Below are 70460 nucleotides of genomic sequence, written 5' to 3' on the forward strand. Positions count from 1 at the left end.
ACCAGGCACACCTGTCTTCCACTGCCTCCCGCAGTTTGGTCAAACTCATGCTGGTAGCTTCGAGAACACTGTCCAACCATCTCGTCCTCTGTCGTCCCCTTCTCCTTGTGCCCTCCATCTTTCCCAACATCAGGTTCTTTTCCAGGGAGTCTTCTCTTCTCATGAGGTGGCCAAAGTATTGGAGTCTCAGCTTCACGATCTGTCCTTCCAGTGAGCACTCAGGGCTGATTTCCTTAAGAATGGATGCGTTTGATCTTGCAGTCCATGGGACTCTCAAGAGTCTCATCGAGCACCATAATTCAAAAGCATCAATTCTTCGGCGATCAGCCTTCTTTATGGTCCAGCTCTCACTTCCATACATCACTACTGGGAAAACCATGGCTTTAACTAAACAGACCTTTGTTGGCAAGGTGATATCTCTACTTTTTAAGATGCTGTCTAGGTTTGCCATCGCTTTTCTCCCAAGAAGCAGGCGTCTTTTAAATTCATGACTGCTGTCACCATCTGCAGTGATCATGGAGCCCAAGAAAGTAAAATCTCTCACTGCCTTCATTTCTTCCCCTTCTATTTGCCAGGAGGTGATGGGCCCAGTGGCCATGATCTTCGGTTTTTTGATGTTGAGCTTCAGACCATATTTTGTGCTCTCCTCTTTCACCCTCATTAAAAGGTTCTTTAATTCCTCCTCACTTTCTGCCATCAAGGTTGTGTCATCTGCATATCTGAGGTTGTTGATATTTCTTCCGGCAATCTTAATTCCAGTTTGGGATTCATCCAGCCCAGCCTTTTGCATGATGAATTCTGCATATAAGTTAAATAAGCAGGGAGACAATATACAGCCTTGTCGTACTCCTTTCCCAATTTCGAACCAATCAGTTGTTCCATATCCAGTTCTAACTGTAGCTTCTTGTCCCACATAGAGATTTCTCAGGAGACAGATGAGGTGATCAGGCACTCCCATTTCTTTAAGAACTTGCCATAGTTTGCTGTGGTCAACACAGTCAAAGGCTTTTGCTTAGTCAATGAAGCAGAAGTAGATGTCTTTCTGGAACTTAGTTTTAATGAAATATGTTATCTGGGAAGCATCTGCTGTTGGTTGGGCAGCTTGGTCGCCAGATGTGGGCCAGGAGGAGTCACCAGAGCTGAGACATGGCATCTTCCTTTTCAGTGTCAGGACTGAACCTTTGCAGGAAGGGAACATGTAAGACACATTTCCCTTGCCAGAACCACAGACACTTCTCACACATCACAGTTTAGAGGAGACAGAGCTAATAAATTCAAGAATTTCCAGATTTCAGCTGCTGCAGAATTCACCTTCAAAATAAAAATGGTAGTATCAAGGATGCTTCTTAAATGTGTGCTTAATATAGTATTAATATTGAGCACTTTTTTTAAAAAAAGTATGCTTAACACCACCACTTTTATTTTGAAGGAAAAGCAGCCATGGGTCCTCTGATCTGGCCTGAACTCTGGATTTGTATCTGGGTTTCCAAATGACTTACTCCCCTTGTTTGTACATGCCCCCCTCCAAAAAAGTGCTGTTTCAGCACTTTAATGCTAAAAAGGAGGCTTCACCTCCCAAATAAGTTGTGATGATGCTATGGGCTCACCCAGTTGCCAACATTGCATCTTGAACTATGCAGGCAACCCAATGCAAACTAGACACATAACGCAAGCGATTTCCATGGGCCATGCAAAAGGGGAAGTGACTGAGGTGGGCTCAGTGTGGGCTACAAGGACTTGAGACACTGAATGTAGGAATGCCATTCCTTCTCAGGCCAAGCTCCTTTGCCTTATACAGGTACAGGTTGGGCAAAATTTCAACAGGTCAGGCTCTTTCTTTTAATATTGTGTCAGCTCCATGTCAGGAAAAAAACTGCTTCTCTGGAGCGTGTGTGGGGTGTGTTGGGGGTGTGGGTGGAGGGGTGAGAAACACACACTAAACAGCAAAGGTTTCCATGCAAAATATTCTGCAAGCAGGGCCTCTCTGACTCATCTTGTAGCTCTCTCAGAAACATCTCAAAAATGCAACCCACCCTTTGTCCAGGTGTGCCTTAAAGAAGCAAGCACACTTGCTGCAAAGTGCTTCCTGTGGCTGATGATGGGTGCCATTGTGACATTTCAACTATTAGGATAGTTTGGAGCCCATCACAGCAGGTGATTAAGCTGGACTGGTGGGCAATTTGTCCAGTTTCCAAAATTTTCGCAGAATGTGTGGGATGCAGAACAGGACACTTGCGTTGCAAACAATTGTTATCAAACGCAGGCATTTAGTTCGGCATCACCATACTAATTAAAATATGAAGACAGAAGCCATTGTCAATGTGGCTGTACATATTTAGCACCAAGGTTGTGGTATTCTCTGCAAGCCCCTTGTTCTAGTTTGCCTTGCATAGGCACCTGGTGCCTGGGGCCTTAGGCGTTCCAGCCCCCACAACATTCCCCATGAAGGGGCCGGGCACCCAGAAAATTTTGTGCCAGTGCATACGTGAGCACATGATGTGTGCATGCTGACATCAGGCATGCTGGCAGGCAGGCTGACATCAAATTCCTGCGTGTGTGCAGTGGGAGCACCCCTGGGAACACAGGGCCCAAGGGCCAAGCCAGTGGACCTGTTGCCCTGTACATTTTTTCCATCCAGAAGACTGTGCTGCCTGAGTTTTCTGGCATAAAGAAATAGGATTCTATGTGAGGGGCCCCACTGCCCACCATTCAGTGGACATAAAGGCTGTATACACACTCCTGTTTACTCTGCACTCAGTGAACTCCCTTGTGTGTACATACCTGTATGTGTTTTGTCGCCTGAGGCGACAAGGGCATGTGCGTCTGTGGCTGAGGATGACGTATGGCTACTTGCCTCTCTAACAGAAACATCTGACTTATCCTTAGGGCAAATTGGAATGACTTACACAACCAAGAGACAGTATCTGTAGAAGGAACACCAGAGAAGTCCCATGACTAAGGTCACGGTTGGGGACAGGTGGAGGTGTCTCCGCTGTGGTTGTCCTTGCACAAAAGCATCTGGTGGGAAACAGGGATAGGGGCAGACAGACACACCAGTAAAGGAGGAAATGGAAACACAAAAAGGGGAGCGCTTTTGACATGAGGTAATTGATCAGGTCAACTACAAGGGTGGGAATGAAACCAATTTTTTTATTTTTATTTTTAAATGATATTTATTGAAAGATTTTTTTTTTAAAGTTACAAAAGAAAACAAAGTAGAAAAAGAGAAAAACAAGCCACTTCCAACCATACAAATACACAAAATAAGAGAGAAAAAAACAAAAATACACCACAAAAATTTAAAAACATTTAAAAACAAATCCATTATTCTCAACTCCTCAACTGTCATTACCCTCTTTCCTTGACCTCCTCCTCCTCCCCTTCCTTGTGTCCTGGTTGTTAATTGTCACAGCAAATCCTTTCCATATTTCATAATATTCTGTCATTACATTACCTTAAACTATTTTAATCTTATCTTACTATAAAAAACCTTGGAACTTAAAACTTAAATCTTATTTTTACCAACTTCTCATAACCATAATATTCTTACATAATTTTTTTAAACATTTTTACTAAAGCCAAATAATTTCATTCCAACATTTTTCTAACATTCATCAATTTTATAAAACAGTCCTAGTAATGAAAAAAAGAAATAAAAACAAATCCAATCTTCATCCAGCATCCCTTCCTCCTGGTCCCGGGTTTGTCAGTCCTTATTATCCCATCGATCTGGCGCATTAACCTGGTGACCTTATATCCAAGGCCCTTAAGTCTCTTCCATGTCCCTTCCGCAGCTCTTCCTCATATTTATAACTGTATTTTCCCTTGTCTCCTGCTCGTTTCACTCGTGGGAACTCCAGCTTAGCAATATTTTTGACCCTTCTCGACAGATCAGCCCCTTTTCCATAATCGACACTAAATTCCATGTGGTATTTAAAAACATGTTTCAAAAACCCTCCAAAATTGAGAGCCCCCACAATCCCAAACATCTCACAGTCCATTGCCAGACTTGAAAAGTCCAAACATCCCTGCATAGGAGGGTCTATCCAACCCCCCATTTCCAAACCAAACCAAACTTTTTCTTTCCAAATCTGGCTTTTTCCAAGTTCATTTGTCAAATCCGAAAGCTCATATTCCTGTTGGGCCTGTTCTGTCAGGGCACACTCCTGATTTAATTCCTGGGTGGGCTCCACATATTTTCCCACTGCCTGTTCAAAATTTCCCACTGCCTGTTCAAAATTTCTAATCGAATCAGCCATCAAATTCGTCTTCTCATGTAGCTGTTCCAGTAGGGCATTTGTTTTATAGAAAGCACACAACAGAGCTTCTGAATACATTGTCCTGCAAGGTCAGATGTCTATTCCCACGATTGTAATCTGTAACAGCTGCCAGCTCCCAGGAGTTGGTTACAGTTTCACAGTCTCCCTCTAGGGGGAAAACTTCTGTTTGATCTTTCTTTTAAAGACAAGTCTAGCAACAGAGTTTCCTTTTTTCAGATATTTTGTCAATATTTGTTCATTTAAGGTGCGAAAGGAAACAATGGAATCACTATGTTCCTCTTCTTTTAGCTATCTGTCAAAAGCGCTTATTTCTGGTCGATGAGCTTCGAACGTCAGTCCTGACACCCCGCTCCAGGATCAGGACGGTGGAAAGTTACTTTACTTTAAACTCACTTCTGCAGGTTTAAACAGTCCAAAAAAGATCCCCCTTCTTCTCCTGCTGCTGAAGGGGGGTTCAACAATTTTAAATGATGAAAGCCAATCCTTTAGAGGCGATTTTCTGAGCTCTAGTTTACGTTGTCTTTGCTTTATTCTGTCTACAAAGAAACGGAAGGCTGACTTCCTGTTTAGACCTTCCCATTTCAGTACTAAATTGAAGTAAAATTTTTAAGTCCAATTCCTTTCTGCTCGCAAGTCCTTATTTAAAGTCCAATTGTTCAAAGTTTAAGTACTCACGGATGCTTATTTTAGAAGCCAAATTGTCCCAGGAAAAAGGCAGCGCTCTCCGGCAACGGCTGTGCGGCTTCGCTCCACGGAAATAGCAGTTGACTCACAGCACCGCGCCGCTTCCCCCTCTTTGCTTCGGAGCCCGTTAGTGGGTTCCTTTGCGGGTTGGGGGGGCGCTAAGGGTGCCCGCCGAGTCCCATGGTCACAGGCTTCATCCACCTGTGATTTTTAAAAGGGTCCCCGCTTCGCCGTAGCGGAAAAGACCCGTTTCGCGCGGAGCTAGTCCCTCCAGTTCAGAGGGAGTCCGCTATTGCCGATGGCGCCACCCTGGAAGTCCTGAAACCAATTTTTTTAAGTCCCCGTTTTAGAACAAAATGTCAATGAGCAGAAAGAACATGCCCTTGACTTATAAGAAACTGGGATATCAGCAGGCAGTCCCTCTATTCCCAATTAAATAATCTACAGTATAAGCTTACTTGCCCTGTCCTTACTTAACTTTGCTCTTTGATCCATGGACCAAAATTGCCATTTGTTCTGATTCAGTGTTTAATAGTGGGTTTTCCTGGGGAAAGTGGTGGGGCAAAAAAGAAAGTGCTCAGACATGAACCAGGAAAATGAGGGCCTGCGTCTAGAAAGTGCAGGGCAAAACGTAAGTTTAGATGAGTCCTAGGCAGGAGTGGCAGTGACAGTAACAAGGTGGGAAACATATTGTCAGTGGTCTATGCTGCAGGGTGGGATAGTGGCCCCCACTGCCATACTTGTCTCCACTGCTCATGTCACTGCAGCATTTGTCAGTGAAGAAGGAATTTCTGTTCAGGACCGATTGGCTCTAAACAGTGATGTCTCAAGAAATATCTTTGTGACATGAAATATGCCCAGGCCTAGTGATGTTTTCCTTTTATTCTTGAGTGCTTGATAAAGTTGCACTAAAATGCAGAAGAAATTAATTTGCTATTTGTAGGACTGAGGGGAAAATTGGATTCAGTTTACATTTAAAGGGGAAGCTCCCTAATCTGCACTTTCCAAAGCAATTCCACAGCTATCCTTCAAAGTTCACACTTTTCTGAATTTTGCAATGTAGCTCTCCAGCCAAGTAACATGTGCAAAAATGCATATCCCAGGGCAAAGTGTGCATAAAAATGTGTGTAGTCATGAAAACAACACACAAAAATGCATAACGTAAGGGAACATTACTTTAGAATAAAGTGCGTATGTTAGGCAACATTGCATACAAATGTTTATGTATGCTGGGGAAAATTAACACTAAAATGCTGAGTAACTTTCATTAGAACTTTTACACATGAATGTGAAGAACTGAAATTAAGATTGGAAAATGAGAAACTCAAATTGACAGATTCTCCCAACCTCCTTATTTGTCCCTATTTACTTTGGGGGAAATGTTGCCTAGCCGTTTCTCTCCATTCTTTTTGTTGTGGATAATCAAAAGCACATTGAAAATTTCAGACCAAAGTTATGCAGTGCATCCCTATGCATGCATACTCAGAAGCAAGTCCCTAGTAAGTGTGTTTAGCATTGCAACTGAAGGATCACTGGACTGCAGTACACAGCTGCCTACTGCTCCTAGTGGTTTGAGATTCTTAATCTCAGGGTCGTGGGTTTGAGTCCTATGTTGGGTGAAAGGTTCCTACATTGCAGAGGGTTGGACTAGATGATTTTCGGGGTGCATTTCTTTTTTGCCAATTAATCTTTCTTGTCCGTCCCCCCCGTTATTTAACAAATCAGAGCCAAATGACATCAAATTTAATACAGTATTTCCAAAAAGTTGACTTCATCAGGCAAGGCCTTCCTCCACCTGCCTTGCTCCACCCTCTAGTCTCTCCTTCTCCATTTGTATTGTATTTTTTTTTATTTGAGGTACTGTGGCTTGCCATTGTTTTATTTATTGTAGTTTAGAAATTATTTATTGTAACTGTTAAGAGTGAATCTCTGTTTGACTTTTATATGCTGATATTATTATTTTATACTATTCTAATGATTGTTGAATGTTTCTTTTTTTGATGTAGGTTGCTTATTTTAAAATTATGTTTTATTTTCACATTTTTGTATTGCATTAGATTGTTATAAGGTGTACATTTTTTGTTTCTTCAGCTTGTAAACCGCCTTGAGTATTGCAAGATAGGACGGTATACAAATTAAAAATTATGATGATGATGATCCTAGATGTGTCCCTGTTTCCTCCCATTGCTGTGTGATGTTACATATTTATCTCTGACTCATAATTCTTTCCTTATATTCAATTCCCTTTATCCAATAGCTGTTGGTTCACCAATTCCTGCTCATACATTTACAAAACAATATTATATACCTTTAAAGAACAAAAGAGGCTACCCCCCCACCTATCTATTTTATACCCTTGAGGTCCCTTACAACTCTATGATTCTATGATACACAGAACCTGGGTGAGAAAAGCAACTTCTGGCAAGTATTTCAAGAGATACAAGCAGGTGCTGTTTGACTGGGATTGTGCAGCCTGTGAAAATTACCAGGTCATCCAGCTCTGATGTCTCTAGTCCTGGGAACACTTGAACTGTCTGAAACCTGCCTAACTGGGTCCTTTGCCAGCCGCTGCCAGCCAAGTTATGGAAAAGTTCAAAATGGCTGTTGCCTAATAGTCACAGAGTTGCTTTCACATATAGAAGCCTATTTGAGACATATGGAAAAGTTCAAAATGGCTGTTGCCTAATCATGACAGAGTTTTATAGAAGCCTATTTGAAACATATGGAAAAGTCCAAAATGGCTGTTGCCTAATCATGACAGAGTTTGAAAATAAATATTTATTTTCAAACTCTGTCATGATTAGGCAACAGCCATTTTGAACTTTTCCATATGTCTCAAATAGGCTTCTATATGTGAAAGCAACACGGCTGAGTCCCCCCACCCCACCCCACTTCTGTGAGGTGTGGCATCCCTTTCTTGGAAACAGACACTGCCCATTCATTTCAGCTAAGACCAATTTGGTGGCTGCAGAATGTGGTAGACAGTGACTCAGGAGGCAGAGGCTTCAACCACCAAAATGTTCTGAAAGCAGAGAGGATGGTCCACAATGTTCTGAAGGGTGCCTGCCTGAGTTATGTTTAGCACCCCTGCCCTACAGTTTCCCACCCTTCTTCGCCTATTCCCCTCTTTCCTAGTTAACTAGTTATTTTTGGTAGTTTGCTGTGTGAACTGAGGTACTTCAGTCATATTTCAGTCTCCTCTAGGTTGACTCTGCATCCTATGAAGCAGATGGCAGCGAGGGGCAGATATCCAGCTGCTTTTAAGGATGACTGCTTCAACTGCGCCAGGCCCTGTCTTTTTATTGGGTACACACTATACATCCAAAGCACATTCAAAGCACATTATTCACCTCAAAGGATTCTGGGTACTGTAGTTCATCCCTCACAGAGTTACAATTCGCAACAACTCTTAATAACACCCATAAGTCTTTGCGGGAACAAGAGTGCTTTAAATATATAGCATGTAAAGGTAAAGGGACCCCTGACCATTAGGTCCAGTCGTGGCCGACTCTGGGGTTGCGGCGCTCATCTCGCTTTATTGGCCGAGGGAGCCGGCGTACAGCTTCCGGGTCATGTGGCCAGCATGACTAAGCTGCTTCTGGCGAACCAGAGCAGCGCACGGAAACGCCATTTACCTTCCCACTGGAGCGGTACCTATTGATTTACTTGCACTTTGACGTGCTTTTGAACTGCTAGGTTGGCAGGAACAGGGACCGAGCAGTGGGAGCTCACCCCGTTGCGGGGATTCGAACCGCCGACCTCAAATGTAACTGCTTTTACACTCATGCTGCCATGCTGACTTTATTACATATGTTGAAGAGGGGGGAATGTTGTTTGAAGCATGTGTTGTTTGAAGCATCCTCACATTCAGGTAAGCTAAGTTTTGAATCCGCGTGTGACTTCTTCACAGCCATGTCTTTGAGTTTTTCTCTGCAGCCATAAGGAGTAGAAACACACACTTTGTATATAAGGAAAGGGGGATGTTCTACGGGTTGGGGTTTTATTTTATTTCTTTAAGCCGCAAGCCGTTTGATTGGGGATAAAACTCTGAGAGATGGCACCCTTGTATTATAGACAGCCACACAACGTCACCATCCATGCACAAGAGGGAAGTACTAGCAGGCTTGGAGGAGCCCCAAGATTTGCAGAAGTACGAACTATTTTTAAGAGAAACGAAGGAAAAAACCCAAAGAGGAAAAAACCCTAAAACACCCCAATGAGGACTAAGGACAGTGGCACAGAATGCTGAGTGTCTGGGAGGAGGGGATCTGAGAACGGAGGGGCACCTTGAAAGCTCCAGTTTCCCTCTTTGCCCCTGGAAAGTAGCAACCCCCAAGTCTGATGGTAATCTGAAATATAAAAAAAGAAAACAACCTTTTATGCAACAGGTTGTTGTTGCGTTTTTTTGCATCCAGTGTGTGCATGTCGTACATGATGCAAATAATGTCTATGGTTCACTTTAGGAAGTGATTCCGATTAGCTGACGGGAGTTTATTTTGGAATCGGTGCTGCTCATGCATGCGGCGGGGAAATCTAGATCCTAACCCGGAGAGAGCTTTTGCCCGCTCTTCCGAAAGGAAAACCCTCTCCTCGCATCTCGCGGCTCTCTCTCCGAGGCGGAGCAATAGCGCAACTTGCAGCCAACCACCCGGCGCACCGAGAAGTAGCAGCAGCAGCAGCAGGAGCCTCGGAAGGCGCTTCAAGCGAAGATGGCGGCGGCGCCCCGCCGAGTGGCGAAGGTAGGCGTGGCAGATCCCCGACCTTCTCGGTCCCGCGCAGCTGCTCTTTCGCGGCCTCTGGAGACCCGCTGCTTAGGAAGGGCTGAGAGGCGGGCCAGGCGGGCTTGTGAAGGTGGGATCTTCGAGGGGAGGGAGGGACACTTGCCCTAGTCTTGCCGCCGCTTTATTGTAAGGGGGCGCTTCGATCCAGCCACGGTTCCCGTCTTAGGATCGGGTCGCCTCTTTTCTGCCGGGGAAGGTTTCATGGACCCTCCACAGCTGGCCAGATGACGGGCGAAGCGTTTCTCGTCGCGGCACCGCTAGGCTGAGCCAAGGCCTGCCTCTCGAACGCCTGCCTGCCGCGCAGTTGCCCAGAGCGCGGAAGCCCTCACCGGGGTGGGCAAGGTGGGGATATGCATACTTGAACATATAGAAATGCATGGGTGCTTTTGGGAGGGGGGTGCAACTTGCCCATCTCTCACTTTTACAACAATCAAAATCCAAGTTTAGAGAGACTTCTAAAAAATAAATAAATGGTGAGGTGGGCAACAGACAGCAAACCCTTAAGTACAACTTTCTTGGATAACATTCCCTATTAAGGGGCAGTTCTGAATTCATTGTGGAACAGATAAGCATATGTCAAAAACTACTTACAATTTGGTACCTTTAGTGAAGGTGCTGGGAATTGTGTATCTGAAGACTAAACTGTTGTTCCCAGGATGATGGTGATTAGTATTACTATTACTATTATTCAGTGGCGTAGCGTGGGGGGTGCAGGGGGGGGGGCCGGCCGCACCGGCCGCAACATCTGGGGGTTAGGGTTAGGGGGCGCAAATCCACGGGTTAGGGTGAGCAAATTACTTGCCTTGCCCCGGGTGCTGACAACCCATGCTACGCCACTGCTATTATTATTATTATTTTAGCAGGGGGAATGTTGACTACAATTTTCAAACAGACTGAAGCTGAAATACTGGTTTGAAGGGGAAATGTCTGAAGGAGGGAGGCTGTGTAGCTGCCAATTCAGTTGCAATGAAAAATAGCTTTCAGTTTCTGTTACTGTTAAGCTTGGAAAGAGCAAGGAAATTGCGCAAAAATATAATGCTGTTGGCAGCATGTCAGTTGTCCTGTGGATGAGAAAAGCCATAAAGTTTGAGAAAGGAGATATGCCTGCTGTTATGATCTCAACTTCTTGAGGAAGTTTCTGTCAATGAATTGAAACTTAGAGGCAAGGAAGAGAGGGCAGGCCAGCTGGGACCAAATCAGGAAAGATCTTTCTCACTTTTAGAAATGTACTGATACCCAAGATTAATATTTTGCTATCTTTTTTGAAGGCAGCTTGTGACTTGTTTGAGTGAGGGGAAGAGAGACAAAAATAAAGGTGGTGGATATAACTGATTTACAGGAGGTAAATGACACAAACACAGATCCTGTGTCAAGCATTTGGGAAACTTGACATGTGGAAATGGAGAGTGAGGGTCTCACTTGTTCTTGCTGCCAAGTCCTCCATGGTATGGCAAGGCTATATTAGTAGAAGGTGTTCAGTATGCAGACATTGGCAGCATTGAGATGTCACAAACCATGGTTTGCCCAGGAAGGAGAGATGAAAGAAATTGGTGGCAGAGGATCGGAGAGGGGAAAAATACTTTGAGACACATGAGGATGGGATATGAAAAATATAAAAGAAAAAGTTGTCTCCACTTAGTGCCTCTGGATCAGCAAATTCTTCCTAGAAGTGGGAGGCTGTCAGAATACCTTATGAGTAAATGTCTGTACTTAGCTTGAGGAAAGCCGAGCTCTGGTGCTCCTTGCTATAAGTAAAAAGACGAGGAAGGAATGGAGTAATTTACAAAGATGGATTTGTAGAAAATGATGTCAGTAAATGCCAGTGGATTATGCTAAACTCTGCCTCCCTTTTGTGGCTGGTGGGCCTCAGTAATTTTCAGGCAAGTGGTCCTTGCTGGAGGTGAAAGGTTTGAGATCCCCTGGTCCAACAGGATGGCCATGCTTTGCTGGGCAATTGTCACCGCTAGGCCTGGAACCATCTTTTTTGCTTTTTCAGGAGCTGGATGGAATTAAGAAGTCCGGGTTCCGCTGCCTTCGGGATGTTGAAGTAGATGTGAACAATGTCCTGCTGTGGAAGGGACTTCTAGTGCCGGTGAGTTTAGGGAAGGCAAGGAAATGGCTGGGCCTGAATAGCCTCAAAGGCAACACCAATGGCTCATAGAGAGATGAACTTGGCCTTTGGGGTAGGGTGAAGTGACTGCCTCAGGCAAGGTATTTGGGCATCGTTAAAAGGCAGCACCGTATCATTTTATTTTACAGAGGAGGGTCCAGATTTTCCATTCGCCTTGAGGTGGCAGAAAGGGTCTGCTGGAATCTGGGCTTTTATTTTTTTAGATCCCCACAGCCCACATACAGGGAAGCACCATTTGCACTGTGAGGTGACTACTGCCTTTTCCTGTCCTTGTGCTCAGGATGACCCCCCGTACAACAAAGGCGCCTTCCGGATTGAGATCAGCTTTCCAAGTGAGTACCCCCTCAAGCCTCCCAAGGTCACTTTCAAGACTCCGATCTACCACCCCAACGTGGATGAGAAGGGCCAGGTGTGCTTGCCGATTGTCAGCAACGATAACTGGAGACCTTTCACCAAGGCAGACCAAGGTAGGGCCAAGAAAGCTGTGTGTGTCAGTGCACAGGGAGAGCCAACTGGCTGTTGGATGGCCATGGCTCATCTGTCCATTCTGCTGCGCTCTCTCTCCTTGAAGTTATTACATACGTTATGCTCTTTTCTGACCCTCCTACCTTTTTCTGACCCACAGTGATTGAGGAACTGATAGTGCTGGTGAATAAACCTGACCCAGACCACCCATTGCGCGCTGACTTGGCCGAGGAGTTTATCCAGGACCACAAGCGCTTTTTGTCCAAAGCTGAAGAGCAGACCAGCAAATTCAGTGAGAAGCGGCCATGCGAGTGACCTGCTGCCCTCCTGAACCACTGCCTGCCTCACTGGCTGGCTGGGGAACCTTCCACATAGGCACAGTCCCAGTGGGATGAAATGCAAGTGGGACCACAGAAGCTGTCCCCACCATTGCATTCTCAATAAAGGAATGTACACGGTGGGATCCTGCATTGCTCTGGCTCATGACACTAATTCTGCATCTGAGGGGGAGGAGACTTCAGCCCGGGGGAGGAGAGACTTTGCTTTGGACTCTGCTCTTGGAAGTGAAATGTTGCTCTTAGAAGTGAAATGTTGTGCTTTCGCCTTGCATTTGCTGGGGTTTGGATGACCTTTCTTGCTTTCTTACAGTTTTGCTTTTCACTTTAACACCGCCCCCTGCTCTAAACATTCCTGGGAAGAGGCACAAATGACTTTCTTTAGTTTGTCCAAGGCAGCTTTCTCATTGGGCATTTACCATAGTACACTTTGTCATCCATTTTTTTACAGGACATGTACATGCCATTTGTAATCAAAACGTCCTCCTCCCATGTTTTCCCTGTTCATCTTCCTTCCCTGCCTCCTTCTCCAAGCTAAAAAAAATAAATAAATCAACCTTTTTTGTAAAACAAGAAAATCCTTAATAAAATATTTTTTAAAAAATAAAATAAATCAACCTTTTTTAAAAACAACAACGATGGAGCAGCTCTACAATTTCCTCAGACGACCTGTTATGCAGGTGTTCTGCTCTATTGCAGGCTGGTGAAGGGCTGTACAGTCTGTGCTGTAACCACTTCCTTCTTGATGGTTTGGATCTCAGAAATCAACTTGGCATTTTAATTCTTCCCTTTCCAAATAGAACTGCCTTGCACGTATTTCTTGTCTCTCTCTGACCCCAAATTGGAGGGAGGGGAGAAAACATCGTAATCATGAGTTCAGTGATGAAAGGGAATGAAAATCTCCCCCTACCTGCAACATTTGGGGTTGAGGAAAGGGGGTGGGGACTGCCTCTGTTTCCAGATTTCTAACACTCTCTGAACAGCTGCTCCACTTCCACCTTAAAACACAGCAGTGAGGACTGAGTGCTGCTAATTGTCCTTATCTGGAACTGGAAGCAGAGATGGCCAGTGGCCACTGGGACTCTTGGGACAGAAGGCAGAGGGAGCAGTAAGTGGAGCCAGAGCCTTTGATAGGCGAAGGCAGCTCATTTTAGTTTTGACTACATCCTTCTTCCTGCTGAGTCCTACAAGGGCAACATTGAGTCTGAGAAGGGGGAAGCTGGCTGCTAGGAGCACTCCCTGGACTGGTTGTAAGAAGGTAGGCAGGTGGGAGGCTGGTTGAGGGCAGACTGAAGTTGGTGGGGCAATGCCCCATTCTCCCTAATGGGCAACGCTCCACTGCCTAGAAGCACCCTAACATAGCTTGGAGGTTTTGAAATACAGTAGGTAAGTAATGATGTGATAAGTGAGCTGGAAGGCTCTTCCGAGTAGAGCAGGGCATACATGTGGAGCTGGCAAACAATTGGCCTATGTTGCCAAAAATCTGAAGTTAGATTTTATTTTATTTTTAAATCAATTATACTGTTCTGTTCTAAGCAGAACATATTTAGAGGCAAGTTCTTGCTTCAGTGGAATCCTACACCCTAGGAAATGGGAATGCCTTGCACAGATATATGTGAGTAAATGCATTTTCTAATAAAAAATGTTCTTCCTCCTTCTGTTGTGGCAGCTGGTCTTTCTCATTCTCACTCTGCTGGACCTCTTGCTGTTGGGGTTATCTGGCCATATTCCTCCCTGGTCACAGTCTCTCATGGCAGCTTGTTTGCTAAACTTCTTCCTAGTGTGTTATCCTAACAGCCTGATCTTAGCCATGCCTACTCCAAGTTGCACAGGGACTTTTGTGCTTGGGACTGAAGCATCTGTCTGGGAGTAACTGAATACTGTGGGGCTTCCTTCCTAGTAAGCAGGCATCGGATGAGGTTGTGTTTTCCCTGTACGCTGCGCAGCTCTAGTGTGCCTTGTGCTTAATATCTTCAAGGAGAGCTGTTCATACTATCTCCTTGGTAACCTCACCATTGATGGATGGGACTTGAAGTGTAGTTTGCTTTGGGGTGGGCGGGAATCACAGACACTGCCTAGTTGCCTTGGACTTCAAACAGTTGTGCTTTAATGATGCTCAGTAAGGAGAAGTGAGTGAGGTTAAAGAGAAGCACAGCACGGGTTGGAAGAGGACTTGCCAGCATTTGCAGCCAAGAGAATAGTACGTGAAATGGGCAGTGGTAATTTTCTGGAGAGACTTCCTTGTTCCACACCATGCCCGTTTATGACAGAGGCTTTTGGTTCCTTGGAGGCCAGATTGCTGGAGGTGACTAGAAGCACCTACAGGACAGAGTTAACGATCCCTTTCCCCACACATCTCAAAAGCACACAGGCAGAAAGTCTGTGTATAGCAGACTTAAATGCTAGAGCAAAAGCCACTTTGGTTTGATCCAGTGCAGTGCACAAGAAATGGCAGAATAGAGACCAGGGGACATCCCATGTCGCCTTCTCTCTGAAAAGCAAAAGAAGAAAATCCTGAATCTGAGCCCACTTTAGCCTAAGGGAAGCTGTAATTTCCAGTGCAGAGGAGGAGAATCCAAAAGGGTTGGGGGGGGCATCTTACCTGCAAATAAGATACAGATGGACCACACCCATAATCTGCACCAAAAACCCCACTGGTTTGTTTGCCCTGGTTGGGTTGGAGGAGGAGACCAGTAGTAGGATTATGGTTAGCAATGTCCCTTGCTTCCACATGTTGCCTGCCACTATCCTGTCACCAGTGCTGCCTACAATTGTCACTTCACACTCCTATGCTGGGCACCCACTTTCAGCTCATAACCTCCCACTTTAGCCCCTCTTCCCACTAGCCACTGCCAAACCTCCAAAAGCTTCTTGCATGCCAAAACACCTGCCACCAGCCCTCTCAGCCAAAACAGCTATCCATCATCACCCAGTCCTGCCACCTTTAATGCCCCTGTCATCCAAATATCCCTTTCTACTGACTAAATACCACCAACCAACATGACACCCTTGGCTGCAGATGTCATATGCTTTGATACCTTTCCTGCTAATGGGGTGTGGGGCTAATTTGAGACATGCAATTGGTGGGTGATCCCTTTGGCTCTACGATACACATCATTTCCAAACTCTAGAGGTGGTTCAGCAAATTGTGTAGCATGAGGTAGGGAGGCCAAAGACCTCACTGGGGAAGTCACAGGACTCGATAAGATAATTCTGTTTGGCAGCCCTGATTTAAACCATGGCTCTGTCTTTGACATCCTTCTTGAGCTTTTTATAACTTACCGCTCTGTAAGGCATGGTATTAATGTTAAAATAAGGTTGCTTCCTTCCAGAAATGTGATAATGACTGAGCCAGTGTCCTGTCCCCCATTTCTACTAGCCATTATATATATAAAAAAGGTAAAGGACCCCGGATGGTTAAGTCCAGTCAAAGGCGACTATGGGGTGCAGCACTCATCTCGCTTTCAGGCAGAGGGAGCCGGCATTTGTCCACAGACAGCTTTCCTTCTCATGTGGGCAGCACGACTAAAATGCTTCTGGTGCAACAGAACACCATGACAGAAGCCAGAGCACACGGAAATGCCATTTACCTTCCTGCTGCAGTGGTACCTGTTTATCTACTTGCACTGGCATGCTTTCGAACTGCTTGGTTGGCAGGAGCTGGGACAGAGCAATGGGAGCTCACCCCGTCAAGGGGATTTGAACCGCCGACCTTCTGATCGGCAAGCCCAAGAGGCTCGGTGGTTTAGACCCCAGCACCACCCGCGTCCCCTACTGGCCATTATATTACGCTCTCACTTAGTGAAGAGGTCCTCCATGGAGCCCTTCTCACCTGTTCTGCCAAACCTTCCCTCCAGCTTCCAGTAAGCCTCAAACGCAAGCCTGCCTTCCGTTCTCATTTCTTCTTGGTCTTCACAAGCCCTTTCTGCACCAGGCTGCGATAAAGCTCCTGGACGTAGGTGTAGATGCATTTGTTGTCAGGGACACTCATGCGTACCATGTCGGCCACATCCAGAAGCTGGGGACAGTCAGCAAGCTCCCTGGGAAGAGGATGGCAAAGAGCATCCAGATTTAGCTTGGCACCTTTTTCACCTTCACAGATGCTACAGGGAATCTCTTGAACATAACGCTCTTAAACCAAAAAACAGTGAAGCCGCCCCATCCCTTTGACTTTGGAAAGTTGGCACAGGATCAAAGAGAACTGTGATCTAAAGCGCGGGTGGGTGGGTGGGTGTGTGTAACGTGCAGTGCTTTGGGTGCTGAATTCCAACTCCCAACATCCTTGGCTGTGCTGGCTGGGGCTGCTGGTACTGGGAACCCAGCAACACCTGGATGGCAGCAGGTTCCCCACTCACGAAGAAACCATTGCCCATATAATACATTACATGCTAGGGTACAGATGGCGAGACATCCCTATTAGTGCTTTTTGACTCTGGCTTTGTTTACGCCATGTTCCTCAGGCACATGTGGAAGGTGTAAAGAGACCAGAGGTTTTGGACTACAGCTCCCTATGGCTGGCATGGCATGGGAAAAGCTGTCCTACTCCCAAACAAGCCTATTTGCATGCAGAGATCGCCTTCCGAGGCCCTTCTCCAGCTCACCCTGCTTACAGAGGTCAAGAGACAGGAGAAATGGCTTCCTTGGGTATAGCACCCTGTCGTCGTCCCCCGTGTTGGTATTTCTTTGGTGCAAAGTTTATTTGCCCAAGTGTTGTTGTTGCACTCTGATATTAACCTGTGCTGAAATGTACAACTATTGCTTTGTTGTTTTTTGTTGCTCGGTTGTTTGAAATGGTTTAGCTGTGCTTTGGATTGCTGTTATGCACACATAACTTTTCCTCTGCAGTTTCCAGAGACAAGTCCACTCTTTAAAGCTCCGTGTCTGAGTCTGAGTGCCCCCCCCCCCCGTTTTTTGCTTTGGCATTTTCCCAGTGAAAACTAGTTCTTTAAATCTGAATCCAAGCAAACAACAATCTGTGGAAAACACAAATTGCTGTTTGTTGCGCTTCAGCTTTAAAGAGCGGGCTTTTGCAAGGACACAGAGCTTTAAAGTGTGCGCCTGTGCCTGGAAAGAGCAGGGGGGGGGGAGAGGTAAGTGTAGATAAGGCCTAAATGTTGTTACATGTACCAGGCAGAGGTCCTTCTTGGTAGTGGCACCCGCCCTGTGGAACACCCTCCCATCAGATGTCAAGGAAATAAACAACTATCTGACTTTTAGAAGACATCTGAATTCAGCCATATTTAGGGAAATTTTTAATATTTGATTTTTTATTCTGTTGGGAGCTGCTCAGAGTGGCTGGGGGAATTATTATTATTATTATTAATTTGAAACAGGTACAGTATAAATTTGTTTACATGTTCACTGCAGCAAACAGCAATGCACCCACAATCACCAGGATGTGGGTATGTGGAAGTGTGGCCTGGCTCTTCCACCCAGCCCAACCTGCCCTATGGTTGTGGGGTCCTGGGGTCTGGGAAGGTGCTTACTCTGCAGTGGAGAAGGCCAGAGTGAAGTTCTCTTTGCGGTTTGCTGGCTCAAGTGCAGCGTAGTCAAAAGCATCCGGGAAGAATTTGTGGATGAGAGCGCAGAAGGCCATGCCACTGCTCCAGCTGGAGGAGAAATTCTGGATGTCCACGTGCTGGGGATGAGAAAGAGAAACATAAACAGGGCCCACCTGTCTTCTCTCCTTGGGTTTACATTCAATCTCTACGCCCTGCACCCCAGCAGCTGCAAGAGGTGTTAATTATGATTAGCAGCATATCTGCAGTAGTTTGCTTATTCGTCCATCCCATTTATGTCCCTCCTTACTTCCAATCGTTTCAGGGTCATGTGAATGGAGTTCTTATTTAAAAAAAATCTTTATAACAACCCCGTGATGTAGGTTAGGCACCAAATGAGCATCAAGACTGAGTGGGAATGGAAACATCCAAACCAACATTCTAGCACTGAACCACACTGCCTCTTTCTGCTTTGAGACTCATGAATACGTATCTGTTTGCGCTGAAGATGTCTGGTATAGCTGTGGTCATGGCATTACCATGTATAATACTGAAATGGTTGGGAAAGGCAGGTTTTCACCACAGTTAAAATACAAATGTGTAGAAGGAACGACTGCTGAATCTGTAATAAACAAAATTACTTGCCTGCTTAGCAAGTGTCTAAAGTCAGGAAAAAGACTTGCACAATTGTTAGCGTCTACCAAAGCCCTTTTAAATCCAAACAGCAGCTCAGACTGCTTTTGCTCCTTGATAATCAGTTGTGGGAATATTGCAATTACTGCTTTGAAACAGAAGTTCAGAAGTGACCAAATGGAACTTGAAAGATGCATTACTATTTGCTTTGATTCTTTTTTTTAAAAAAACCAACAACCTGTGGGTGGAAATCCCACAAATTTGTCATTGTGGCTGGCACCTCTGTGTAGGGAGAATCTCAGGTTTGGTTTATAGGTACATTTTCTCCAACAGTTTGTTCTTGGCAAGATTGCACTGTTCTGGGGTGTGTATTTGTGTGAGAGAGAGTGAGACAAATAGTGCTACTATTTTGAGGAATTACAAAATGTATCTGAGGGTGATAAGCACAGAGTATTAACATAAACCTGAGGTTACGTTGTGCCTATTTATAACCCACCACAATCTGAAGTGTAGGGAAATGGAAGCAGTTATATAGCCCTTCTAGAACGTTCCAAGTGCTTCATTTTTCATGGACATTTTCTCAATTTCCAGTGAGGTTGCCATGTGAGTCTGTTGCAGCAAACACAAAATAGAGTCTTTGGGCATCTTTAAGGAATTTATCGGGGCAGCAATGTAGCAGTTCATAAAAGCTTATGCCATAAGACATTTGTTAGTCTTTAAAAATGCCACATGACTTGGCTGGATCTGCAGTTTCTCAGCAACACTTCAGACAAGCCTCTATGGTCAGTAATTTTATGTCAAGGCATTCCAACATGCATTGCAGGGATCACCAGCCTTTTGGATCAATGGGCGCATTTCAAATTTTGAGAGTGCTGTGGGTGCTAGTCATAAAATGACTGGCATGGGGGGGCATGGCCTAACACAAAATGAGAGAGACAGCCACCTTTGACAACCTGTTGGGACCGACTGTGGAGATCACACAGTACTGATCACACACTGATGCTGATGCTATCTAATAAGAACAGGGAACATTCCTCTGTACCAGGAAAAGAATACACTCATATTTCACAAGAAATCATCTTATTGTCATAGAACAGCTGATCACACACACAAGTTGCATGACCAACACCATCCTCACAAGGGAAATGAGGGTGCCTACTGCATCCCTGGGGAACAGTGGGGTCATGAGCTGAAGGACCACTTAAGGAGGCATTGAGTTTCACAGTTTATACAGACTCATTACCTCATAGCCACGGGTCTTCGCCCGGCACCACTCCAGCAACATAGTCTTCACTGTGTTGGCACCTCCCGTCTTCTTGATATTGGGGGCAGGACCGGTTGCAGCCCTTTGGGAGGGAAGTAGGGAAATGACCAAAAGAGAGAGAAGATAATGAGTGACTAGAGCCAGAATAAAGACATGCTTCTCAGGAATCCACCGACTATATAGAATTTAACTGATTTGATTTACATTTCCTCATTCTTCTCTACTAGACAGCATTGGGGGCACAGATCTGCCTCTTTAGGATGAATTCCTATACTTGAGATGAGTAACCTCAGGCTAGATGGATGAATGCAGGCCTTTGTCTAGCTCTTGGGGACACCCCTGACTACACCCCTCACCATCCCTGCTGCACACCTTACTTGACAGCTTTTGCCTGGCTGGAATGAGCCCTTGACCTCTGATAATGCCTCTTGTTTACCTGGCTGGAGAGGGATGTGCATGTACAGAACCTGCTGGCTTCTTTGCTGTTGAAATGTAGCCTACAAGAGCTCAATCCTTTGCTCTACCCACTATTCCCTCCAGCCCCATTTACCCCTGGAACGTGGCACCTGGAATGTTGTCCACACAATAATAAGGTTCCTTTTCTCTAGTTGATTGCTTAGATATTTATCTATTCACTGATCTGCCCAAGAGAAACCTCTCTATCGAGGCCAGTTGTAGGTTTGATGATGAGGGCCCTCTCCTCTCTCTGTGTCCCCTGGCCAGAGGCGCCATCTTCTCAAGACGATTGAGGGGGCCTAATGCGATGTCCCAATGCCACATGGTGTGTCAAGGAGCCAGCAATACAGCTGAACACCCTCTGAACGTTGAGGGGGCCCAGCCACCTCAAAAAACAAAACAAAACAGAACAGAACATTGAGGGGCCGAAAACTGCTTCAGCCCCAGAAAAAGCAGGAACAAGAAACAAATACTTTCTCTGACTGGCCAGAACATGGGAAGTCTTTTTAAAATATATAAACTGGAATGGCTTTATTATTTGTATTATGATGTGGCAAGATATGGCATTGTATCAACTGGAGTATTCTTAATGAAAAATTAATAAAAATCATTCATACACACACACACACACACACTGCTTCGGCCCCTAGGAGTTGGTGCGCTTGCCTTTGGCAGGCTTAGCTGGTTGTGGTGGCAGCACTCCAAGCAGTGCTGCGTGTCTAGGTCTTCTTACAATGCCCTAGAGCAATGCTTGGATGTGGGGACACTGTGTGAAATGAAGAGGGTGCCTAGATCCTGCCAGTTGGGGCAGAGGCAAGGAATCAAAAACTGAGGGTGGTTCAGGACAGCATACAGCAGCGCCAGAATGCTGAGAACCCCGGTAGTTACCTGAGAAGGACAGGTGGTGATGCTGGCCCTGCTCTTTCTCTTTAACATGGAACAATCTATTTTGCAATCTCTTACAAAGCTATCTTTTAAAGCTGCCTTCTCTATCCGTGCACCAGAATAAAGAACATGCTATAGTTTGGGCCTCTTTTTTTAGCTTGCCGTTAATGATTTTAAATATTTTGGCTATTGATTTTAATTATTGCACGGCTTTTATTCTTGTGCTCCTCCTGGAAATGTTTACGTGACAGGTGGTAAATGAACATTTAAAAACAGAGAGATTATAAAATAATATAATGTGGTACTGTTTGATGAAAAGTGTAAAACAACTGAAGCTGGCCCCCTGTGTACCTTAACTGAGAGCAAGTTCCCTTGAACCTAGTCAACATTTGTGGGTTTAGGCTTTGTGTCTGCTCCTAAAATGCATTGCACTATCTAGGAGTTGTGGCAGAAGGAAGCATGCATGCACTACGCAGGAAGTACAAAGGCTGTGGGGCAATGAAGAAAGAGAGAGAAAGAGAAAATCAGTGAAGGATTGCAATGGAGGCACCCAGTGGTGCAGTCCCAGGCTTACCCTCCAAACTTATCCATGATGGCCTTGCGGGACTGAGCTCTGGGTGGCATACGAGGCCTTGTCATCTCTCTTCTGTCAAAAGTGGGTCTCTTCTTCTTCTCCTCCTGGGCAGCGGCTGCTCCCTCAGCAGCTGGCAGTTGCTTTTCATCCCCCTTTGGGACTGCTTCAGTGCTGAGAACCAAAAGCAAGTAAACAAACAAGCAAACCCAAGAAGGCTGAGTGGTATTGGATGAGGGCATGGCAGTAGGTAGACCTGTGATCACCTCTCAGTCCAGAACTTCTCAAAATAGGAGTAGGAGGAGGAGAGGCCAAGATGGCGGCCAGGAGAAGGCCCTTCCCCTCACCACTCATGGAAAAGCATCCCCATCAGTCCTGACGAGTGCCACTCTGAGGGAAGGGGGAAATATTATAATGGTAGTGGTCCTCCATGGCAAGAGCGGGAGACCTAGGGTGCTCCAGATGTGGTTGGACCCCCATCAGCCCCAGCCAGCATGGCCAATGGTCAGGGCTGAAGGAAGTACAACATCTGGAGGTCTGCAAGTTCCCCATCATTGCTCAGTATAATTTTTGCTGCCTTAAAATCTCAACCTGGCGCTCTTTGCGAGACAATGTTTGAAGTCCCAGTGCCCAGGTCCAAGACACAGGGCTGTGGTGGTGCTCTTCTCCCCTCACACCCCAAATCTCTTGCCCCTTTCCCCAACCATATATCTATCTTTGCTTACGAGGTGTCTGGGTGCATTGCAAAATGCAGTGCTGGTGAGACCTCAGCAACCTGGCATCTTAATATGCCCAGAGGCACACTATGCATTTCATGTGTTGTGTTGCATTTGTGTGTTGTGGGCCTGTGACTGCCTGAAGCCCGTTAAGTACCTAGCAGCACTCCTCCATGAGGCAACAGCTATTGTTCAGAATCTTTGTCATCACCATCATTGCTGAGCTGTGCTTTCTGTGTACGTTGCCCCGTGGTAGCAAGGGGTCACACAACACAGCCCTACTAGGCCAGGGTTGCTCTCAGAGACTCTGTCTCACCTGGTGCTGTTCCCCGGGGCAGCTTCAGGGGCAGTTGGGCCTGAAGGAGTGCTTCCTAGATGGAATTACAGAAAGTTATACCTTTAAAAAAATCACACTTGTGTTGAAATGGTGTGAGAAATGGCATGAGGAGAGGGGAAACAACACACAGACACCCAACACTTCTCCACCACTGTTCTCGGCATTGCTTTTGCACCCATTCCCAACTTGTGAAATGTGACTGCAGACTGTGAGGGATCCCATGCAGTCATGCAGGAAATCCCCGTATGTAGGAAGTGAAGCTACTGCTTTCAGTTATGCCTTCAGAATGATGAGGGCTAGAAACATGCTTTAAATAAAATAAAACTGAGTTTCTCAGGATTCTGTGTCTGTTGCCACATTCCATGTAAGGTACCTTTTCAATCAATAAATCAAGAGTGCCACCTAGAGCTTTAATCTCAAGTGTATTTCGTACTTCCTATTAAATGGGGAACCTTTTTTTTTGGCTCCACGGGACAGATTCTTGTCAGGATCAGCCTTGCAGGCCCAATCTGAGAACTGAGTGGGGGCCACACATCTGTCAATCCTGTGATGTCACTGTGATAGTATATAATTGACAGGCAGGCAGGGCAGACCACCTGTCAAAATCCGCTCCGTGGCTTTGCTAAGTATCTTTTGATCCTTTAAAGGAGACAGAGGCTGCTTCAAACAGCGCTGCTTCGAACAGGTGGATGGCAGCAGTGGAGAACTGTGACCTTGAATAAGTGGGTGTGGCAGCTGTGGCTCACCTCCCATGCCCAATTAAAAGAAGAGGGAAAGGGTTTTAATCTCTGCTCATCAGCTCATGAGAGAATATTAAATCCTGCTGCCTAGACTGTGTGATCCTGCTGGGAATAGGGCAGCACAACCTAGGCAGAATTAAACCCTGTCCTCCTGCCCATTGGCTGATGTCACTGGTTATGTCAGCCAATGGGTGGGCTTGGCCTGGTGAAAACAGCCAGGCAGGTCAAGACTGGCCCATAGGTTGCAGGTTCCCTACCTCTGCTTTAAATTTTCAGTGCACTGCTGAATCATATTTTCCTTACCCGTCTCCACATTTTTAAACTCTGTGGGGCTTTGTGGGCTCTCTTCAGGAGAACTTGGAGAGAATTCTGGCCAGAATTCTTCTTCCTCCTCTGGTTCTGGTGAGAGAGGCTCATCTGAAGTGCTGCCAGTTCGGCCCTACATGAATAAGAGAGAAGGGACAGGCCAAAACACATTTTCAGTGCCGTTATTGTAAGCTCCACTGTCTTGTGGGATAAGGAGTGAACCCTACATTAATCTGGAGTCCAACATCTAGGGCTGGGTGTATGTATCAATACATTGTCCCCAATTGGTTTGAAGTCCACACTGTGATAATGGTTTCATAATATCTGACATAATTTCATTATATTTGACATGGCGATAAACAGTGAATCACATTGTCTGCGTGCTATGTAAAAAAATATCATGATGTGAGGAAAATCAAGAAGTCGATCGTCACTTCTCTCATGATTCCTGTTGCCCCTGTTGCTCTGTACTATAAAATAACAGTTGTAACAATATGTTAACAGTAAGTAAATGTATATCGGTTTTAGACTCCTAAGCAGGAGCAGTTGCCAGGACATTACCCCATTCACTTCTGCATAGTTCCATCTTTATTTCAGACATTGTGATATATCAGTATATTGTGATGTTTAGTCGATGATATATTACAATGCTGAAAACCAGGTATCACCCCGCACCACCACCAACCAATTGTAAGCTGCCTTGGGGCCATATGCGATAAGACAGAACAAAAACCTTATAAATAAGCCAAGCCCTGTGGATAGTCTCCACGAATTGTAGGGTGAGACATTTGCCTGTCACTTTGTTTACCATTCCCAGAGCATATCTATGTTCTTTCCTGCATCCTCAGTGTTTCCCAGAAACTATTTTGAAACCTGGTGCCTTAGCTTTGCAAAGGAGCCACTTACGCATGGAGACAGAAACGAGTGGCTGACACAATTGAACGTGCATAAATTCCTCCTAAAATCAGTCTCGTTCGTCTTCTGTTTTTCTTTCTGGCTCAGACGGCTGGTCCAGCCCCCTGGCAGTTGCATGGCCTGCTTTGCTTTTGTGTCTGGCCACTGCTGAGGTGGGGGACCAGCCAGAAATCCCATGGACACCACCTTGAGTTCCAATATGGGGTTCAAGGCAGCATATAAAGCTACTAGCTAACTATTGGGAATAATGTGTTAATGGAAATGCAAAAGGTCTCACGGAACTTAAAGACAAAGAGGTGCAATAGACCTACACAGAATCGGGGTGCTGGTTGGGGCTGTTGGGAGTTGTAGTCCAAAACATCTGGAACATCTGCTATAAAGGAAAGAAACTAACATATAAGCTAAAAGAGAGCAAGACAAGTCAGCCAGGGGAATGAGATGCACAAGAAAGGGAGTGAAACACACTCTGTTCCCACCTCTGTGCTGGAAGTGCTGGTGTTTCTCTCCAAGGCATCAGCTTTTGCTCCTTTCTCTTCCTGCCGTTCTTCTGGTGTTCCAGAAACCTCAGCAGCTTCCTTGGGCTCTGCTCCAGATACACCCACAGCCACTCTATCCTCAGAGGCTGCCTGGTTGGTTTCTCCGGCTTCCTCTGCTTTCTCTTTGGTCTCAGATCCCAGCATCTCCTCGGCCCCCAAAGCCGTTCCTGCAGGCTCATTGTCATCCTTGGTCTCCTTCCCAGCAGCAGCCTCTGTTTTCCCAGCCTCACTCTCTCCATGAACCTCAACCTGAGCACTTCCTGACTCGCTCTGGTGCTCCAGTCCATTGATTTGCTGGCTCTCGTCCTGCTGCTCCTTAGTGCCTTCGGCCTCCATGGTGTCAAGTTCCTCTGGCTGCTTCAGTGGACGATGAAGCTGGTGGCCTCTTCCAGCTCCAGTTCTGGAAATTCACAGGGCAAGGGACAAAACGTGAAAATCAGAGGGCTAAAATATGTCTCTTTGATACCAACTGTTGCAACTATTAGGGCAGGCACACGGTATACATTTCACGCATATCCGGAGCACATTTAAAGTGCACAACTTCCCCCAAAGAATCCTGGGAACTGTAGTTTGTTAAAGGTGCTGGGAATGGTAGTTCTCTACAGGTCCCAGGATTCTTGGGGGGCGGGCGGGAGTCATGCACTTTAAATGTGTGTTGAATATGCTTTAAATGCATAGCAAGGATCTGCCCTTCACAATCCCCCAGGTACATAGTTAACACTTGACTTCTCTTCACTTGATAACCGGCAGTTGCATGAACCACTCCATTGAAAAGCACTGGATTTTTGAGGCATTGTGACAAATCTATCTATGGTGGCCTAGTCACACATGCAAGTCATCCGTGTCTGTGGCAGTGATCCTGTGATCAGCATACATTAAAGTTACCAGACGTCCCTGGGGACAGTCCCCAAATTTACAAATCAGTCCCCATACAAAATCCATTGAAACTGAAAAGTGTCCCAGGACTCATTGAAAAAAATCTGGTAACCTTAGCATACATGTGTGAGGTGGCCCATAGAAGAGGGGCAGCCCTCCAGTTGCTATGGGACTCCAATTCCCATCAGCCCTAGCCAGCACAGCAAATGGCTAGGAATGATGGGAGTTGTAGTCCAGCAAATACCTGGAAAGCTACGGATTCCCCCATCCCTGCTATACTACACCTTTTGGAATACAAATACTTCCTTCTCAAGTTTCACCAAGAATTCCACCAGCAGTACACGAGGGGCGGGGGGGGGGGGAGAGTAAAAGGGATGCCCTCTGCTGGGTGTATGTTATAAATAGTCTTTAAGAGCTATGGAAATATTAAGCTACACAGCAGGAGCCCAGCCAGGCCAGGGGTCTTGCTGTGTGTGATATAACTATGTGAGAAGGTAATTACACTCGAGGCAGTGAACATAGATTCTTGTTTCACGCATGGTGCTGCTTTAAATGTCTCTGTCGCTCAAGGAAATGATGTGACTGCGCCATCCCCACAATGTGGTAGACAATAATTTTCAGCCAGAAGGTAATATAGGATACTTGGGTGTTTTAGAATAGCGTCTGGATAAGCTCCTTGCTTCACAAATTCCAGTGAAGGGTGCACTGCATTGATGTGAATCAACCTGTGTCTAAGTAAAGGAAGCAGCCTAGCTTATACAGTAGTTCAGGAATCCGGTGGGCTCAAAAGTATGGCTTGGCGTAGATCCTGCCCAACATGTGTCCTAATCCAGCTTCTTTCTACGGAGACAGGCAGAGCTACGCAGAAGGCTAAATTAGTCACGAGAATCCCTGGCAAGCCTTGCACCAGGACTGGGCCAATACGTGTTGCTGCCCAAGGTGGAGCAGCAAATGGTGAGCCCTCTTCTCAAGTCGAGGTACATAATAGTCTTAAAAGCTGGATGAGTTATTTTGAGTGGCTGGGGAAACTCAGCCAGATGGGTGGGGTATAAATAATAAATTATTATTATTATTATTATTGTTGTTGAGCATGTGGGGCAGCAAATCCTCTGAGCACCCCTCCCAGGCAGAAAATATATTACAATAAATTAAGTAACTAAAAATGTGCTGTCCATTCATAATAACAACCCAAATCAGCTGCCTCAAGTAGCCACCTCACACTTTGGTCAGCCCTGCAAAACAGCAGCCACCTATCTGAAGCAGAACTTCATAGATCCTTTAAGGCGAGGAGGCAGGGGTAAGCCCCTACCCACTCCTTCCTTGTCACTTAGTAAATCATCTTTAAATAAAACCTGCTGACAAACGCCAGGAGCAGCCAGTGATTCAGGGATGTAACGTGCAAGAGGCAATTATAGGGAGAAGGGGCAGGTGAACTGCGCTGTCACCTGCTAAAAATAACCCTCTGACATTTTCAGATACAGTCAAGAGGTCAGGATGCCCAGAACATCTGAGCAAAGAGCTGCTCAGTCTTCCTAAGGCAATGATCCTACATGTTCTTACCCAGGAATAAGTCCCATTGAACTCTGTGGGACTTGGGATTATGTATTCATTACATTCATATCCCATCTCTCCTCCAGGAAGCTCAAGGTGGTCCATATACCCCTCCCCATTTTATCCTCGCAACAACCCTGTGAAGTAGGCATGGCTGTGATTGAATGAGTGACTGGCCCAAGGTCACCCAGGGAGCTTCACAGCCGAGTGGGGATTTGAACCCTGGTCTCCAGCTCTTAGTCCAACACCATTATATCACTAAGCACTATTCGCTTGTAGGATTGCATTGAAAATGAAAGAGCTCTTTCAGTTAAGGAGGCCACACATTCTTATCCCTCTTCTGTAGCTCTTGTGCCATCTTACAGTGCCGTTAAGGAACCATGTTTGGGGTTTGTGTTTGGAGGGGAGGGGAGGGGGGGGGTCGACTGAAGTAATGGATGTTAAGGTAAGGGAGCAGGGAGCTGAAGGGAGCACTAAATGGCAGTTGGGGTATGAGTGGGAATATTGACATTAAGTGTGTGTGTGAGTATGGATGGAATTACCTTAGGTGGCTGGGAATGCATTTAGATTGCTGGGTTGAATCACATTCACCCCAGACTTCAGCTTACTGACAATTTGTTTTCATCACTCCTCAAATAAACACTCTTGTCATTAACGCTGCTTCGTTGTCAGTGCAGCCCACGCTTAAAGGGTTTGAACACCGACCCCAGTTCTTAACGCTTCTGCAGTGCTGTTAGCACAGTAAGGCCTGTCAGAGCCCTATGCAGAGAGAGACTCTAGAAAGCCTTCTGACACCTTCAGAGAAGGAAGCTCTTATACAGGAAACGAGGACTAGAGGGGAAAGGCAGCTCTGCTGCCAGCTAAGACTGTGCAATTTACCCAATAAAGCTGTATTGGCAGCTTCAGTATCAAGACATCTGAGCAGTTATGCAGAAGCAATCGCCTGCACCCCTCCAGCCCTTCCTGGTCAGCCCCTGCTGTGATCTCATGTCCCTACAAATGTCCCTCAATCTTATCCTCACCCACCGGTTGCTATTCCATTCTTAGATTTCCCACAGGCACCTACACAATTCATTGGCACCCTAAATTCTCACACTATGGCAGCTTAGGAAGCTGCCTCATTCTGAATCAGACCATTGGCCAACCTAGCTTAGTGTTGTTGACACTGACTGTAAGTGACTCTTCGGGATTTCAGACTGGGATCTGCCAGTGCTGCCAGGTGATGCCAGGGATTGAACCTGGGACCTTGTGCAGGATCCCAGCAAAACACCTAAGGGGATGGAACAACTCCTCCATGAAGAAAGCTGACAACATTTGGGGCTTTGGGGCATACAGAAAAGGCGAGTAACATGATAGAGGTGTGCAAAATTATGCACAGTGCAAGAAAGTGGACAGAGAAACGTTTTTCTCTCTCATAACACTAGCACCTGGATGTTGTGAGATTCAGGATAGACAAAGAAAGTACATCTTCCCACAGTTCATTGTTAAAACTATGGGCATCACACAATAGACAGTGATGGCCACTTTCTACCCTTGCTTTGTCTGAAATTGTTTGGTGTTCTTCAGACATGGAAATCTGCTGAACTAGACCGGCTGCGAATACTATACAAGCATTCTTTTCCGCTCAGGGGTGCTCAGTGGTGGCATGACTGAGTGATGGGAGCAACTTTGGGTTCACTGAAGAAAGGAACCCTTCAAACTAGTATGGCTGACCAGTCACAATGCATACGAAGGTTTTCCTAGAATTGAAGGAAATAGAATTGTTAGCTGTTGTTTGAGCTGACTAATGGATAATGGGGTGAGCTCAGGAATTATGGGGCTCTGCATCAATTTTGCCTTGAATTTTGCCTCAGCTGTTTTCCCAATCTGTAAAGCTGAAAATAAACCAGTCTTCACAGAGACCCTCCTAAAACTCCTTCCATCAAATTAAACTGCTCATTAGAAATAAAGGAAGATCCCTTACACCAGTCAAACCAATGGTCTTCCAAGGTTTTAGATAGAGGTCTTTTCCAGCTCTTCCTGGAGTCGAGTGACTAGATGAAAAAGAAGCCAGGGGAATAGTAGTGTGAAAGAGGAAATTTCTGTAACTGTACCTGCTGAATTCCCTCTTTTTCGCCTGGACAGCCTAACCAGGAGATTCTGGGAGTTAAACCTGGGACTTTTCACACATAATACATTTGACCTACCACTGAGCAACAGGCATTCCCCAATTCACAGACTGCCCTGGATGCTCAGGAAGCAAGGGAGCAAAGTTTGACGTGGCCTTTGGCCATTGGCCATAAAAGGAAGCCTCTTTGGTTTTGCCTCATTCACGGTCTGCCTCTGCAATCATAGGCAGCATCATTCTGGGTACCAGTGGCTGGAAACCATGGCGGGGGGGACGGGACAGTGCTGTTATGCTTATATCCTGCTTGTAGGCTCCCCACAGGCATCTGGTTGGCCACTGTGAGGACAGGATGCTGGACTAGTTGGGCCATGGGCCTGATCCACCAGGGCTCTTCTTATGTTCATAACCAGATCGAGCCCAAGGAGCTTTGGCATCTGTGCTCATCTTTCCCCTGAGAATATAGGTGCACAAAGGTGGTGGGTGATTGTACGTCTTCCAAGATTTTGAAATGGATTATTGGAGGCATAAGAAAACTAGTTGGCCCATTGAGATTTATTCAAACTCAGCTCCTTGTACTACCAGATAGTTGGAGGCAGATCATGAAGGCTGAATTATACGCACTTTCCTGAGGGTAAGCCCCATTGAATACAGTGGGAGGGTGTTTCCAAACAGGGTTTATTGTGGGATCACTGTTCTTCACGCATACAAGGTCTTAGCAGCCAGTTTGTTGCCATTAAAACGCCAGCCTATATCTCCCATTTCATCTGAAGTTACCTCTCCCAGGGAAAAGCTGGTAAATAAATAAATAAAAACCCAATAACCCGAAACCCCAGCTCTGTTGCCAATATCCCATTTGCAGTATCTCAGTGTCTCGTTTGCAAATTAAGCCTCTGTCTGGAAGCAGGCTGTCTCCAAGTACCTTACTTCCCAATACATACAAATAATGATAATGGAATTTTCTTGGCTTGCCAGCATATGTGCATTTGGAATCAAATAATGGTTTAGGGCACTGTGGCCAATATGTTTAAACCAGAGCCACTCACCAAAAGCCCTCTCCTGAGAGCCAGCTCCCCCCAGCCTCAGCCAACACTGCCAATGGTCAAGGATGATGGGAGTTGGGGGGAGCAACAATGACTGACAGGCCCCATATTGGCTACCCCTGCTTGAACCCACTGTGCAACAGCCAGAAATTCAGCAGGTACAGTATTGCACATCACTGCATCTTTCCACCAGAAACCACTTTCAACTGTGACAGGCAAAAATTCAGAAGGTGAAGAAACAGAACCTTTGCCCATAAAATATGAGACAACTCTAATATTCATAATTTAGGGAAACCTACCCAGTCTTTCATTGACTCCCAATTTAAGACAAAGCACTGAAGACAACAGGGTTTAAAAGAGCATCATAAAAGCAATCTGTAGAAGTGTCGTAATGTTCAGATTGTGGGACTGTGAACTGGGAGACCAGGGTTCAAACCGCCACTCAGCCAGTCACCATCTCTTAACCTAACCTGCCTCCCAGGGTTGTTGTGAGGGTGAAATGGAGTGTGGGGAGAACCATGTACACCACCTTGAGCTCCTTGGAAGAAGCAGGTGGCGTAGACGTTAAATAAATAAAGAAGTAGAGGTAAAAATAGGTTATATTAAAAAGCCTACGGACATAGAAAGGTCTTTGGCAACCAAATAGAATCAGCATAGACACCAGGTAAGCCTCTTTTTGGGAGTCTATTCCAGTGAGGGAGTCACCGCTGAAAAGGCCCCTTCCACACCTGAAGAAGGGCCCATATTGCAGAGATGCTAAGTAGTCCCACACAGCCTCATCTGTAGCCCTACTTTGCCTCACTTTTTGTGGCTGTTTCTGCTCCTTGGGCCCTGAATGAACAGGAGAACAATGCACAGGGCGGACTTTCCTTCCACCTCTATCTTTCTCTCTTGAGTGTCCAGGAGCTGTACTTGGGACCTGAATATGACTCCAGAGCCACCATTTGGCCATCCCGGCATGTTGGCAGAATGAACACTTATCTAGACCCATGCACACAAACAGTTCTTTTCGAGTACTGAACCCCTACAGTGGGCTGCGGGGAAAAGAGGGGGCTTTGGAAATGAGGTTGCACCTACCAAGCGGCTGGTCTTCTGCTCAGTCTCTCCCTTGCTCTCTCCTTCTCCTGCTTCCTCCTCCTGGCCTCCTCTCAGCCTCTCTTCCCCCCTCCACTGTGCATGCTGTGCCTTTTCTCATTGTTTACTACTCTGTTGATACACCCACCCTCCCTACTGTGATGGGTAACTGGATGCTCCTATTTTTATCAGGAGGCCAACAGGTGCCTCTTTCAATCACAGCTCCCACTTCTCAGAAGGGGCAGAGGGAGCCAGGGCAAGGTGAAGAGAAATCAGTTCTCCCAGCAGCCTCTGAGCAACTCCGGTCTTGGTGAAGAGAACCACAGGAAACATTTTTCTCCCCTATAGGGGAGAGTGCTGTCAGGCAAAATGTCCGCTAGAGACCCGATGCCTTGAGGCATTGCCCACGTAGAGGTACATTGGGAATGAGATGTATTTCATTAGTGGCAAAAGTCCTGGAGCTCTTAGCAACAGGGCTACTCTTTATGAAGCATGAGGCATTTAGATGAAAGGCGGAAGAGAGGGATTCAGAGACCACTCAGATGAAAAGAAATGGAGCCAGCAGAAAAGAAGGAAACAATACTTTGTTGTTTGTTTGTTTGTTTATAAAATAATATTTATTGATTTTCCAACCATTTGAACACAATAAAGCAGAAAAAAAGAAAAAGAAAAAGCAAAGAAAAAAAGAGAGAGAAAACATAAGATTAACAAAACAAGGCGCAAACCATTTAAAACACAAAAACAATTTCAATATCTTAACTTTCATTCCCTTATTTCCACTACCTCCTCACGCCTCCCTTTCTGTATTCCACTTCTATTAATTGTTTCAGCAATTCCTTTCCATCTCCCTCTGTTTTCTATCCTATAATTATCTTAACATATTCTAATCTTATTTTTCCCTTTAATACTCTATTTCTATTTATACTTAATTCCTTATAACATTTCTACTAAAGCCATATAACTTCATTCCAACATTTTTCTAACATTCATTATTTTTACAATATTTCTATACATAGTCTTAAACTTTTTCCAATTTTCTTCCATCGACTCTTCTCCCTGGTCTCGGATTTCTGCCAGTCGTTTCCGCCAATTCCATATAGTCCATCAACTTCATCTGCCATTCTTCCCGGATAGATAAATCTTGTGTCTTCCAGTACTTCACAATAAGTATTCTTGCTGCTATTGTTGCATACATGAAACAAATTCTATCCTTCTTTAACACCAATTGGCTGACCATGCCCAGGAGAAAGGCCTCTGGTTTCTTCAAAAGGGTATATTTAAATACCTTTTTCATTTCGTTATGAATCATCTTCCAGAGTGTCTTAATCCTTGGGCATGTCCACCAAAGGCGAACTCTAATCCTCAAATTCGTCTGTTTTTCCTTAAATTCAGTCATAGCAAGCGTCAACTTATGTTCATCAAATTGCCTCTGTAGGGCTGGGGCTCTCTTTCTCTTTCTCTCCAGTTGTGTTTCTGTACCTTCAACAGCAACAGCTCTCTCCCTAACCTCCCCCACAGCCTGCCATATCAAAATAGGTTCCCGCATCAACCTCTGGGTGGCCTCTGCACTGGCATTGTCCACACTCCCTGCATTCAAGTCAACCTCAACAATTGAAACATTCACCTTCGCATCCACCATGTCCACCTTCCTGTGAAGCTGATCCAACGAGTCATCTATCTTATATAATGCCGCCACCAAAGCCTCCCCTGTCGACACTCCTCCTAGTTTCAAATATACTAGTACAGAGACAGCATCAAAAAGAACAGGAGGGCTTAATAATAGACCCCTCCTGGATTGTTACCAAGTCCTCCCAGACCCCAATGCCCTATCAACAGTTGACTGGTCTGTTCCTCCCCCTCCACTCACCATAACATTTGAAAGATTCAAGGTCAGTCCCAGAGTCCCACGGCCTCCAACCCGCAGCTGGAAATTCCCCCAGTCCAACCCTTGTAAATCAACCAGTTTCAAAGGCTTCCACTAGGGGGAAACAGCCTCCACCCGTAAAAGTCGATAGCATCCTCCTCTAAACAATCCAAAGTTAGTTTCAAACCAGTTTCAATCCCCAGCCACCTCCACTCCCCTCCAAAGCAGCCGGAAACAGCAGAAACAACGCACCTCTCATATTCAGCCAGCCGTCAACGAACGCTCCAAGCGCCGTCAACAAACACTCCAAAAAAAAAGTCAGTCCCACCAGCAGCCCACCTCCAGGGCCAGAGCGGCGGCGTTCCAAGCCTCCTCGCTCTCTCCCGCAGGCACACCCAACCCGCAACCTCCCCCCCCGCCTCCAAGAGGGGGTCCAACGTTCTTCACCGTCGGAAATCCGATCTTCCACAAAAGACCTTCCAGGACTCCAGCTTGCAACTTTGTTGCCGCAGTCTATTTACAAAAAGGGAAGGCGGACTTCCTGTTTTGAACCTCCCCGTTACGATACCAAATTAAACTTTTAGAAATCCAATTCTTCTGTTTCAGCTCTACTCACGGGTAATTACTTTAAAGTCAAATTGTCCACAGGAAAAGGTCAGCGCTCTCCGGCAACAGCTATGCGGCTTCGCTCCGTGGAAGAAGCAGACGATTCGATGCACCACGCCGCTCACCCCACGTCACTCCGGAGCCCCAAAAACCAGGGTTCCCCGCGAGTGGGGGAGGCGCAAAAGGTGCCCGCCGAATCCCACGTTCACAGGCTTCTCCCGCCTGTGATTTTAATGGGTCTCCGCCTTCGCCATGGCGGCCAGACCCAGATTTCCACGGAGCAGATTCCTCCCGGTCAGAGGAATTCTGCCATTATCGGAGGCGCCTCCCCCGGAAGTCCAGAAGGAAACAATACTTTGAAGAGAGCACACATGAAACAAATGAGAATCAGGAAGACCAACATTTTTAATAAGGAATGGGGAAAATTTATAACTTATCTTAAAGACAATTGTAAACAGTTAAAATCATTAGTAGGATTAATGGTATAGTTTAATGGTGAATTTTGGATACAATGGAGTGATAAAAGATTTGGATTATTATAAAAGATGCAGGAACAAATGATTAACAGTAGGAAGTCCAAGAGATTCCTTGGAATCTTGTTTTTATGTTGTATGTTGGATATGTGACTATAAAATTTTAATCTGAAAAACCAAATAAATAAATTTCTAATTTTCTAATTCCTTTTTTTAAAAAAGTTGCAATGCACTGGCTGAAAATAGGGTTGAAATTTGTACCCATGCTGTCAAAACCTAAATACCATACTTTTTGCTCCATAAGACTCACTTTTTCCCTCCTAAAAAGTAAGGGGAAATGTGTGTGCGTCTTATGGAGCGAATGCAGGTTGCGCAGCTATCACAGAAGCCAGAACAGCAAGAGGGATTGCTGCTTTCACTGCGTAGCGATCCCTCTTGCTGTTCTGGCTTCTGAGATTCAGAATATTTTTTTTCTTGTTTTCCTCCTCCAAAAACTAGGTGCGTCTTGTGGTCTGGTGCATCTTATAGAGCGAAAAATACGGTAAATAAGAACAGAAATCTGGGTTCTGTTTTCATATCTGGGCCTGGAAGGCTGGAACAGGGTGCTTCTTTATGCCTCATTTTCCCACTCTCTGACACTTTATTATATTGTTCCCACAGCAAGGCCCTAGAACTGTCTCTATCCTGGGAAGGTGAGGAAATTCTACAGGAGCAGAATGTTTGGAGGCAAGCTGAGATATAACAGCTTCATAAAGGCACATTTCCATCTTGAGATGGGGTGAGACTTGTATAGGTCCTAAACTGGCTGGGCACAAGACAACAGTATTTTGCTGTGATATGAGAGCAAAGCAGCCATCTGCTGAAATGGCCGTGTAGCATGTGGGATGTTGGAAGCACCCACTCTTCTGAGAAGAAAGGGCAAGCAAGCCTTGTGGTCTGAACCTACCCCCCCCCCCAAAAAAAAGCTGGTCAGAAATGCCATTGAATTAAACAGAATTTAATGACTAGCAAATTTATTTAGGGTTGCAACCTTATTTCCATAAAGGGACAGATTATATGGCTAGTACTTTACCATATAGAAAATGTACTAATAGCCTAGGGACAAGACCCCAAAGCATGTTAATATTCTGACCTGAGCAGACCCTAGGAATAGAATCCCAGTCTGTGTCAGTCCAGCTTCCTCTGGGAAAGATCTTCCTCAATGACAGAGACCTAAATAATGTTTCGCTGGCAACACAAGCTACACAGATATTGTCACTGTCCTTTTTTGCATCTTTCACAGCCTGACAGAGCATGTTTCCTATAAACATTGCTATGGGAACTAAACTGTGGTAGTTCTCGGTTGGGAGAAACCCATGGTTCGAACGCCTTGTTTGCCAAGGACTTTATCCTTTCTAAGCCTGTTTTAAAATGTCTTCCTAGGGTGACAGTGAAAACCTGGTGAAAACTATGGGATTAACCTCTTCATCACAACACCCACTCAATCCACTCAAGTAAACACTCTTCCCACAGCATCTTTTCATTTCTGAAGCAGCTCTGACCTCTTGTGGCCAAATAGAGACTGAATGGGTCCCTAAACCAGGATTGTAAGAGGAGCAGGAAGGGGTGTGTGTATAGTGAGAAGGAAGAATTGGACCGAGCTTCAAAGAGCAGAGAGTCCTACATTTAAATATCACTTGGCCCTTTGTAACCTGCAAGAGGACTGGCAGATTTGGTAGTGTATTATGAAGCTTTTTGTTTTATCCTGGTTGCACAAACTGTGTTTGTGAGTGTAGGATATGTCTGGGAAATCTGTCAGGGCAGAAGAAGACTCACTTGTGACCAGTGCTGTATATCCAATAGCTAATAAAGGCACAGGAGAATCGTATAAGACAGACGATGGACACACAGATGTGGTCCTAACCATCTTCCCTCCAATCATGTTCTTTTTACTGGTCTTTCTGACGCCTTGCGGCTTCCCACTGCTGATTTATCCAAGTTACCACCCTAGTGGTAAAATGACCCAGTGGTTAGAAAAGTTGTTCATGTTCTGTCTGACTGATTTGCTGTGTGATCTATGTTAGGCCTCCTCCCTTTTCCACCATGCCTGTTTGTTTTCCTAAGTACTGTAAATGGAGAGTAACCAAAGTGATCGAGAAGGAGCGTCCCATCAAGGCAGGAGACGTTGTTGGCTCATGGCAGAAGTTGCTTTATTCACTGCTTGCATAACAAGGCTACACAAGGGTGGGTTCAAATTTGTTTCCAAACATAAAAAGAAGCAAACTGCTGCATGGCTAAATATAACCATGTAGCAAAGAGTTGACTCCTGCCAAATTGTTGAAAAATGCCTCAAGAAACATCACCGCTTGCACTGCTTTGGCCCACAAGCAGACAAGATTCCAAGGAGCTGGAAAGAAAACTGAGCCAATTTGTCACTTGGGTGTCAAAATTCAGCCTTGATGAAAATAGCTCTAGTGACACACTTCATACAATTCACCTAAAAGCTTGGCAGCTGTCTGCGCTCAAATCTCACTGCAAGCCATGAATGGAAATAAATGACTGCAATTTGCCCAATCTAGATTTCCCAGCTCAGTGGAGCAGGCTTCCATGTTACAACTGTGTCATCTGAAAATGGCCAGAAATCATTTGAAAGCAAGTGTGAATTCAGCCCACAAATGCAAAGAATGTCATCAGAGTTCCACACCACTTTCACTATTAATGGCTGTCTTGTTTAAGTCAGTTAAGCCAATGGTGTAAATATGTCCTCAGGTGAGCAACCAAGTACAGTCCAGGTCTTTTTCTGAATACATAGTGTTCAGGTCTTTGGCAATGGTATACTTATTATGAGATAAATATGAACCCTGGGATAACATCGTTTCCTTCTTTGGCATTGTGGCACCATGTATTGTGTTGAATGTCAAGGGGTGGGTGGAAATCTAAGGACTACAATGTATTTCAGGTTTGTCTTGCATTGTATGGTCTCTAAGGTTTGCATCACTTATGCATCTGATTCTCGAAACTGCTACTGAATTAGAAATGAATATTAGCTTATCCTGTAACAAAAATGGCTGTCTTGTTGCATTACCACAGTGCTTTATTTTCTTCAAACCTTGTCAACAGAGCTTTTGCCAGGCTTGTGTGGTCACAGAGTGCGCTGCACATAAATACTTTCAATGCAAAAGAGAAAGGCAAAAAAGAAATGAGTCATGTAGCATCTAAAACACTAGCAAGTATATTATGGCATAAGGTTTCAGGAACCTAGATCCACTTCATCAAATGCATGAAATTATATCCTCTGCTAGCAGATTACATACAGTGTATATGTACACATGTGGGTGCAAAGGAAACAAATATTTGTTTTATTTATTTAATTTTTTCTAACTTATTACAGTGGTACCTCGGGTTACATATGCTTCAGGTTACAGACTCCGCTAACCCAGAAATAGCACCTCGGGTTAAGAACTTTGCTTCAGGATGAGAACAGAAATCATGCTCCGGTGGCACGGCGGCAGCAGGAGGCCCCATTAGCTAAAGTGGTGTTTCAGGTTAAGAACAGACCTCCGGAATGAATTAAGTACTTAACCCAAGGTACCACTGTACTTTTATATACCACCTTTTTTCTTCCAAGTTGCTCAAGGTGGTGTACATGGTTCTCCTTCTCCCCATTTCATCCTCACCCTGTGAGGTAGGTTAGGCTAAGAGATGGTGACACGGTGCGAGGCAGCGGTGCGGCAGTTGGCGGTGCTGCGGTGCTGTGTGTGGCAGTCAGCTCAGCGGGATCCCACCCTCGTCGCTAGTGAAATATACTCAGAGTCGCAAGTGATTTCATGCTCTTTATTCAGCTCATAGTGGTGAGGAGGAATGAATAAATGTCCCCTCACAGTATCTGCTTTATATACATTATTTACACAATGGGCTGCACATGATTGGCTAATTCTGGAATTCTACTGTAAGCCAATCAGGTTGTGGATTCACTTCTATCTGGAGCAGGATTGGGTGGTTCCTGCCAACCAATCATACTGCTGCATTGTTCTAGGACCAATCAGACTGCTGCATTCTGAATCCTATTGTTCTAGGACCAATCAGACTGCTGCCTTTTGGATCCTATTGTTCTAGGACCAATCAGACTGCTACAGTTTGGATCCTATTCAACTCAGTACATAACAGTCACCCTGTGAGCTTCAGTTACACACAAAGCAACAAAGCTAGACTCTAGCTGCAACCCATATAAACAAGGTGAACTGCCTTGTACCAAGTCAGACTATTTGCCACCTACTTCTGTATAGTCTACTAGGATTGGCTGCTACACCATCTGCTACTACAGAGCCTTTTAACAGGATCCAGGGACTGAACCTGGGACGTTTTGTGTGTAAAGGAAGTGCTGTACCATGGAGCAATGGCTCCATCCCAAATCATCTTGTTGGTATGACATTTTTTGTTTCAGCCAGAATATGAACAGCAAGACGCAGGAGCAATCTAGCTGAGTCCACACATAACAACCTTGGTGGTTAAATATGGAACTAACACGCCATTTTTGTCCCCAGACTGTTTTTGTGTCATTTTCTGTTTTACAGGGGTCATTTTCCCATTTCAGGGCAGTGCATCGAGAACTGGGCATCGAGACAGCTTCTGTCTGTGCCCACCTCATTTCCCATTGCAGAAATAAATCAGCCACAAGCCAAATCACATTTCATCTAGCACTGACCGACAGCAAACTCGGAATGCGGAGAAGCATCTAGCCTCAGAAAGTAATTGTGCAGACAGTCTGTCCTCTCTAGGCTGTCTCGTTACAGGTTCAGAAAAGCACAGCGAGGGCTCTTCATAAAAGGATGACTCTGCAGAGGGCTCCAGCTCAGCTAAGCAGCAGGGCATAAGCTACATCAGAGCCAGGAGTCCAGGGTAAAGTTTTAAAGTCTCAAAATTAATAGCATTTCCCCAGACATTATAACTCATATTTTCTTTCTTTTTTTTTAAATAATTTTTTATTAAGGTTTTAAGCAAAGAAAAAAGAAAAGCAACACACACACACACAAAAAAAAAACAATACAAGATTTAACAGTAAAAACACAAAACATAACAATTAAAAACAAACTCTCTTTTCCATTCCCAATTTTAAATTACTTATTTTCTGGCCTTCCCCATACCTCCCTCTTTTGTATTCCAATCTGCATTATTTGTCCAGCAGTTTCTTTTCCACTTTTTTAAACCCAATCTTTAATTTAATAAAATATTAATATATATAACTTCAACTTTTTTAAACATAATCCTTGTTCTTAATGTCATATACCTTTAAATTTTTCCCTTTTGTTATCAAATTTCCATTTCTTTAAACATCTTTAATCTTAATCTTTAATCTTAATCTATCCTTAACTTTAACCTGTACAGCTGGAAACCACTTATTTTCAATCCAACATCACTCTAACATTCCTTAATTTTACAGTGTTTCTGAAGATAGTCTTTGAATTTCTTCCAGTCTTCCTCCATCGACTCTTCTCCCTGGTCACGGATTCTGCCAGTCATTTCTGCCAATTCCATATAGTCCATAAGTTTCATCTGCCATTCCTCCAGTGTGGGAAGTTCTTGTGTCTTCCAATACTTTGCGATGAGTATTCTTGCTGCTGTTGTTGCATACATAAAGTTCTATCCTTTTTTAACACCATTTGGCCCACTATGCCCAGGAGAAAGGACTCTGGTTTCTTGGGGAAGGTATACTTAAATACCTTTTTTAATTCATTATATATCATTTCCCAGAAAGCCTTAATCTTTGGGCACGTGCACCAAAGGTGAAAAAATGTACCTTCAGTTTCTTTACATTTCCAACATTTGTTATCGGGCAAGTGATAAATTTTCGCAAGCTTGACTGGGGTTATGTACCACCTGTATATCATTTTCATAATATTCTCTCTTAAGGCATTACATGCCGTAAATTTCATACCAGTGGTCCACAACTGTTCCCAGTCAGCGAACATAATGTTATGTCCTACGTCCTGTGCCCATTTAATCATAGCCGATTTTACTGTTTCATCTTGAGTATTCCATTTCAGCAGCAAGTTATACATTCTTGACAGATTCTTAGTATTGGGTTCTAACAATTCTGTTTCTAATTTTGATTTTTCCACCTGGAAGCCAATTTTCCTGTCTAATTTAAATGCCTCCATTATTTGATAACAATGAAGCCAGTCTCGCACTTTGTTTTTTAGTTTTTCAAAACTCTGCAATTTCAGTCTATCTCCGTCTTGTTCCAAAATTTCCCAATATTTCGGCCATTTGACCTCCATATTGACCCTTTTCAAGGCTTTCGCTTCCATTGGTGACAGCCACCTTGGGGTTTTATTTTCTAGCAAATCCTTATATCTTATCCAAACATTAAATAGCGCTTTCCTGACAATGTGGTTTTTAAATGCTTTGTGTGCTTTGACCTTATCATACCATAAATATGCATGCCATCCAAATACATTATTGAAACCTTCCAAATCCAAAATGTCAGTGTTTTCAAGAAGTAGCCATTCTTTCAACCAGCAAAAAGCTGCTGATTCATAATAAAGTTTGAGGTCTGGCAGGGCAAATCCACCTCTTTCCTTTGCATCTGTTAGTATTTTAAATTTTATTCTAGGTTTCTTGCCCTGCCAGACAAATTTAGAAATATCTTTCTGCCACCTCTTGAAACAGTCCATTTTGTCCACAATCTGCAAAGTTTGAAACAAAAACAACATTCTAGGCAATACATTCATTTTTATCGCAGCAATACGGCCTAGCAGTGAAAGCTTCAAGTTTGACCAAATTTCTAAATCTTTTTTCACTTCTGACCAACATTTTTCATAATTATCTTTAAATAAATTCCCATTTTTTGCTGTCATGTTAATCCCCAGGTATTTAACTTTCTTAACCACTGTTAACCCTGTCTCATTCTGAAACCTCTCTCTTTCAAACGGTGTTAAATTTTTCTCTAAAACCTTGGTTTTTGATTTGTTCAATTTAAATCCTGCCACTTGACCAAATTCTTGAATCAGTTCTAAAACCCTTTTTGTACTAGATTCTGGCTCCTGTAACGTCAATACTAAGTCATCTGCAAATGCTCTCAATTTATAGTGTTTAGTTCCGACCTGTATACCTTTAACCATCTGGTCCCTTCTAATCATATTCAGCAACACCTCCAGGACCGAAACAAAAAGAAGAGGGGAAATTGGGCAACCTTGTCGTGTCCCTTTTTCAATTTTAAGTTCTTCCATCACAACGTTATTTACAATTAGTTTAGCCTTTTGTTCTGAATAAATTGCACTTATACCATTCTCAAAACCTTGGCCTACCCCCATACCCTGAAGATTCTTCTTCATAAAATTCCAAGAAATATTGTCAAAGGCTTTCTCCGCGTCTACGAATATCAACACTGCTTTAGTGTTTATATTCACTTCTAATTTTTCCAAAATATCAATTATATTCCTCAGATTATCAGACAAGTGTCTTCCTGGGAGAAAGCCCGCTTGGTCTTTATGAATCTCTTCCAACAGCACTTTTTTAAATCTCTTCGCCAAAATATCTGCAAAAATTTTATAATCCACATTAAGTAATGATATTGGGCGGTAGTTCTTTAGTTGTGTCTTTTCAGCCTCTGTTTTTGGTACAAGTGTAATATATGCTTCTTTCCACGACTCTGGTGCCCTCCTCCCCTCCATTATTTCGTTGCAGACCTCTTTCAATGGTTGAATAAGCCATTCTTTTAAAGATCTGTAGTATCTAGAGGTCAAGCCGTCTGGGCCTGGAGATTTACCCAGTTGCATGTTTTGAATGGCACCTTCTATTTCCTGTTCCGTTATTCTGTCATTCAAAATTAGTCTCTTTTCTTGAGATATTTTTTGTAATCCATTTGTTTTCAAAAATTGGTCTAAGTCTGTTTCTTTCACAGGCCCTTGAGTGTATAGTCTTTTAAAATACTTCTGGAAACAACTTCTAATCTCTGCAGGGTTCTGTATATTCCTTCCATCCACTTCTAAATTCGTAATCGTATTTAATTTTTGTCTCTTTTTCATTTGCCATGCCAACAATTTACCACATTTATTAGCCGATTCAAAAGTCTTTTGTCTCATTTGTTTAATTTTCCATTCTATTTCCTGATTCATTATTTTCATATATTGTACTTGATATAACTTTAACTCTCTCAAAATCTCTTGAGATTTGGGATTTACTCGCAATCTTTTTTCACATTCATTCATTTTGTTCATAATTTTATCCTTCTTCTCATTTTGAGTTCTTTTCTTTATCGCGTTCTGTTGTATTAAGAACCCTCTCATAACAGCTTTACTTGCATCCCAGATTACTCTTTTCTCCACGTTGGAACTAAGATTTATCTCAAAGTAGTCTCTTAGAGTTTTTTGGGCCTTCTTAAGAAATTCTTCATCTCTAAATAAGGTGTCATTCATCTTCCATCTGAAGGAGCCAGTTGGCATTAGTCTCATTTCCATCTTAACAGCGTTATGGTCGGAGCAAATTTTCGGGCAGATTTCCACCTTTCTTGTCTTTGGTGCCATTCCTCTAGTTATCCAAATTTGGTCAATTCTTGTCCAAGTCATTTTGGCTTCAGAAAAGAAAGTTCCCTCTTTTGCCAAGGGGTTTCTAATTCTCCAAATATCCACTAAGTCCAAGTTGTCTGTCATATCAAAAAAGGTTTTCGGTAGTCTACCATCTTTGGTGACTACCTGTCTTTGTGCCTTGTCCATGTAAGTAGATACCACTCCATTCATATCTCCCATCAAAATTATGTTGTAATCCATATGGTCCATCAAGGTCTCATGCAACTTCTTAAAAAAATCAGATTTCCCATCATTTGGTGCGTAAACTCCTACAATCAAAAATTTTTCTCCTTGTGTTTGAATTTCAATTGCCACAAATCTTCCTTGGTCATCCTTGAAAACAAATTTTGGTGATAAATTGTCTTTTGCGTAGATCACAACCCCTCTCTTTTTAACTTTATCTGACGAAATAAATTCCTGACCAAGTCTTTTATTTATCAACAATTTCCTGTGTAATCTTGTTATATGTGTTTCTTGTAAACAAATTAGGTCTAATTGTTCCTTTTTAAATATATGAAATACTGACTTCCTCTTCTGAGGGGAATTCAAACCCCGACAGTTCCATGTTAAAAGTTGCAGGGCCATGATGTTATTGTTTTAGTTCTCCTCCTACTGCACCTAGTGCCTGTTCCTCGTCCGTCGGTGGTATCCCTTCTTTCGAACGGTCTTTTGGTTCCGGAAATAGCTCTTTTTGTAAGTCTTCTCCGTGGTCCCTGTAAAATTTATCTTTATCGTCTTCCGATCTTATTTTCCTCTTCTTTCCCTTGTAACTAAAAGACAGGCCTTGAGGAAGTTCCCACCTGAAATTGATGTTGTTCCTTCTCAGCAGGATAACCAGGTCTTTGTATTTTGATCTGAGATCCAGAAGATATTTCGGAATATCTTTGAATATTTCCACCCTTTTCCGATGGATTTCCAATGTCTTCTTGAAATGTAGGCCCAAAATCTTATCCCTCTCTTCTTTTGTTCTAAAAGTAATCAGGCAGTCTCTCACCTTCTTCTCTCCTCTTCTCCCAAGTCTAAAAGCATTTACTATTGTGAAACTGTCTTTTGCCAGTTCTGGGTCCCAAAAGTCCAAAAATTCCTGCGTGAGAAATTCAGCTAAATTGTCCTTTTCCACCTCTGGTACTGATCTGACCCGAAGATTCACTTGCTTCTCCCTCAAATCTATCATAGACAGAGTTAGTTTGTGGTCTTCCAATTGTTTATGCAATGTTGGTAATTCCTCTTGAACCTCCTTAACATCCGTAGCAGAAGTTGTAGCAATTTCTTTAGCCTCTTCAGCAATCTGGCGAATTGAGGCCGATTCCTCTAATAATTTCTGAATAGTCTCTGTGTTAGTATTTACTTTTTGGCCCAAATTATTTATACTTGCTGTATTCTGATTAATACTAATTGTATTTTGGTCAATCTTGTCAGAAGCCTCTGCTACTTGTTGACTTATTTTATTCAAGGATTCATTAACTTTGGCCAAAACTTGAGCAAAGGCTTCTTCACTTGTCGAGCTTTTTACCTTTAATTGTGCCGATGAGGCTGTTGTTGAAGTTCCAGAGGGGCCTGAGGCCGAAGCTCTCCTTTGTAATCCTTCTTCTAAATGAAGAGGCCTCCCCGATCTTGTAGTCGAAGCATCCGCCTTCTCTTTATCTGCCATTCCTTAGATAATTCTCAAGGTCAGACACGTAGTTAGAATTGAACAGTGGAAATTTCCTCCCAAGCAGTGTGAGAACTCCTCAAGCCTGCTACAATTACAGTTATAACAAGTTGCAACAGTTCCAAGTTCCACTAGGGGGACACTGTAACAGTCATAAAAGTTCTTGGATACTTTAATTTCCTTTTTAAGCCCCCCTAGTTTGTTCCAAAGGAAAACAGTCTATCACAATTTTCAACTTAGGACCAGGAGATATATATTCACAAAATCTATCCAAACTTTTATTTCCAGTGCAGGACTAGCTGTCAAAATATATTACAAGACAGTACCTCTCTTTCTTTCCTAGGATCTGGAAAATCCTTTCCCAGGAAATTGAGTGATGGTTAAATCTCTTCTTTTCCACTCTTTATAAAGAAATCACCTCCAGAGATCTCCCCCTTTTTCCCTCAACTTATAGAGGGAAAAGTCCAGGTTAGATGATTGGATTAAAGTCCGCTGAAACGTACTTTCCAAATGCTTCCGCTTTCAAGTTCAATGCTTTAAATTTATCTACAATAAAGGAGGCTGACTTCCTTTTTAAGCCTCCTTCCGTTTTCAGCCTAATTTCAGTTTTCAATTTGTACAGTTCCAATTTGAGTATATCCTACTCACGGATCGTTGATTTCCAGGTCCGGATTTTAAGGAAGAAAGGCAGCGCTCTCCGGTCAACAGCTTGCGGCTTCACACCACGAACGAGCAGACAGCCCACAGCACAGCGCTCTCCCCCGCTCCGATTTCAAGCCCGTTTCTGGGCTTTTTGCCGGGTTGGGGGGGGGCGCCAAATGTGCCCGCTGGGTCCCAGGTTCACAGGCTTCCCCCGCCTGTGATTTTTAGGGGTCCCCCGCTGCGCCGAAGCGGGATTCGACCCTGTTTTTCGTGGCGCTGATTCCCTCTACCGAGGAAATCCGCCATCGACCGCTGGCGCCGCCTCATATTTTCAGATTTCAAAGCCCTGGATTCGTTTTTCATGCAGACAAGTCATTAGGTTTGCCCTAGGCCTGAGATGGCAGTGTCCAACCAGAACTTTGAGGTATAGGTGGTACATTAGAGTTGGAATATAGATTTTCCTGTTTTTCTTCAAAGTCATATATTCTGTTTCTACTTTAATATGACTGCTGATCTTTTTCTTCCTTCTAACACCATCAGGAAAGAATACTGTACATAAAAGGCTGATAAACAAATAACCTTTTCTGACTGTACTGGCTTGGTCCTTTTTGGGCCAGTATCACCAAGTATCTGAGCATTTTCTTGTCATGCCTTCAGTGACTTAATACCTGCCACACTCCTTCTGTCCTTTTTCAGGGGACTGTCACACAGATGCCCCCAGGGATTTTTTGTTAGGCAATCATGAATTTTGGGCATGCTTCCAGAAATCTGTAGGAGAGTAAGAACATCTACTTGCACTTGATAAAAGAAACTGAAAGGTTTAGGATGGTTATGTTTCCAAAGGTGTCAGCTTATGAATATAGCTTTTTCTTTAAGCCTGCATATAAGATCAGTGAAACTATGTGACTGATTCCTTAATTGTCCAGGTCAGATATTAAAAGCTTGCTTCAGGAGCTGACCAAACAAAAAACAAACAAAAGCACATCTAACTGTTACATGTTATATAACCTATTATAAATGTTTGCTTTCTGAGAAGTCTTGTTGTTCAATGTAGTAGGCAGCACACAGCACAAGCCTGTGCATATTTACTCAGAAGTAAGACTACTAAATCTAAAGGGCCATAATCAAATATTCATACAATCACAGCCTTTAAAGCTCCTGGAATATGAAAAGATAGAAATAAACATGCAATTCCTTTTTAGAAAGTAATCTGTTGAAAATCCATTTGTACTCACAACTGCCCAAGAGTCTACAGTATTATTATTTTCCAGCTAGGTAAACAACAGCAAGTTCGGTGGGTCTACTCTAAGTAAAACTGAGTACCACCCACGGAGTACTTAAATATGCAAATCAAACTGTTTCCCCTCTCCTTTTGATCAGTTATCAGACAAATGTTTGAAAGGCAGCATATTTAATTCAGCTTATAATTCGTTGCTGTAATGAATTATGAAATTGTGTGTGTGTGTGTGTGTGTGTGTGTGTGTGTTGCACCTTTCAGCTTTTGCTGGATTTCATAAAAATAAACACATAAGAAGTGGAGGGAAAAGCCCTCCTGTGAACTGCTGCGTCTTTGTGTTGCTTTGCAATTCTCCATGCATTTTTATTTACAACCCCTCTCCCCTTCGGCCTGCGTTTGCAGACAAAGGCAGACAAGAAACGCACTAAATAATACACAAGGTAAATAATGCAGGCATGAGGCAATAAGCCCCTCCGCGGTGGGCGATGACGTAGCCGCTTCTCATCCCTTGACAGCGCAACTGAGGAAATCCCGCCTCCTTCCCAACGTCCATCACCCCCTCCTGAACTCTATGGCAACACGGGCCATGGTCCCTCGCTGGGGAAAAGGAAAAACAGGCCGCCTAGAAAGGCATTATACATGCCAGGAAGTCTCTATGGTTTCCCTGAAAGGCGCGCTGCGGAAGCGCCTGTTCCTCGTGCTTCCGGTTGATATTTGCGGCTGGAGGTGAGCGTTGCTCGTGGTGAGGTAGACATGCTGTCCAACTGGCGGGAGTTGATGGGCAGAGCAGCCCAGGCGGGGGGACGAGTGGAGAGGACGGGAGCTGCCGCCTGGGGGCTCTTTGCTCCCTCCGTGTGCGTGTACGAGAGGAGGGGGGTTCACACGGGCTGTGAGGAATGAGGGCGGTGCGAGGGTCAGGTTGGGAAGCAGTGAGCCGGCGGGATGGACGTTGCCCGTTTTAATTTTGAAAAGCAAACAGAGCAGCAGCTCCTGTGCTGTCTTTTTGGGTCCATATTCCCACATTCCCTCACCCCAAGCAGTGGTCTTCTGCATTCAGGTCAGACATCCCCTAATGCAGGGAACCTCTGGCCCTCCAGATGTTGCTGCACAGTAGCTTCCATCATCTCTGGCTATGGGCTGACTATCTGAAGGGCTCCCTGTCCCTGCTTTACTGGGTCAGCAGAGGGTCAGCGTCTGCTCTTGTCACAGCACTGATCTGTTAGGTGGGGCGCAAACCAGCTCACACTTATCTGCCCTTTTACTGCCAGGACTGCAGATGGACCTGACCACTGAAAAACTGAGCAGTGATCTAAAATACAGACTAAGTGGCAACCTTGTTGATAGTGTTTGAGTGTGTGTGTGTGTGTGTACTAGAGTCCTTGGGTTCTGATCCTTTGTGTTCTCCAGCAGTGTCAAGGACAAATACTTGAATGTGTGATGGATCCTGTGAGGGCTCAGCAGCTGGCGGCTGAGTTGGAAGTGGAGATGATGGCTGATATGTACAACAGGTACTGACTAACCACAAGCGTGAAGGCACTCCTCAGTGGTGCTCATTTAAAAGAGCTATGAAAACAATAGAGCTATGAAAACAATACAGGCACTGTATGCTGTGACTTGTGTTTTGCTTCTCTAAGTACCCCAGACTTTCCAAGATTATTCTCCCACAAAAATGTACTATTTTAGAACCTATACCTTACTAGACATTGTACAGAACATATTATTAATGTATACCACCCTTCATCCAAAGATCACAGGGTGGTTCATAAAATAGAAACATAGGATAACATCATAGAATTGCCTTTTTAAAAAATCTGATCAAGGCTTCATGTGGTTGAATTGGGAAGCTTACAGGTAGGACATACAGGCAAAGCATCCTTCCCTGTTTTCTGTCTAGCAGCTGGTGCTCGCAGGGGTACTGTATTTGAACATAGAAGTTTTATTTAACCATAGTCGTTGACAGATCTAGGTGTCATAACCTGGTGTCCATCATTGCATCTTGTGTCTGAGAATTCCTTACTGGGTAAAATACTTACGTTTGTCCACCCTGAACCTACTGTATGTTAGTTTCATTGGGTAACACTGAATTTCAGTATAATTAGAGATGGCAAAAGATTCCTCTGTTCAGTCAAAATTTGATAAGTCTCTACCATATTCCACTCAGCTAAATTTAAAAACCCCAAATGCTCTAGTTGCTGCTTGCTAAGTGATCTAGCTGGCCCTGCGCAGGGGAAATTATATCACAAATTAATGCTTTTATTGTGTTTTTATTATTATGCTCCATAAAATGTGTTCTTAATGTTGTATACTACCTGGGATCTTTTGATAAAGGGTGGTATTTAAATCGAATTAATAGTAATAATAATAGACAGACAGACATGGTGGGGATTTCAACAATTGGTTAAAAATATGCTTTGCCACCTTTTTGTTTTTAAGCACCAACAATCTGCCTTAAATGGAACCGATTCCTTTTATACAGGCCCAGCTTATCCAAAGACATTCCCCAGCATCTGTCAAATCCAAAGCCCTCCTCCAGAAGCCACCATTTCATGCATGCATTGAGACCACACAGCTGTTCCTGTCTAGCTGGCCCTGTGCACATCAGAGAAAGCTACCTTGAAGTTCTTGATTCTAAGCCTCCTAGCTAGCAACCTAAATTTCTCTTTTAGGATCACACAAGTACTTTTCTCTGTGTCACTAGTGCCAACATGCACCATGGCCATTGACTCCTCCCCAGCAGTGTCTGCCAGTTCACTCTACAATCTGCATAACAGTCACATACCCAGTTATCTATATCTCTAATGATTGAATCACCCACGACCAGGATACCCCTGTCTCCACCTGGAGGTGTATCCTTTGCATGAGAGGATAACAGCTCATACCCCAGTGACTTGGTCATTCTAAGAGTTCATTTTCCTCTTGCTCAGAGTGGTGCACTCCTTCCCCTAGAGCAGGCATGTTCAAAGTCCATTTCGGGAGCCTAATCTGGCCTGCCGGTCAATTTAATAATTTAAAATTTAATCCGGCCCCCGTGGCAGTATATGTCATGGGGTAAAATTGTAAAAAAAAGCTCAACAACTTTGGTCGGCCCTCATGCATGTTCACTTCATCAAATCTGGCCCTCTTTGAAAAAAGTTTGGGCACCCCTGCATAGAGAGTCGTTCTGTATGTCATCAGAGGAGTTGTCACCTTGGGACACAGCTTGTCCACCAACCTCTCTTGGCCTTATTTCAGGTCATCCACCTTGCCCTCAAGGGAACAAACTGAGGACCAGGAGCTCATTTTACTAAGCACACATCCATTACTTTTATCCAAAAGGAAGATAGCTGTACGCATGGCATTCTGTACAATTTATTGTTTGTTTACTTGGGAGCTTGGGACATGTTAGGTCACTAAGGGGCAGGCCAAAGTATTTTGCCCTGACCTCATCCTGCTGCTGAACTCACTCCTTGATGAGGCATCCACAGGGGCTCTCCTCTTGCTTGTGGACCAGGCTCCCTGGCTAGGTTTTTCCAGATTTATGTCCCTGGCTAGCTTTCCCCACTTGCTAATGCAGCTAGTTAGATCAGGAAGTTCTCATTTGAAAAACATCAAGTTGTAACACAACTGCTGGGCTTGTTCAAATTCCGGTGAGTAGGAATTTGGAAGGAGTGTGTGAATTTAGGTCATTTTAACACCCTGGGCGGTCCAGGAATCAGCGTGTTTTTACATGAGTGGAATGTGTCTTTTTATTTAAAATGCATCTCTGGGTTATTTGTGGGGCAGAGGAATTCGTTCATTCCCCCCCCCAAAAAAATAGTCCGGCCCACCACATGGTCTGAGGGATGGTGGACTGGCCCACGGCTGGAAAAGGTTGCTGACCACTGTTCTATACTGTCATTTTCTACCGTCCTTTTTAACTGAAGTCTATACTATACTGAGCTTGATCTAAAAGCTAAGCCTGCTTTTTAAAATCTAGGCTTACTCTGTCACTAGTTTATTTTTGTTATTTATTTATGTATTATTTGTTTAAACAATTTGTATACTGCTTACCTAAAATACTCTCTAAGCAGTTTAAAAAGAGGCAATCCAAAAATAAGTATAAATTAGAACTATACAATCAAACTACAATTAAAATGCTTGCTGGATTTTTTTTTTAGTTCTCAGAGGTTCAGTCGGGAAGGAGCCTGTCTGACCTCAAGTGGAAGAAGTTCTATAAAACTGGGCCCACAATACTAATGGCAATACTAGTGGATACAAGCCTTGCATCTGAGCCTTAGGGAACCATTAACAGTGACTTCCCCAAAGTGACTTCCTCACTGATTGGACAGGAATCTAAGCCATTAGATGGTCCTTAAGGTATTCTGGACCAAAATGGTTAAGGGTTACTCTGTTGCATGGGGAATCATAAATCTGAGGTTGGTTTTATGTTGTTGTTTAATACCACCTCTCTAAAATTGAAATTTTATCTAGGTTTCTGCTATACTGTGGCCTTGCTTGAGTAGAGATGAAAGCTAGGTTTCTACAGACTTACTACCGCTAGAATTTATAGCTCCTGAGTTCTAAATTTTACAGGATTAAGCTCTTAGCACACAGTGGTCTTACTGTGTTGTTTAAACCAATGATTTATATAAAAGGATCGTACTTACCCTCTAGTTGCTCAGCTGTTTAATTCGCTTGTTGCCTTGACACTGGAGCAGAGACACTTTGTTGCAGGGAATCTTTTTCAGACACCAAATAAGGCAAAGGAGTCAAGCAGACACTGACTACCACAGTCTTCAGCTGGAGGGAAAACATTTATTGAGATTTTTCTAGCCTGGAAGACATGCAGTCTGGTCCTATGCACATTTATTTGAATGTTCGCTGGGGGCTTACACACAAGTAAGTGTGGAGGGACTGTAGCCATGCAAACTGATTGCATGCATGTTTATTTGGATGTAGCAGCTTAGATGTTCCTGAAGCTAGTTGGCTACTCAAAAACACTCCTTGTCTGCCTTAATGTACGTCTTAATCATTTCACTGTGAAGTGGACTGTGTGTCCCTGACAAAATGATTGCCTAGGGCTCAGTCGGTTAGTTTTTAAATGGGATATGACAATATCGTGTGTGTTTGTACAATTGGTTAGAATTGTAAACAGATATATTAAGTTTGGGAAATAACTTGCAGCACATTCCTAACCATGTCTATTCAGAAACTAAACTCTATTGAATTTAATGGGTCTTACTCTCAGGTAAACAGGGTTAGAATTATAGCTTTAGAATCTTACACCTGACCTGCTGAAGAAATAGTCTAATTGACAGAAGTTCCCTGCAGTATGTGAAGGATGTCATTTGGGAGAGACAGTTGAAGGATGATGAGGGTTGTAAGAGAGACAGAGGAAGAGGAAGAGGAGGAGGAGGAGGAGGAGGAGGAGGAGGAGGAGGAGGAAGTTAGAGTGGTGATCAAGGATTTATATGGGAAAGTTGCCTGAGTGGAATTGTTTACAGGTAAGATTATGCAGACAGAAGATTTGAACCTGCTGCAGTAGAGAAATAGAGGTGTTTTAACAAGTTTCTTTAATCCCAAAGTTCATGATGCTGATTGACATTCGGTAGTGGTTATTCTGTGAACCACCCTGAAACCTTGTGATGAAGGGCAGTATATGAATTTAGTAGATAATACATAAAATAATAATAGAGTTTTGCATTTGAATGCTTTGTGTGTGGTTTTTTTTTTTTTACTAATAAGGTACTGTCCTTTATCCCTATATCCTGGGGCAAAATTGGCAGCAGGTGAGTGAAGTGGTGCTGCTCATTTTTGCAAGAGTGTCAGGCAGATTAGGAAGTCTGGAACTGAGATAAACCAGGTTACTCTGTTCTGTGGAGTTACGTACAGTTCCTAAGGGACTCCAGGTTTTGCACGAGTTCAGAGCAGCAGAGGCAAGGCCATTGGTAGCCTCAAAAGTGGCATCTCCTGCTTGAAGTGGTAGGTTGCAGAACTTTGGCACTGACGAAAACACAGATAGATATCTTTAGGATGACTGTGTTGGTGATCATTAGAATTTGGGTGGTGGTAGAGGAGAAACATCATGGCTTTTTAGGCATTGATTGAGAGCTTTTAGGCAAGAACTGTGATGTGCTTGTTTTAGCTGAATATAAATAAAGCCGGCTCGGAACAGCCAAAAGATGGCCACTTCCTTCTGCTCACGCTCTGTTCTTTCCTTGCTGTGCCCCAGAATGACCAATGCCTGCCATCGCAAATGCGTCCCTCCACACTACAAGGAGGCTGAGCTGTCCAAGGGAGAGTCTGTGTGCCTGGATCGCTGCGTCTCCAAGTATTTGGACATCCATGAGCGCATGGGCAAGAAGCTGACAGAGCTCTCAATGCAGGATGAGGAGCTGATGAAGAGGATGCAGCAGGGGGCTGGGCCGGCGTAACACCAACAAATACACGCACACACTTTTGACAATGGACAACATGTGCTTACCACCCCCTTTCCCCTACTTTGTGCCTGGACTCTGTGTTGATCCCTCCCTTTGCCAATAAAATGTTGAACATTATATTATCTGTTAACGACCAGGTATGCTGGAGTTTTCGTCCTTCCTTGCTAGGCCTGATGGAAGATGGGTGCAATATGCGATTCTCTTGCCAAGGGAGATCCTCTTCACCTGTGGGGTCCTATAGAGCTTTCTTGTGCCAGCGCATAAATTTGAAGGCTGCAGAGAGACTGAATGTCCTTTGGCACATTCTGTTCTTCTGGGTGGATTCACTTTCCTAAAAGCCGGTTTCACAGGTGATTTTGGTGACTTCTTGCTGCTCTCTTGCAATAGCAGAACAGTGGTAGAAGCAGAGTTTATAATCTTTCTTATTTAGGTAATGCTTCAATTACAAGACGTGCTATTTAGACTAAAAGAGTTGAAATGTAGTCCAGTGTTTCCCGACCATGGCCCCCTTCTGACCTGGTTTCCTTCCTGTGGCCTCCCCATGGCCGGGGGGCGGGGCAGCAGCCCCCCAAATAAGTAAAAATCAATATAAATCTGAGGTTCTGCCCCCCTAACAAAAATCCTGGCTATGCTCATGCCCCCCTCCCCGGTCGTACTGGTAGAAAGGGCCTATTTCAATGTTTTGTTTGTAAATAGAACATGTTTTATTTATAATTTTTATAATTTAAACAAAATACAATTACATAAAATGATACATAATGAAATGATGTTGAAGCAGAAAAACAGAATCATAGCGCTGGAAGGGACACCAATGGTTATCTTTTTACTGCAACCCCCTGCAATGCAGGAAACTCAGCTAAAGCATCCATGGCAGATGGCCAGCCGACCTCTGTTTAGAAACCTCCAAGGAAGGAGAGTCCACCACCTCCTGAGGAAGATCCACCTTCCATGTATTATTAAAAGTTAACAACATTTATTTGACCCAAGTTATTTGACACAGAGGGGGAAACCTACAGATACAGTCCAAAAGGTGCACAGGGAGTTCTGTATATATGGGAGAGTTTTAAAATGCAAGTGGTCCTCACTGACCTGGTGCAAAAAGATCTTGTCATCCGGAGGAGCCCTGGCTGCCTAGGTAAAACACTAGTCCTCCCGCCACTTACCTGGGAGTAAGGCCCACTGAACTCAGTGCAGCTTTCTTCTGACTAGACACTTAGTTATTTACTAGACGCCAGTCAGCAGCACCAGACGACCCTGATCAGCTAGGCCCTGTGGTGGATTTCACTCCGCGTCTTGCAGAGCCGGGCTGACAGTGCCAATGGACCCTGCAACCCTTGGCAACATCCAAAGGCCCTGATCCACTAGGCGCTGGGATGGATTGGACTCTGGACCTTGCAGAGTCAGGCCCAGGCTGCCACCAAGCCCAGCACTGGTGGCAGCAACAAGCAGCTCTGGCTCGCCCAGCTCTACCCATTGCCACCCCACCACTGCACTTTACTGATCTGGGGGTTCTGGATAGCGGTCTCTACTGGTCAAAGCAGGAGCCTCAGCGATTTCCCAGGACTGCTCAAAGAATATGCACAGAAAGGAGTCCTAGGCCTTGGTGGGCTGCCCTCTTACCCGCTTGTGGTTGGCCAAGCGGATAGCCAGCCAATCAGGATTTTTTTTTAAAAAAAAATCTCCTTCGCTCTGTGGCCCCCTGGGACAGGGGTGGCACTGTGGTCTAAACCACAGAGCCTAAGGCTTGCTGATCAGAAGGTCGGCGGTTCGAATCCCCGCGACGGGGTGAGCTCCCATTGTTCGGTACCAGCTCCTGCCAACCTAGCAGTTTGAAAGCACATCAAAGTGCAAGTAGATAAATAGGTACCATGGGAAGGTAAATGGCGTTTCTGTGCGCTGCTCTGGTTCTCCAGAAGCGGCTTAGTCATGCTGGCCACATGACCCGGAAGCTGTACGCCGGCTCCCTCGGCCAGTAAAGCGAGATGAGCGCCACAACCCCAGAGTCATCCACAACTGGACCTAATGGTCAGGGGTCCCTTTACCTTTACCTGTGCCCCCCTAGCCTCATGCTATGCCCCCCCCATTTACGCACTTTTCACCATATGGCCCCCGGTTGGGAAACACATATAGTCTATGCCTTGCTATTTGCAAGATTATCTGCCCATAACAGTGGGAGAGCAAGGGTGCCACATAATATTGTTAGCACAGAAAACCACTTCTGATTATTCAAGCAAGTCAGGAAAGCTACAGGGGAAGTCCAAAAATAAAAATCTGAAGTCACCTGCTGAGCTAACTGCAGAAATAATTCCGAGCCCTGTATGAGATAGTTCAGTGTCCTGAGTCTTCTTCAAAAGATGTTTTGAGTAGAGTGTGATACACACATTACCTGGCAAGCTATGCATGTTAGCACAGTTAATTTGAACTATGAAAAATTTGAAATGAAATGAGCATTAGTGGTCACACTGCTGTTGGCAGGTCACCAAAAAAAGAAAAAGGAAGCTGCCTGCAATTGCAGAAGGCAACCACTAGAGGGAACTAAACCCTATAAGATTGTGATTTTCTTCATATTTATTTCCTTTTCTGTGCCTGCAGCAGTAAGGCACAGGGTTTCGCAGAAGTTCAAGGGTGATGCTGGTGAAGGGATAAGCGTGGGCGGCATCTGTGTCTCTGCCAAGAGCAGAATGTATGTCAATCTTAATAGGTGCACTCCGAGGAGAAGGCCATGCGGAAATTCTGACACACTGGAAAACTGGATGTGTGAGAAAAGAATAATAAATGGGTAAACTTCCAGCAGCCCTCACCATATTTGCTAAAACTTAGTTCTCCCGATGTGCTTGTTAAGCCACCTCCATTCTGGTGCTTTTCGTTGGGAGCCTTCAAGCCATTTCTCTGTACGATTTGAACTGGAGATCCGACCTCCCTTCCCTTTGATCCTCTGCAAAGGAGAAGGCACGCTGCTGTTTTTCATTAAACTCTCGCCGCTCCCTCTTCTAGCATGATTGTAACCAAATAGTCCGTGAAGAAGTGTTTTGTTTCTGGATTTAAACATTTCCTGTGCTTTTCGTTGTGGCCAGCAGGGGGCATTGCAAAACACGTGCCTTTTCTTTCTTTTTATTTTTTTTACCGACAATGTGTGAGTAACAACTTTCAGGCACTCTTACTGTTATTTTTTTATGAGTATACCTCATAATTGGGCCCCTTTGATTTCTTACAGCCTCATTCTGCATTTTCTAATTAAATACCAGCTGTGTTTAGCCAAAGGGTGACTTATTCAATTAGAGCTGCTTAAAGCAATTAGAAGTTATTTAAAACCACATGCTGGAAGTTATTTGGCAAGCCTTCCTTGCGGTTTGATGCCTGCACAGGGCCCGGCCGTTGTGCTGCGGCTGCTTTGGCAGAGCTCTCGAGTCCACCCCGTGGTGGCTGGAAAGGGCAAGGGGGAGCTAGAGGCGCAGTGGCGGGAGCAATTAAGGGAGCTAGTAAAAAATCAAGACCTCTCACATCCTGCTAGAAAAGTTCACCGCCTCAGTGGGACTCAGGTGTATTGGATCTTAATCTGTTGCTTATTCTTCCTCATGATTTTCTGCAGCAGTGAACTTCAAACGTTATGCTTCCAGGTGCTGTTTCCTACATGGATGTGAATGCTGAGGAGTTCCTGCTTGTTTTCCCTGAAGAGCCAATGTGGTGTAGTGGTTAGACTAGACCGTGTTGGACTAGGACCTGGGATACCAGGGTTCAAATCTCCACTTGGCCAGGAAGCTCCTCCCGCACTTGGGCCGGTCATGGTCTCTGGGAGAGTTAAATGAGGAGGGGGAGAATCACATATGCCACCATGAGATCTTTGGAGGAAGGTAGGATGCACATGCAATCAATAACAAATATTCTGAGCCATGGTCTAGGGCAGACTTGGGGTGTGTGTGTGTACTTTGGTTCTTATTAGAAAACTAATACAGAAGCTAAAAAGTGGCTAAAAGCTGCAGTCCTGCTTACCAGGGCCTGGGAACCTGTGGCCTTCCAGATATTGAATTCCCAACTCATCCCTGACTTGGTCACGAGAGCAGCCCTAGACCACGGCTCAGCATTTACCTGGGAACAAGCCCCTATGGACTCAGTGGAGCTTCCTGCCATGTAGTATTTCAGAAGACGCTGCTCTAAAGTGGGATGCAGCAAATACCCTTAGAAATAAGGAACAGGGAGGCCTTTAACACACTGAGCTGAGCCCAGGGATGGGATTTGTGCACCAGATTTGAGCTTGCTGTTATTTTCTCCAAAACCCCACTTCTGCACTCCCCCCTTCATTAACCAGCTCAATTTGGAGCCAGAGAACCAGACTTTTGCATCCAGTGGAAGTCGAATTGCTTATTTATTGCAAATGATCCAGAGGTTGTCTGGGAAATCTTGATCTATTATTACTGTCACACTTTTGTTTAAAGAATGTAAGTCACACTTCAATTTAAAAAAGAATAATTCTCAGCATCTTACAAATAAAACAGTAAAATACATAGTAATCTCTCCCCCCCCCCCGCCCACGTTCAGTTCATACAGGTACTTGCCTGGGATGGAGAACATCAAACCATGAGGCCCTCCAGGCTACTCCCCCCATTGGCCTTGCTTTGCATCCCAGCCAGAATGTGCCTTTGAACTCTGATAATGCCTCTTGCTTGGCTGGAGGGGGGATAGAAAGTAGAAACAAGCCTACTGTTAAAAGGATAACATTCATATTCATGACTCTGCCCACCATTGACGTGCGGCCCTCAGAAGGTTGTGCAGAAGAGAAGGTGGCCCTTGAGCTGGCAAAGGTTCCCTTCCCTTTGTCCTAGACTCTGGGCCTCACTATCCTCTCTCGCACCCACCCACCCACCCGCTGTGTGAACTGGGAATGTGGTGTAGCACAAACTGAACTCTCTTGGCAAGTTTCAGAAGCTTATCTGTGGTTACATATCTTCTCATTGGAGGAACCCTCCCAAGTTTTCTAAAGAACATTGTCCTGTGGACTATTCTTGGAATCTGCTGTCATGTAAGTTTTGGCAGAAGTGTACCAAAAAGGAAGGGACTTTGCAGAGTTCGTTTGGAAGCCTCCACCTGCAGCCACCAATGCTTGCAATTTGCTTTTAATTGGCCCAACTGGTTTTACTTCCTATATGGTTTCCTCAAACAAGTTGTTTTCCTGGCATTTCTCCATTCCAAGGATATGCCTTGCAGCCCAAATGTACACGTCTATTGGGCTGATGGCAGCTCAGCTGATCCCATTGCTGGAACCAGCATGTAACTCTGCCATGGGACAGTCCCCATCGCCTTCTGGCATGTCACCCTGCCCAATGCCAGACTTGTGTCTGACTGGGCCCATTTATGCAGGTCTATCTTTCCACTGTCGGGGTTTCAGTTGCTCACAGGGTAGAGCTTTTTGTGTCAGCTATACTTTCCACATGTACGATGCTGCAGGAAAGCAAAGCTGCATTTGTTCCTCTGACATGAACGCTGCCCCATAAGCTCCAGGCTGACTTGCATGATACACATCCAATTAGGCCTGGAGCCACTTCCCTCGGGCTCCTTTGCCTTCCTTGGCATTCATATGGTACATAAGCGACTCACTGCTGGTTATAACCTTTAAAACCCTTGTCTGCATATGGGGGCATGTAGTTCCATTGCCCAGTTCACCTCCCTCATTAACCAGCTACCTTGATTTCTCCAGACCTGCCCTTTCCAGAATCCTTCGTTGCATTTCCAGCTCCGTTTGCCCTTCCAATTAAATTGGACAGGACTAACTCATCATTGCTTGCTTCAAGGTTATTTTGAGCAGCTATTTTATGCATTCTGTCCTCATTACCTACCGGTGCTGCATCCGGCAGCAGTTTTCTCCTATGGGCCGAAGGCATTTAATATCTTCACTGCATACCCAGGAACCCTTGGAGGGGGGTTGGACAAAGGATCTTATATGTGTTCAGGATGTTGAAATGGCCTGGAATAGGCTGAGTTTCTTAATTACAGGAGGAGCTTTGAGCTATTTCTCTTCTGGCATGGTTCCACATCACATTGTCATAAATAAAATGGAAAGAAGAATGGATTGGAAAGCTGCCTCCTGTAAGGTGGGGGGATGTGTCGGGTTGCAGAAAAAGTGCACTCAAAATGGAGCCAGGAATGAATCGCAGCGAATGAAGGAGCAAGGGGTTTTCCAAAGGAACAGTTGTGGGTCTTCCTGCTCTATTTGCTGTTTTAATAACGTGTACAGAGGAGTGTGGAGGATTCTCATCTAGTTTGCTAGGAATACAAATCCACAACTCCAGCTTCAGCAGTCCAGGGGTTGCCAATGTGATGTCCTCAATACAAGGCTGGAAAACAATTTCCACTGTTCCTGACCATTGGCAACGCTAACTGGGATCGATGAGAATCAAACAACATCTGGAAGGCACCTCATTGGCTGTGTCTGAACTAGACAATGACATGGATAAGCTAGAACACGGGGCCGAAAACAAAAGAATAAGTCCTCCAGCTAGCAACTTAAGAAGAGCCCTGCTGGAGCAAAACAAAAGACCTGCCTGGTTCAGCATCCTGTTTTCTGCCATGGCCAGCTGGACAATACAAATCTTATGGTGCGTCCACATTTGGAATACTGAGTACAGTTCTGGTTGCCTCTCCTCAAAAAGGATACTGTAGAGCTGGAAGTTTCAGAAAAAGGCAACCAAAACAATCAAGGGGAGGGAACGACTCCTCAACGAGAAGAGGACATTTGGGGCTTTGTAGTTTAGAGAAAAGGTGACATGATGGAAGTGCATAAATCTATGCATGGTGCAGAGCAAGCAGATAGGGAAAAGTTTTTATCCTTTCCTGCATTAACTCTAGAACTCATGGGCATCCAATGAAGAGGAATGTTGGAAGGTTCAGGACAGACAAAAGAAAGTTTTTCCATACACAGAATATATTGTTTATTTCAAACCAAAGCTCGCTCAGCTCCTGCACTTCAGTCCAATAGGGTTGAATGTGTGCAGAGAAGAGAAAGGGGAAGCACAAGGGTGTTCTGAGTTGGATTTTTTTTAAAAATAAAATAAACCAATGACTCAGTTACACAGGGGAACGGTTAACTTAGAAACATGCTGTCTTGCAACATTCCCTGCACCCTATGCATTTAATCCAGCTGCACTGGTATACAGATAGACAAGGGTTGAATTTCTAAGCAAGCTTGTTCTGAAAAGCTTTTCAGTATTTACCTCTTTTATTTTTATTTTGGAAATACTTATTTCATATTCGCACACAGCACCAAGGGATGCATATCTGCACCTGCATTATGAAAAGTAATAGGCGTTAGTACAAATTCTACTCCCCTGCTGCGCATAATAAAAAGCGGCAGGAGCAAAAGCCAGGTAGGTCAATTTTATTTCCCCCATAGGGGAGAGAAACGGGGACACACACACACACACACACACACACACACACACACGTGCTCACATAGCCACCCAGCGGTCCCAGCCCCAGTGTGTGTGTGTGTGTGTGTGTGTGTGTGTGTGTACATACATATACATGCACATACATGGAGTCCCGACTCCGTAGGCTGGGGTAGCGGTGAATTCGAATCCTGCGCTTCTGTCCCTGGCTACAAAACCAGTCCTCTAGCGCCAACAATATCCCAGCTGCTTCTTGCTCCAAAGCGAGAGAGGCGGGCGAGAAGCGCTTAGAACAAGAGGCTCTGTGTGTGCGCGCAGGCTGGGGCGACGATGCCCCACGTGGAAAGTGTTGCGCTCCTTCTTTTCCTGGCCTCGGGCTCTTTTGCTCCACTTTCCCCGAGTCCCATGTTCTTTCCCCCCTCTTGACTGATTGACACAGAAACACAGAAACACACACACACACACTCCGATGGCCTTATAAAGTAACACGCGCCTCCGTCTCCCTCCCCCGAAGGCCAACACTTCCTGCGCGGGCCGTCCGCTGCGCGCCCTCTCCCACCCTCCAGGCGCGCAACACGCTTGTTTCTCCGGGGCGGGCGGGACAAGCCACCCCGCGGCCGCCGCTGGCAAGACCCGCCAGCGCGGCGCGGCGCGTAATCTTCGCCGAGGTGGAGGGCAGGGCCAGGAGGAGATCCCCCCCCCTCCAGCTCTCCACCCCTCCCGAGTGCAGCGCCGGCAACACCTCGCCGAGGAAGAGCAGGCGCGACTCCATTGCCGCTCGCCGGAGATCCGGCGCCCAGTGTGAGTGGCTCGACGGGCGGGAAAGGGGCGCGGGGTGGCGGGAAAGGGGCGCGGGGCGGCGAGTGGCCCGGGCGCGGCTCGCCCTGAAAGCCTCCTTTGTGGACTGCGCTCCGCTCTCCAAGCCGCTCGCCTGCCAGGCAGGGCTCTCCTTTCCACGTGGCAGCCGCTTCCTCTAGCCTGGGCTGGGAAAAACAAATAACTTCGGCCATGTGTTGATTTTGCCAGCCATAGATATTTTGGGTGTGCGGGAGGAGGGGGAAGCAAGGCCGGCCCGGGCCTGGCCAAAAGCTGGAAGAAAGAGGGGGCGGGGGAGAGAAGCGAAGGGATCGCTTCAAGGGGGGATCGAGTCGCTGGAAAGTGCTGGGAGAGGGTCGTACTAAAACCAATGATCTCCCCCCTCACCTTCCCGATAGCTACCAAAATGGGGTGGCTCCTTCTGCATGGAGATAAGGACATTCTGATCGCTCCCCCTCCACGGTCGTCCTGGAAGGGAATAAAGCGGCAGGATCTCCGGAGGGCACAGGGTACTCCTAGGGTATATTCGGCCCCCCAGTAGAATATCTGAAGGGGCTGGGCCCCCCAAATTGATGAGCATTGGCATTCAAATAGTGTTTGAGCACCGCATCTTGTGATCGATTATGCGAGGCGGGGTTTACAGCCCCCCCATTTTTTTATTCAAGTTGGCCCCCTATACCGGAGGGCTTTGCGGGGTTCATAAATGGGGTAGGCGAGTTCACCGAGGAATGGTACAATCCCTGCAGCGCTTGAAACATATGTGGGTTTAGGATTATCTCCTTCTTACCTGTTGCGATGCCCCACTTTGCCCTTTCCTTGTGGGTGGAGAGGCGACGGGGAGCATGGTTTGACTTCAGTGGGGCAGTGGCGGTGTGGGGGGCGGGCGGGTCGGCCAGGGCGCTGTGGGGAATTTAAGGACCCCCTCCTTCCAATCCGAGCACTGCCCTTTAGCAACAACTGAATTCCCTCTACTTAAATCCTAACAGATGTTCTTCCCTCTGCTCTTCTTCACACCTCCGGAGACTCCACAGTTTCCTGGAGCAACTTTTTCCTCCTTTTTTGCCGTTAGGGCGCTCTGTTCTTCCCCGGAAATCGCATCTTCCTGGAAACTGTTGCCTTTTGTTCTCCTCCCCCAAACTTCAGCTCCTGGCACATGGGAACTTGCAGCTTTTCTTGTGCTGCTTGCCCCCCCCCCCCCCGGAATGCAGATAGGACAGGCTCTCAGCTACAGAGAGGACCCATTCCCAAGGGGGCTCCGGTAGACTGTTGGGTGTCCATTGGGCAGAAAGCCCAGTTGTGTTCCCACCACAATAGTCATAATAACTGACAATCTGCTGGTGTGCAGTGCTGCCCAAATGCCCTAGCCTGCCTCTTCTCAGACTCTCAGATCCTTGTGATGTCTGGAGAAGATGAAAACATTTCCATCCCAGGGCCAATGCTGGGTTGATGATGCCCAGCTAGAACCTGCCCCTCTCAAAAAAAACCCAATATGTTCCACAGATTTCCCACCATAATCTTCAGCCCTTCCATAGGGGAGAATAGGGTCCATTTGACATCTTGCCCTCCTCTTCCTAATGGTCTTTCTTAAGGCCAAGTCACATTATTCCTTCTATCTTGGTGGTGGAGGGTTTCTCATGCCCCCTCCCACCTTACCACTATCAGAGCCAAGAAATGGTTGTTTGAAGGTTTGTGCAGACATCTGAAGCAGCCACTACGGGGCATGGCAAACCCATTCGCCGTGTACATGCTGTCATCCAGCTAGTGTGAGCAACAGAGTGCTAGCATGCATTGTGTTGATACATCCTTGTTTTTAATACACCTGGATGTCTGACAGATTGGTGCCTGCCAGGCCAACATTTTAAATTGCAAGTTCCTTGGTGCAGTGACTTGTCTTTCCTTTCCCCTTTTGCTTATGTTGAAGTGTCGTGCACACAGATGTTACTTTCAAATATGTGTGTGTGTGTATGCCTAAATATAGACTTCTGGAGAAGGTCGCTTCCTGGGTTTGGAATGAATGATGCAACTTTGTTTCGATGTTCTTACATCTCACTATTTGTTTTTATTGTAACCTTGCGATGGTCAAATAACTTATGGAACTTCTTTCCCCCTTCTGAAGTTTTTTCAGCTAGAGTGGCTTTGTGCAAAGGAGGACAGCAGCAGAACTTTGGCAGGACACATAGTGTTCAGAAAAGCTGAATCTATTGAAATCCCCTCTTCTGTTAGACATCTAGGAGCTTTGCCTTCCTTTGGAATTTGATCACCTTACCTTAAGGGGTGTGTGGAGCACAGGAAGGCAGGGAAACTTAGATGGGCAGCAGGAGATACAGGCACAGTAAACCGTGGGGAACTGTGCAGAGTTCAATAACATCTTTCTCTCTCCAATGTTTATTTCAGCTCCCATCTTAGTTAATAAACACTGGTGCCCAGATGTCTTCCAGGTTTTCCTTTGCCTCCATAAGAACAGAAGATTGCTTTCTTTTAAAATGAAATTTCAGAATCTCTAGGGTGGATTCAGCTGCGTTGTTGCATTGCAGGAGCCAACAGAACAAGTCACACTAGGGCAATGGGGCTGCCTCCCTCTGCAGTGGGGCTCTGGGTGGTCTGGAGAAGAGGGGAAGATCATTCTGCCTGGCAAGCAGAAAGGCTTGTGCGAACAGAACAATTGCCTCCCCGCAACTTTGAATTGAACAATAACATGCAACCCTATAGCAGATCAGCATATTTCACAGCGATTTCTCTCTAACGCTGCTGGAAGAGACAGGGGGAAAATATTTATTTATCTATTCTTTAGTTCTATAATTCATACCCTTTCCTTCTATAACAGGATGTACTCAGAGGAAATAAGAGAATAAAGACATGGAAACGTACTTCCAGTCAAATGGCTCAGCCTTCTCACCTGTCTTTGTAAGCCAATTGCCTGAGGAAAAATTATGGGGCAGCAATAGAAACATTCCACCCTTGGAATTCATTTCTCTTTACGGCAGGAGTGGGGAATCTTTTTCTGACCAAGGACCTGGAATGGGTGGGGCCAGATCGCACAGGAGGTGATGCCAGACACGTACATAATCACACATCCTTAATGCACAAATGCACACATACATTGCTCCTCTGTTCCCTCTCCTTGGCTGACGTGTGCAGGTCAGCTGAGGAGCCGGGAGTGATGTTTTCTTCTCCTAACACGCGCGCACACAGCCACTTGTAACTAGACAGTCACACACATACAACACGCTTCATACACACACAGACCCCTTCTTTTTCCTGCTCAGCTTCCCTCTTCCTTAGCTGATCTGTGTGGAGTTTGTGTGCATGTGTTTGTGGAGTTATTTTTATTATGAAACTAATGCGCACAGTGACAGACACCAACTTGGATGGCTTTAAAAGTAAGTTAAGTAGGTTCATGAATGACAACCCTACCCATGCCTACCATCCATGGTTCTATGTTCTCTCACCACTGTCTGGGGCCTATGCCTCTGGGCACCTGCCAGTTGCTAGGAAGGGGACTGTATGAAGAGAATGCTTAACAAAATGGCCATTGGGCTTGATTCAGTAGGGCTTTTCTGACGTCCTTAGCAACATCATGGTGCTGGGATGGGGATGAATCCTAAAGTTTAGAGTTTACCTACACTCACCTGGAACATTCAGAATGTCTCAAAAAGACCACCTGTCCTGTTCTCTCATTTCTGTTGAATGGGACGGACACCTTTTAAAAAAATAAAAAATAAAATTCCAGCATGTTCCCTGTGTTCGACAGCACATTCTTGTAATGGTGGCTTCCTAAGCACTTCAAGAAGCAGCTGCTTTCTGGCATTGTTTCCCAAGGGTAACATCTGTGTTTACGGCTCCTCTTTCTTTTGCTTCCATGCGAAATCTTGTGGTGGCCACATTTCCTTGGTCTTCTTTCTTCTTTTGGATCTATCAACACCCCGCCTCCGTCCCCCTGATGTTGCTTGTTTACAAATGCTGCTGGGTTGAGTGTCTTTTCTGAATTCCATTGCCAAGCTGTTTGCTTCCCTTTCTACCTTGCCACAGGAAGCGTTACGTCTTCTGGGAGCTCCGCTGTATCTGTCGAGCTTCAGAAGTCTCAGCCCCAAATGCTCAGAAGCAAAAGGCTGCCTTCAGGACTCGGGAGCCCAGCATAACACTTGGAGTCCTTACAAGTAAGGATAAGGTTCTGCGGTTGGGCAATTTGGCTGGGGCACTTGTAGTTAAGTCTCATGAGGGAGTCATGTTTTCAAGCTTTCCTTTGCAGCTCCTAACATTTGAGCTGAGCTTTCTGCTTGCTCATAGAACATTTTGCCTGCATTTTACAGCAGCGCTTTATGGCAGGACAACATTAGTATCATCCCATTGTTTTAGATGGGGACTAAGATCTAGCAAGTTGCTTATGGCTGCTTTGGAAGTTCATGGCAGAGGGGAGGTCTTAGTCACACTCATATCATACATCTAAAGTACATGGCTTTCCCCCAAAGAATCCTGGGATCTGTAGCTTACTCCTCACAGAGCCCAGCATCCTTAATGAATGACAGTAGTTGGGATCCTTTGGGAAAAGCCATGCATTTTAAATGTATGGTGTTGTCATCCTGAAATAGAGGCCTCCTTGGTTCACAGCTAAAATATCACACAGATGTTTAAACTATGCCCAGTTCACATGTGTAGCTGGATTGCTGCCTATCCTTGATGTAAATATAATTAATTTAATATCTGCATGGAACCCATGAGCATCTATACACATGCTGCTGTTTGCAGACATCCAACTGAACATGTGGAAGTCCTCTCCTTATGGGTTTTAATTCCGTGTAGAACAACTACACAAGCCACCATGCTATTTTGTTTGCCCTGTCCCTCGTGTTCTGGATGGCTATATGTAAATCTTTTCCATTTCACATTTCTTCCTTTCTAAAAAGGGAGGGGGATTTCTCTCTTTCCCCAGGGAATTCTGGGAATTGTTGCTCTCAGAGGGGATTTCCTAAGAACTCTCAGCACCCTTAATAAACAGCACTCCCCAGGAATTTTAGGGGGAAGCCATGACTGTGGTATGATACTGCTTTAAATGTAGAGCATATATAGGCTCTTAGAGCAGTCAGTGCTCTGCAGCAGAGAGTGGCTGGCAGGTCTGCTATATGCTCTTGCAAGGAGGGTGGGCTTGCAACTTTCTTTGCAGTTCTTACCCCTCGGAATGGCTGCTGTTGCCAGGCTCTCCTTCCCTCACATGGAGAGCCACAATGCAGCTGGTGATGCAGCTGACTCATCTGTGGGAGAGCTGGGAGATCAGCCATTGGTCCTCTGGCTGATGGCTGGGCCAGGAAATGCACTTGTGACTTGGTGGGAATTGCATGCTCTACCTCTCCAGTGCCTTACCCCTTCCTTATCTTAACCCTGCTAGCTGTCCCCATCCACTTTAATAATAATAATAATAATAATAATAATAATAATAATAATAATGCAGAATGGCTACCCCCACTGTGTAGTATTAACATGCAGACAGGATGTTGCATCAGGATTAGTGCTAATACAGTGTGGAGAATAGAATATTTTGTTTTCCTCATGTTTGGATTTTTCAGTCCCTTCCTTTCTTCCTTTCTGAATCAGGACACAGCAGCTGTTGTTCTGCTTTGCACCTGTTTACTTTCCTGCGTCAAGAGTTGTCAGTGGGGTGGCAAACTGCACACTACTCCCCCATCTCTGCTTTGCTTCCGCGATGACTGTTTTTTGTGCCTCTGATAAGACTGCCAGGTGCGAGGAGTGATGTCCACCTTCCTTTTCTTTTCAGCCTGGTCTCCAAGTCCAAGGGAAGATGGCGCCAAGCCTGCAGCAGGCGTACCAGCGGCGCTGGTGGATGGCCTGCACCGCAGTGGTGGAAAACCTCTTCTTTTCTGCCGTTCTGCTGGGCTGGGGCTCCTTGCTCATCATGCTCAAGCACGAAGGGTTCTACTCCCATATATGCATAGGTGAGACAGGGGAAATCCCAGGGCGCTGCTTGCACATTTATGGTGAGGGAGAGAGTGGGGTAAGGCAGATGAAGAACGTGGTAGGGGCTGGGCAGGGTGAATTTCAGAAAAGATCCTGAGCAGAACCCTTGACCAATGGTTTCCAAAAAGCTCTGCAGAACCCCTTCCTCACACTCTGCTCTTTTGAGATCCCTAATCAATACAAGGATGTTTCTAACCAGGTCAGACTTCTTCTGGCCGTGGGTCTTGGTTGGAGCAGAGTTTTTATGAACTAGCCTGATAGAGAATGTTGTACTGTGTGCAATAGAAACTCTGGTGTGGATATGAGACCAAGCAAAAGGACTCATCCACTTCAGCCTTGGTAGGGCTGGCATTCAACTGCCTCTGGTTCTACCCTGACCTTTTGACACTGCACATAGTTTTCTTTTATTACTATTTTTTGTATTTTTTTTGTAAATTGTAATTTTTTTGTAAATTAGTTTTCAATTACTAAAATCCAATATAAATCACATTTTATCAATACCAAATTGCAACTCAAATTCAAATATCATTATAATTATTAAATTAAAAAGCCAATTGTACATTTTGTGTGACCCGCTGAGCGTGCTAGATTTCAAGGTAAAATAATTTTATTTCATCCTGCTTCCGAAATCTTATTTAATCCAATTACATTCAGTCTTGATCTTAATCCCTTATCAACAGCTACAGAGTTTTTGACTTCCATTTGTATTAACACTTCTAATGAATTTTATTTCTGCAAAAGGAGTTCTGTATCCTTGCACACAATTTTCTTGATTGTAATCTGTTTCTGATACTGTATTTTTATATCATAAGCCACCCTGGGACCTCTTGGAAAAAGGTGGGTAAGAAATCAAATATGTACTGGTACTATCACTACTACAAGGATACCTAATTCATGTGTCTTCCCCACCCCACTCCCTGCATCAAGCATGTGGGGTTTGTGTGACTGACTGAAAGTCAAAGCAAAGTGGCATGTTAGACTTATCACATGGAGGCTGTTTGAGAACTTCTAGACAATGCCATACTACTGATGCCATCATAGCACACAGAGCAGGACACCACATACATCCACATCATACTTTTTTATCCTTATTTATTTAATCTATATCCTGTTCCTCTCAAAGGTGCCCAGGATGTCAGACATGGGAATGGTAATTTATTATTACTATTATTATTAAGAACAATGAAAAACTGTTAAGAAACATTCTAAAAACAGTGAAAAACTTTCACAACCTGTGATCTCTGGGTTGCTGGGCACAGTATCTTACTGTCATCAAATACCAGGGTAAACAAGAATGTTCTTAAATTCCTCCTGAAAGTCGGACACGCCTCACTAGGGAGGGTTCTCTGCCAGTGGGGAACCACCTCTGTAAAGGCCTTGTCATGGGTCCCCACAAACTTGGCAGCCCTCTGGAGTTTCCCCACGCTGAGGTCAAGTGGGTAGGGCTGGTGGGAGACATTTCACACCTTGTGGAAGCACAATATGGCAACTGCGGCTACCCATTAGGGCAATAGTGGGCAGAAGCAATCATACAGAGGCTGTTTCAAACATTCTCCACATGATAAACATAGCCTATGGGCCTGTCTTGAAGTGAGAGTGCCTGGTTCCCTCCTACAGGCCTCAGGGCAAGACACTTGTTCCCTTCCCAGGATGCTAATTTGCAAGCCACAGATGGCCATCTTATCTTACTATGGGGCAAAACTTTAGAAACACCTGCTCCCATTATAAATTGAAGTGATACCCTCCCTTCTCCAAGCTCTTGCTCCAGGGACCCATTTTCCCCTCACACTGATGCTTCCTGTGATTGCATATCTCAGGTAGATTCCTTCCCTTGACCACAGTGCAAACGAGGCAACCCTTCTATAGTTTTACAGGTCCAAGACAGGACTGATGCTGGATCCCCAAACTTATTCCACCCCAGGCTCTGTTGCTCAACCTGCTATGGAGCAACACAGATTCTGCATTTCCTCCAGCACATCAGGGAGGGGGAAGGATGAGAAATGGGACCTCAGGGGTAGAGAGCAGCCTGCTTGCCCTAGGAAACTGTGGGGGTGAAAGCGAGAGATAAGTCAGAGATAAGTCTCTGACCCAAGCTGCCTCTTTCTCTTCCTAGGTGCGAATGACACCAATGCCACTAACGGCTCAGCTGCGACTACCTCAGCTGCGACTACCTCGTCTCACCCTTGGCCCAGCTGCGTGGAGCAGGAGGAGATGCTTAACCTGGGCTTCACCATTGGCTCCTTTTTACTGAGCGCGGCCACTTTGCCTCTGGGGATCCTCATGGACCGGCTTGGCCCCAGGCCACTGCGCCTGGTCGGCAGGTATGGATCAGAGATCGAGAAGAAGGAATGGGGAATCTTTCTTCAACTGAAGGGCCTTTCTGGAAAATGTTCTGAGGGCCACTTTCCAGGGGTTCTGTGGGGCCAGTGGCAAAAGTGGGTGGAGCCAGTAATGTACATTTTACCTTTGTATGGTAGGTGAGTTTCTAGACATGCCCCTTTCTCTTCTCTATCCGGACAAGCAAGAGGCATTAGCAGAGTTCAAAGACACATTCCAGCCAGGCAAAAGCGCTTGGGGGTGAAGCAAGTCCAGGGAGGGCTGTGGCCTTGGGAAATTTTTGAAGACCAGATAGAGAGACCTGGAAGGCCAGATTTGGCCCCTGGGCCTGAAGTTCCCCACCCCTGGTCTAGGGACTGT

The 70460-nt window shown here is 45.0% G+C and overlaps 4 protein-coding genes across 7 annotated transcripts in view; 3 read left to right on the forward strand and 1 right to left on the reverse strand.

The window, feature by feature from the left end:
* The first annotated feature begins 9398 nt into the window (after nt 1–9398).
* UBE2L6 (ubiquitin conjugating enzyme E2 L6) lies at nt 9399–12811 on the forward strand. The gene is made up of 4 exons (XM_080995873.1): nt 9399–9703; nt 11742–11837; nt 12157–12343; nt 12502–12811. The coding sequence occupies exons 1-4, from the start codon at nt 9674–9676 to the stop codon at nt 12654–12656; spliced, it is 468 nt and encodes a 155-aa protein (XP_080851999.1). The 5' UTR covers nt 9399–9673; the 3' UTR covers nt 12657–12811.
* Nucleotides 12812–14760: 1949 nt separating this feature from the next.
* SMTNL1 (smoothelin like 1) lies at nt 14761–32338 on the reverse strand. The gene is made up of 9 exons (XM_080994953.1): nt 32185–32338; nt 25474–25933; nt 24080–24215; nt 23016–23070; nt 21987–22157; nt 20051–20153; nt 18163–18314; nt 16509–16716; nt 14761–15167 (listed from the first exon to the last, which is right to left on the reverse strand). The coding sequence occupies exons 2-8, from the start codon at nt 25867–25869 to the stop codon at nt 16572–16574; spliced, it is 1158 nt and encodes a 385-aa protein (XP_080851079.1). The 5' UTR covers nt 25870–25933; nt 32185–32338; the 3' UTR covers nt 14761–15167; nt 16509–16571.
* A 15444-nt stretch (nt 32339–47782) lies between these two features.
* On the forward strand, nt 47783–53728 carry TIMM10 (translocase of inner mitochondrial membrane 10). Of its 4 annotated transcripts, none has more exons than XM_080995975.1 (3): nt 47783–47926; nt 48608–48708; nt 53391–53728. In XM_080995975.1, the coding sequence occupies exons 2-3, from the start codon at nt 48638–48640 to the stop codon at nt 53590–53592; spliced, it is 273 nt and encodes a 90-aa protein (XP_080852101.1). In that variant the 5' UTR covers nt 47783–47926; nt 48608–48637; the 3' UTR covers nt 53593–53728. The 4 variants fall into 4 exon arrangements, with proteins under 4 accessions (XP_080852101.1, XP_080852103.1, XP_080852102.1 ...); XM_080995977.1 differs by having other exon boundaries at nt 47787–47926; nt 48611–48708; XM_080995976.1 differs by having other exon boundaries at nt 47926–48060; nt 48611–48708.
* Nucleotides 53729–61364: 7636 nt separating this feature from the next.
* The window catches only part of SLC43A1 (solute carrier family 43 member 1), a 31462-nt gene continuing 22366 nt past the window's right edge, over nt 61365–70460 (forward strand). Inside the window, exons 1-4 of the mRNA XM_080994732.1 lie at nt 61365–61778; nt 65823–65950; nt 67564–67741; nt 69877–70084. Of these exons, the coding sequence (XP_080850858.1) occupies nt 67588–67741; nt 69877–70084 (362 nt within the window). The 5' untranslated portion in view covers nt 61365–61778; nt 65823–65950; nt 67564–67587. The remainder of the gene's footprint in view (nt 61779–65822; nt 65951–67563; nt 67742–69876; nt 70085–70460) is intronic.

Source organism: Podarcis pityusensis (assembly GCF_964106645.2).
Source record: "Podarcis pityusensis genome assembly, chromosome: 1".
Classification (NCBI taxonomy): Eukaryota; Metazoa; Chordata; class Lepidosauria; order Squamata; family Lacertidae; genus Podarcis; species Podarcis pityusensis.

Bases quoted from the DNA above. Each gene is read 5' to 3' on its own strand.
- SMTNL1 (XM_080994953.1), bottom strand. From the start codon at position 25,869: ATGGAGGCCGAAGGCACTAAGGAGCAGCAGGACGAGAGCCAGCAAATC. The intron at 24,216-25,473 runs GTGGGAACAGAG...TTATTCATGTAG, and splicing joins CCAGCACTTCCAGCACAGAG to GGCCGAACTGGCAGCACTTC. The intron at 23,071-24,079 runs GTAAGGAAAATA...AATTCCATCTAG, and splicing joins GTTTAAAAATGTGGAGACGG to GAAGCACTCCTTCAGGCCCA.
- TIMM10 (XM_080995975.1), top strand. From the start codon at position 48,638: ATGGATCCTGTGAGGGCTCAGCAGCTGGCGGCTGAGTTGGAAGTGGAG. The intron at 48,709-53,390 runs GTACTGACTAAC...GCTGTGCCCCAG, and splicing joins ATGGCTGATATGTACAACAG to AATGACCAATGCCTGCCATC.
- UBE2L6 (XM_080995873.1), top strand. From the start codon at position 9,674: ATGGCGGCGGCGCCCCGCCGAGTGGCGAAG. The intron at 9,704-11,741 runs GTAGGCGTGGCA...TTGCTTTTTCAG, and splicing joins CGCCCCGCCGAGTGGCGAAG to GAGCTGGATGGAATTAAGAA. The intron at 11,838-12,156 runs GTGAGTTTAGGG...CCTTGTGCTCAG, and splicing joins GGAAGGGACTTCTAGTGCCG to GATGACCCCCCGTACAACAA.